A 72089-nucleotide genomic window follows, 5' to 3' on the forward strand; every position below is an offset into this window, starting at 1 on the left:
TTGTCGCCCATGACTAAGATTCACATTATGCTAATTGGTGAACTACCGGAAGCTGCACCTTTCGTTATCTGTGTAAGTTATCTTGGAGTGGACTGACCGTGTAAGCATAATTTATAGTGGAGAGAACATGTAAAAAAACAGTATGCAGAATCTTCTAGATTCTAATTTCCTCGAAAGAACACTTTCCTCTTAGAAATACATTTTTTTAAAATTTTAAGAGTACTTATTCTGAAAATGCAATTTTATCGCCAGCAAAAGGCGAAACTTAACTTGCCTTGCATTCGATCTACAGTTCTCAAAACGAATTTGTGCTCTGTACTAACACCAGGAATGTAACAACACAATTCTCCATGCGATTATGGTACGAACCATAGAAACGCCTAGTGGTAAAATAATCAAATGACTGATGAAGTGTTATTTACACTTGTCAACAGTTTAGCTCTCCTGATGTCGCCCTTATGGACGAAATATTCAGCGATACTGTAAGCAGAACCGTGTCCAGTGTTGATTTTGGGTGCACCATTGCTGTCGAATCGAAAGGAAGCCCGAACGATGGTCGCAGCGCTGAATGCCCACGGTATCATAGACGTCGTCGCTCTGTCCGTGTAAATACCTGTCTTTATGGAAAAAAGCTCAATTCTCAACTCAAAATGGGAGGCCTGACTATAGGTTCCTCCGCGTCTGAGCGTACAATAATATGTCTGCTCTTTAGAGCCGCGTGGGATCCTTCACGATATTTTGTTTAGCCCTCCTGAATCCATTGATTTCATATTCGCAAGACAATCGTGGAATGATGACCAGCTCGAGCAGCAATATCACGGAACGATAGGCCACGAGACTTCCACTGTCGAATTCCGACACGTGCTGATAAGCGTTTCTCTACCTTACAAGAGGTATAACACGATCTGTTGACAAACAACCAACATTCAAATGTGATTTACGAATGAGAAACACTCTAGGTAATGAGGCCTTATGTACGTAAAGTAGGTGGCGTTAGGTCTCTTTTCTTCGTGCAGTTGCACTGAAATGATAATCATTTACATATCGAAGCGTGTAGTACACTTAATGCCAGTTGGATGTTTGCTGCAAGCCGTCTTCATGGTGTTATCTTTTTAATGACCAGCAGATAATTTTTGTGCGCACTTGTTGCGTGTGAAAGAAACATGTGTCATTCGTAAAGAAATTTAACATAACCGTACAAACGCTCCAAGATAAAACTGAAACGGCATAGCCTCGGTAATATTAATTAGATACAGGACAGGATGATGAATTCCTAAATTTAGAGAAAATGACTTCCAGCTACATCCAGACATCAGATTAGGGTGAATTTCCACATGTACAGTGTCCGTTCGTCAAATGTGCACTGCAATTGTGGCACGTGATATTTAATTTTAGTTTACTGACGTTCTGAAAGTATCGTAGGTGCACTGTGGTTTCCAACATCCTGCACTCTATCAACAAAAGACTGACAGTGTTTCGTAAGTGTTGGGAACGGCAAATAGGTCATTTTTCAAGCGGAAAGCTCAGCCAGAAAAAGAACCAGTATGAAATGGACCCACAGACTACGCCTATGGAACGCTTAGTATGTTGAGAAGATCGGTAAGCTGATCATTCTTCAAGATGAAACCCATTTCCGTAAATTAATGGCCTTAGCGCTGTAACGTGTCGTAGAAACAGCTTCGGATCTCGTGATGAGTCAGTGTTTCACATTTGCTTATGAAATCTAACTAAAGCACTTCACTGGGCAGTGCATTACGAAAACTATTCAAAAAGTTGGCCCCTGACCTGGCTGTAAGTGCGCTGCGAGTTTAGAATTTCAGTAGCAGTATGGTTTCATACTCCAAGATCGTACCCCAGGGTAGCATATGCAGTGGTCATATATGAAGTGAAGATCTAGTGACTATGGTGGCCATGTAAAAGATCCCCCACTGTCGTTCTAGCGATTTAGATATGTGGCTTCCAGGAGGTGCAACACATAAGGGTAAAACTGAGCAGGCGCTCCGTCGTTTTACAGTCAAATTGTCTGACAAACCCATAGAAACACCTCATCCAATTCGGCGAAAAGAAAATTATCTGAGAGTACGATGTAGATCGGTCCTGCTAGTCTGACTGGCATTTCCTTTTTCCACTGGCGTGTCCGCATCATGGAAACAGTAGCTCTTGTTCACATACAACTTTCCATAACTAAAAAAAGTCATATTACAGAGCTGCCAAGAGTTGTTGATAAATATATCTTTATTAACTCCTGTGATCACTGATCATCTCCGGGTACCAGAACATTATTTACTACTTGTATGGCAATATAATTACTGTAACGGCAAAGTAATAACTGGTTGTTGTAAATAACCTGAAAAGGTCATATCATCAAAACCGGTAGTTAGTAAGGATCTATTTATCAGCAGTTATTAGCGAGTCCGAAATACGATTCTTTTACTTAAGAAGTATGGGGCACTACCTGCGAAAAATGTAACTCTCCATACCCTCCATATATCAGCATGAAATGTGCAATCCTTAAGCAACTCGTCGAAAGGTATCGAACCATCCTCTTGTTGACTCTTAATACTGGACGCAACATCTTCGTGACATTTTCCGAACTTCCGTAGTCTTCTCTCAATGCTGCAAACGTCCAAAGATGTAGATAATTCCTCTTGGGAAAATTTCAGACAGCAGCAGTTGAACAAGTGAACATTATGTGACATTCTTTTCTTATCTGCGTAATATATGTAAACAACGTATTCATATTATTCACTCTAGTTCATGTAGCATATGTAGTGAATGATACTGGAGAAAGAAAACTGGCGTTCTACGGATCGGAGCGTGGAATGTCAGATCCCTTAATCGGGCAGGTAGGTTATAAAATTTAAAAAGGGAAATGGGTAGGTTAAAGTTAGATATAGTGGGAATTAGTGAAGTTTGGTGGCAGGAGCACAAGACTTTTGGTCAGTAGAATACAGGATTATAAATACAAAATCAAATAGGGGTAATGCAGGAGCAGGTTTAGTAATGAATAAAAAAAAAAAAATAGAAGTGCGGTTAAGCTACTACAAACAGCATAGTGAACGCATCATTATGGCCAAGACTGACACGAAGCCCACGGCTACTACAGTAGTACAAGTTTATATGCCAACTAGCTCCGAAGTTGACGAAGAAAGTGAAGAAATGTATGATGAAATAAAATAAATTATTCAGATAGTGAAGGGAGACGAAAATTTAATAGTCATGGGTGACTGGAATTCGGTAGTAGGAAAAGGGAGAGAAGGAAACGTAATAGGTGAATATGGAATGGGGGTAAGGAATGAAAGAGGAAGCCGCCTGGTAGAATTTTGCACAGAGCACAGCTTAATCATAGCTAACACTTGGTTCAAGAACCATAAAAGAAGTTTGTATACATGGAAGAAGCCTGGAGATACTGACAGGTTTCAGATAGATTACATAATGGTAAGACCGAGGTTTAGGAACCAGGTTTTAAATTGTAAGACATTTCCAGGGGCAGATGTGGACTCTGACCACAATCTATTGGTTATGAACTGTAGATTAAAACTAAAGAAACTGCAAAAAAGTGGGAGTTTAAGGAGATGGGACCTGGATAAACTGACTAAACCAGAGGTTGTACAGAGTTTCAGGGAGAGCATAAGGGAACAATTGACAGGAATGGGGGAAAGAAATACAGTAGAAGAAGAATGGGTAGCTTTGAGGGATGAAGTAGTGAAGGTAGCAGAGGATCAAGTAGGTAAAAAGACGAGAGCTAGGAGAAATCCTTGAGTAACAGAAGAAATGTTGAATTTAATTGATGAAAGGAGAAAATATAAAAATGCACTAAAGGAAACAGGCAAAAAGGAGTACAAATGTCTCAAAAATGGGATCGACGGGAAGTGTAAAATGGCTAAGTAGGCATGGCTAAAGGACAAATTTAAGGATGTAGAGGCTTATCTCACTAGGGGTAAGATAGATATTGCCTACAGGAAAATTAAAGAGACCTTTGGAGATAAGAGAACCACTTGTATGAATATCAAGAGCTCAGAGGGAAACCCAGTTCTAAGGAAAGAAGGGAAAGCAGAAAGGTGGAAGGAGTATATAAAGGGTCTATACAAGGGCGAGGACAATATTATGGAAATGGAAGCGGATGTAGATGAAGATGAAATGGGAGATATTATACTGCGTGAAGAGTTTGACAGAGCACTGAAAGACCTGAGTCGAAACAAGGCCCCGGGAGTAGACAACATTTCGCTAGAACTACTGACAGCCTTGGGAGAGCCAGTCCTGACAAAACTCTACCATCTGGTGAGCAACATGTATGAGACAGGCGAAATACCCTCAGACTTCAAGAAGAATATAATAATTCCAATCCCAAAGAAAGCAGGTGTTGACAGATGTGAAAGTTACCGAACTATCAGTTTAATAAATCACGCTTGCAAAATACTAACGCGAATTCTTTACAGACGATTGGAAAAACTGGTAGAAGCCGACGTCGGGGAAGATTAGTTTGGATTCCGTAGAAATATTGGAACACGTGAGGCAATACTGACCCTACGTCTTATCTTAGAAGCTAGATTAAGGAAAGGCAAACCTACGTTTCAAGCATTTGTAGACTTAGATAAAGCTTTTGACATTGTTGACTGGAATACTTTCTTTCAGATTTTGAAGGTGGCAGTGGTAAAATACAGGGAACGAATGGCTATTTACAATTTGAACACAAACCAGATGGCAGTTATAAGAGTCGAGGGACATGAAAGGGAGTCAGTGGTTGGGAAGGTAGTGAGACAGGGTTGTAGCCTCTCCCCAATATTATTCAATGTGTATATTGGGCAAGCAGTAAAGAAAACAAAAGAAAAATTCGGAGTAGGTATTAAAATACATGGAGAAGAAATAAAAACTTTGAGGTTCGCCGATGACATTATAACTCTGTCAGAGACAACAAAGGACTTGGAAGAGCAGCTGAACGGAATGGATAATGTCTTGAAAGGAAGACATAAGATGAACATCAACAAAAGCAAAACGAGGATAATGGAATGTTGTCGAATTACGTCGGGTGATGCTGAGGCAATTAGATTAGGAAATGAGACATTAAAGTAGTAAAGGAGTTTTGCTATTTTGGGAGAAAAATAACTGATGATGGTCGAAGTAGAGAGGATATAAAATGTAGACTGGCTTCGGCAAGGAAAGCGTTTCTGAAGACGAGAAATTTGTTGACATCGAGTATAGATTTAAGTGTCAGGAAGTCATTTCTGAAAGTATTTGTACGGAGTGTAGCCATGTATGGAAGTGAAACATGGACGATAAATAATTTGTACAAGAAGAGAATAGAAGCTTTCGAAATGTGGTGCTATAAAAGAATGCTGAAGATTAGACGGGTAGATCACGTAACTAATGAGGAGGTATTGAACAGGATTGGGGAGTAGACAAGTTTGTGGTACAACTTGACTAGAAGAAGCGATCGGTTGGTAGGACATGTTCTGGGGCATCAAGGGATCACCAATTTAGTATTGGAGGTCAGCGTGGAGGGTAAAAATCGTAGAGGGAGACCAAGAGATGAATACATTAAGAAGATTCAGAAGGATGTAGGTTGCAGTAGGTACTGGGAGATGAAGAAGCTTGCACAGGATAGAGTAGCATGGACAGCTGCATCAAACCAGTCTCAGGACTGAAGAGCACAACAACAACAATTATAGGAGGCTATTTGTCACAAGTATGCATATTATGGTTTCGTCAGTTACAAAAGTGATGCGAGCTCGTAACGCATGTTACGTAATGTGGTATTCTGCATCTACATCTACATACGTATTCCGCTAGCTATCGTACGGTGCGTGGTTGAGGGTACCCTGTACCACTACTAATCACTTCCTTGCCTGTCCCACTGACAAATATAGCGAAGAAAAACGACTGTCTATATACCTCCGAATTAGCCATAATTTTTCTTATATTCGTCCGCAGCTCGTGGTCTTGCGGTAGCGTTCTCGCTTCCTGCTCACGGGGTCCCGGGTTCGTTTTCCTGCGCGGTCAGGTATTTTCCCTGCCTCGAGATGACTGGGTGTTGTGTCGTCTTCATCATCATCATTCATCCCCATTACGGTCGAAGGAAGGCAATGGCAAACCACCTGCGCTAGGACCTTGCCTAGTGAGCGGTGCGCGTCTCCTGGATCGTCCCCTACGCTCCTCGGAGTATGGGACCCCTCTATCTTATATTCGTGGTCTTTACGCGAAATATATATTGGTGACAGTAGAATCGTTGTGCATTCAGCTTCAGATACCGGGTCTCTGAATTTTCTCAACAAAGTTCCTCGACAAAAACGTCCTGGGAGTCCCATTTTAGTTCACGAAGCACCTACGTAATACTTCTCGATCCTTCGAATCTACCAGTAACAAATCTTGCAGCCGGCCTCTGTACTACTTCGATGTCTTCCTTTAATCTGATCTTTTGCGGATCACAAACTCTGCAGCAGTGCTCAGAGTAAGTCGCACTAGCGTCCTACATGCGGTTTCCTTTACCGACGAATCACACTTCCCTAAAATTTTCTCAATAAACTCACATGATCCACTCTCCGTCCCTACCACATTCCTACATTCCTTACACGCTCGTTCCATTTCATATCGCTTTGCAACGTTACGCTCAGATATTTAAACGTAGTGTCTCTATCAAGCAGGACACTAGTTTTATTGTATTTGAACATTACGGGTTTGTTTTTCCTACTCATTCGCATTAACTAATATTTATCTACATATAGAGTTAACTACCATTTATCATACCAACAAGAAATTTTGTCTAAGTCATCTTGTATCCTCCTAAGTCATTCAACTTCGACACCTTCCCGTACACCGCAGTATCACCAGCAAACAAATGCAGATTGCTGTCCACCATAACCACAGGATCACTTATGTATATAGGATATAATAACTGTCCTATCACACTTCCATGGGGCACTCTTAACGCTACCCTTGTCTCTAATGAACACTAGCCGTCGAGAATAACCTACCGGGGTCTATTACTTAAGAAACTATTCCATATCCTCGTACCTTGGTTAACAGTCTGCAGTGGGGCGCTGCGTCAAATGATTTTCGGGAATCTGGAAATATCGAATTTGCGTGTTGACTTTGGAAAATTTAGAAGGTTGAGGTAAGGTCCTATGGGACCAAACTGCTGAGGTTATTGGTCCCTAGGCTTACACACTACTTAATCTAACTTAAACTAACTTACGCTAAGGGCAACACACACACCTATCACACCCACGCCCGAGGGATGACTCGAACCTCCGACGGGGGTAGCCGTGCGAACCGTGGCAAGGTGCCTTTGACCGCACGGCTATCCCGCGCGGTTCTGTTACCCTTCATCGATATTGCGCAGTATATCATGTGAGAAAAGAGCAAGCTCACCTTCACACGAACGATACTTTCGACAACCGTGCTGATTCGTGGACATCTGCTTCTCGGTCTCAAGGTAATTTATGACATTCCAACTCAGAATATGTTCAAGAATTCCACAGCCAACCAATGTTAAAGATAATGGCCTGTAATTTAGCGGGTCCATTCTTTTATCCTTGTGTAGAGGAGTCACCAGCACTTTTTCCAAGTAGCTTGGGACTTTGCATTGGGCGAGAGATTCGCATAATAAATGCAAACCGAGTATACAGCCAACGCTGTAGAGGACCGTTTCATCACCAGAAACGAAGAGAGGGAAACCGATCTGAAGATGATTATTAGTCAACCGAAGCCAGTTATCATACACTTATTACTACACTGTATTGTGATCAAGACCATTGAAATCTGTAACAAAAATTATGCTGATTGCCGTGTCTCCTTCACCTTAGGATTCCAGGTATTACAATTAATCTTTTACTTAACCGTTTCTGGAGTTCTGGTATCTTACAACACCTTATAATCCCAGTGTCATAGCACCGTAGTACTCCTGTCCAAAAACGGAAAGAAAATGTCTCAGCCCATGGTAAAGTGGAGTATCGTGCGGCAAATCGTTCTTTGTATTTGAAGATGAACAGCATTACAACAGCATAGATGGTGGAAGTATACAGCAACAATGCGTACGTCATCTTATGACATATCAGTTCAATTGCGCAGACGCTTCCATTGTGTTCAAACAATCTAAATGACAAAGAACGAAGTGGCAGACGACCTTTCTTTGAAGAACAGCTAGTCGCAAGAGAAATGAAGCCCACGGTCGTTGAAGACCGGAGTATCGCAGTGGGAGCGATAGTCGAAAATGGGAAAATATGGCATGGACTAGCTGAAACGTTTTGAGCAACGTTTGAAAATGACCCACTGGGTCGTGCGGCTGTGCCAATTCGAAAAGCCCACCGAACTGAGACAGAGGAGAAAATATTGCAGCTGTGACAGACCAGTCCAGATGTCGTCTGTGGACACCTCATCATCATGGACTAGTGCTGAGTGTATGATCCCGAAATGTAAGGGTTGTTGTAACATGTCGACCCCGCACCGCCGGAAGAGGCGAAACCCATAATCGGGCAAGTTGATACTGAGGGTTTCTGGGCCTGCCATGGTGTGGCGCTCGTAAGGCGCAGACCATCTCAGGATCATATTAACGTTATCTCCTGACGAGGACACGGGGGTTCTAAAGATGAAGTGTCGCAGGAAGCTGTCCTAAGGAGAGTGTTTCTGTCCCACGACAAAGCCCTGGTTGATTCTGCACACATCACAGCCACGCTTTGCTGCTTCTTTGAGTCATCAAATTCTGCCTCATCTCCCTTATTCTCACGACGCGACATACAGTTACTTTTTCCTCTCATCACGGGTCAATAATCCACTCCTTGGCAGGCATGACGACGAGGTAGTTTTCGAAATGGATAGCTTCTTGAAAATTCAAATTTGATTTGAGGATTGGAGATAAATTCCTTGGAAAAATGTCTTTCAATAACATGCCACTGTATACTGTACATGCAGTAATTATGTACTTGTTTTTCTGTTACAACTGATCGGGGTAGGACAGCGTCAAGACACTGGAATCACGTTCGTGGGAAAGGGGGGGGGGGGGACAATTTTCAGCATAATACATGCGTTAAGTCTCCTTGCAGTCACCAAGATTTTGGTTTTCCGTGAATTCGCTAAACTATCTCGGCAAATGCAGCAATTTGGTATGGAAACGATACTGTCCATTTACCTCTCCAATATGAGCTTTTCCTTCATTTACGTCGAAATTCCAATCTTACTTTTATGTGAACAATAGTTGTTTACTCGTTACGTTGGTGAATACAAGGGGGAAACGTTAAAGTATTGGCACTATAAGAACTACGCTCTATTGGTTACTTGTAGGTTGTAGTAGTACAAGTAGCTCATCAATACATGTGAAATGATGATGCAGGTAGAGGATAAGACCTTCAAAACACAAGTATTGTAGAAGATGCAATAAATGTGAAGAAAGAATTTTGTCGTGAAAAGACAATGTAATACAAGACGATAAAACTGCTGACAAAAACTGTTGACAATTTTGATCGACTCTTTCACTAGGAGGAGAAATACACTTGAATCAAATATTTGTTTCGAGATGAGATAACATTATTAGGTGTCTGCTTCAGTAGTGACGCAGTGAGAAAAAGTGGAACATCGAAAAGGGAAAACGATCAGCTTTGTGAGAGGAATATCACAATTTCGGAAAGTAGATACTCGTGGTATTTTGTTGACGAGATAAGCAAAGAGGAAAAACTATGGGTCAAAGTGGGGGAATAATATACAACATGTACTGTGCGAAGCAATAAATGTGGTAAAGATAAAGAGATGAAGAAATTGACTCCTGGTAAAATCTGCGTACAATTTGTCTTGCACAAATCAAGCAAGGACCCATCATACTGTAGCATGCGACTAAATGTGTCCAAGAAATATCCAACAGATAATTATTATTTAATTTTCATTAAGAATATTAATATTACAAGATTTCGTGTAAGAAGGAGGATCACATCACTCCCTCGTTGTATAAAGGATAAGAGTAGGAAAAAGTATTAGTTTCCTGCACTAAATGTGATAAAAGGGAAATTTAGATACTCTTTTTAGTTACAGTGCTGCTCAGTGAAGTGAAATGGAAAGAAGATAACGATTTCTGGTCAGACGAATGGTAATATCGACAGCTGTAGAAAATGGTGTAACGTAGTAAGATTCGTTATGAATACGAAGTTACATCGGAGAGTAAGTTACTTTGAATATTCCAATGATAGGATTATGCTAATCACAATTGACAACAAATCAACGACAATAACAATAATTCAGGCATACATGCCGAAGTCACAAGCAGAAGATGAAGAGGAAGAGCTAACATATGAGAGCAATAAATGGGGATCTCAATACGTAAAGGGAGATGACAATTTAACAACGTAACGTTGTGGCAGGAGCAGGAAACTAAGACTGTGTTACAGGGGTATACGGACTGAGTTCTGCAGCAAATTTCAATTATAACAGCGAATACACAGTTCAGAACTCATAAAGAAAGGAGGTATATTTGGAAAAGAACTGGAGACAGGAGAAGATACCAGCTGCGTTACAGTAGGGTGACACAGAGATTCTGAAATCAACTAATATATTGTAAGTCGTTTCCAGGAGCAGGTGCAGTCTCAGATCAATATTTTGTAACGATCAAGAGTGAAATAGAATTGTCAAGAAGAATGAACGTGAAACGAAGTGGCCTACCGAGGCAGTGAAGACCGATGTGATGTGCGTTTGTAATTATCTTTGGCTATAGAATTTGCCACAATGAATGTGCCCTTCTGAGATAATTATCCCTGAGTGCAGTAGCTACTAACCCCCCCCCCCCCCCCACCCCCCGCCACCTTCATCCCCCCATCATTATCGAGATTACGACCTCGCTGAACTGTAGAAGCAAAAAGTACTTTATTTGAACACTTTCACTTATAGAATGAGGTAAGAGAAATATTATTTATTGTTTCTAGTTGTTTTACTAAACCACGAACTAATGAATCATGTGATACTGCTTATTTCTAACAAATTATTCTTTAATAGAATGATGAAGCAATTCTCAGTGCATCACGAGTACTACCTACGACTCCTTCTCAGAATAGAAAGCTAACTATCCACATTGGGGGTAGACACTTGTCACAAAACAAGCTTCCTCTGCACCACACCTCTGTTTAGTGGCGGTTGCTTCACACAAATCCCGCATCCTCATTTAAAGTCAGACACGTTAACATTTTTGCCCTACTCTTAGGCCTAATGTTTGTAAATCACCTTTTTTCCTAACAGTTTCTTCGTCGTTATGTCCTCCACAGTTTTTTCGGTTGACGCATGACATCTTTCCAATTCTCTGCATGATAAAATCACTCAGTTTTGTTTTATCGTAGATGGTTGCCAGTCTCTTACCGAAAACGCTGAGCTACTGTGCCGGTAGAAATTTGAAAACTTCAGATTGCCAATTCTTTCTGCCTGAAAACTGCCCACTAATAACAATAATAATTCTGTGCAAGCCCTTTATCTGTGTAACAGCCATTACACATTTACTGTTGTGTTATGCCGTCAGTTAGATTGTTTATTGTTGCGAAATGAATAATGGTCTATTGCAGGCAGGCATTTACTTGAGATACTTAAGCGTATGTGAAATACGTCTCTCAGTTTTACTGTCATGGATGGACAGCAGAAAGTGCAAAGTACGTGTATGTGTCTGCCTCGGTAGCTGCATGATGAACGCAGATGATTGTAAACTTCAGGGGCCCGGGTTCGATTCCCCCGCGAGTAGCGCATTTTTCTCCGCTCGGGACTTGGTGTTGTGTTGTCCTTACGTTCGTATCGTCATAATTGACACTTACAGTATTGAGGTGACTCAATGGATACCTTACGAAAGTCAATAGACTGAGACAAAATAAAGAGAAGTATATGGGTAATGGGTGGACTTTGTGACACAAGGTGTAACTTCCATTACATTGTCTCTAGCGTTAATGCTAGTACTTGAAAAAAACGTAACAATTGGCAAAATATTTAATGAGTATTACAGACGTAAGAAATAGTGGTAATCCTAATAATCTTTTAAAAATAAATTACTTTCGTGATCGAAATACAATTGAACCCTTCTGTTTTAGCCCTTCAGAAAATTGCATTTTACCGGGCACGTGTCGTTACCCCTCGTTGGTAACCGATGCAACAGATAGTTCAGGTGAAGAGGAATGGTGATCTCTAAATTTTTTTGGAAAAAATGACGATCAAATGTTTTGTGCAATGATTTGTCTAGAAGTAAGAAGTAAAACAGATGAGAGAAACATCTGAGTTGCCTCTGAATAATTCTCGAAGTCGTACAGCAAATTAGATGCCGATAAATAATTTAAAGTTCAATGTTTAATTTGGATTTTTAGAGTACTAGAGAAATGTTTCCCACTGCATTAATATTTTGAGACTCATTCAAAGATGCGTCAGCTGTTCCTCTAATCTGTTTTATTTCTAACTTTTGAACAAATCATTTTGCAAATCACTTGATCCTGTTTTAAAATGTTTTTTTTTTTTAGTTTAATATTTTGTTTGGAAATCAGGAAATATAATATATTTAAATACTGGTCGGTATTCTGTTATTATTAAGGAATGTAGCTCAAGAGAAAGGAGAGAAGTTAAAATTTATGCTGTAATTTGATACTCATTATACAGGGTGGTCCATTGATAGAGGCCAGGCCAAATATCTCGCGAAATAACCACTAAACGAAAAAACTACATAGAACGAAACTCGTCTAGCTTGAAGGGGGAAACCAGATGGCGCTATGGTTGGCCCGCTAGATGGCGCTGCCATAGGTCAAACGGATATAAACTGCGTTTTTTTAAATAGTTTAAATAGGAACCCCCATTTTTTTTACATATTCGTGTAGAACGTACAGAAATATGAATGTTTTAGTTGGATCACTTTGTTGTTTTGTGATAGATGGCGCTGTAATAGTCACAAACGTGTAAGTACGTGGTATCACGTAACATTCTGCCAGTGTGGACGGTATTTGCTGAATGATACATTACCCGTGTTAAAATGGACCGTTTACCAATTGCGAAAAAGGTCGATGTCGTGTTGATGTATGGCTATTGTGATCAAAATGCCCAACGGGCGTGTGCTATGTAAGCTGCTCGGTATCCTGGACGACATCATCCATGTGTCCGGACCGTTCGCCGGATAGTTACGGTATTTAAGGTAACAGGAAGTGTTCAGCCACATGTGAAACGTCAGCCACGACCTACAACCAATGATGATGCCCAAGTAGGTGTTTTAGCTGCTGTCGCGGCTAATCTGCACATCAGTAGCAGAAAAACTGCGCGAGAATCGGGAATCTCAAAAACGTCGGTGTTCAGAATGCTACGTCAACATCGATTGCACCCGTACCATATATCTATGCACCAGGAATTGCATGGCGACGACTTTGAACGTCGAGTACAGTTCTGCCACTGGGCACAAGAGAAATTACGGGACGATGACAGATTTTTGCACCCGTTCTATTGAGCGACGAAGCGTCATTCACCAACAGCGGTAACGTAAACCAGCTTAGTATGCATTATTGGGTAACGGAAAATACACGATGGCTGCGACAAGTGGAACATTAGCGACCTTGGTGGGTCAATGTATGGTGCGGCATGATGGGAGGGAGGATAATTGGCCCCTATTTTATCGATGGCAATCTAACTGGTGCAATGTATGCTGATTTCCTACGTAATGTTCTACCGATGTTACTACAAGATGTTTCACTGCATAACAGAATGGCGATGTACTTCCAACATGATAGATGTGCGGCACATAGCTCGCGTGTGGTTGAAGCGGTATTTAATAGCATATTTCATGACCGGAGGATTGGTCGTCGAAGCACCATACCATGGCCCGCACGTTCACCGGATGTGACGTCCCCGGATTTCTTTCTGAGGGGAAAGTCGAAGGATATTTGCTACCGTGATCCACCGACAACGCCTGACAACCTACGTCAGCGCATTGTCAATGCTTGTGCGAAAATTACGGAAGGCGAACTACTCACTGTTGAGAGGAATGTCGTTAGACGTATTGCCAAATGGATTGAGGTTGACGGACATCATTTCGAGCATTTATTGCATTACTGTGGTATTTACAGGTAATCACGCTGTAACAGCATGCGTTCTCAGAAAAGATAAGTTCACAAAGATACATGTATCACATTGGAACAACCGAAATGAAATGTTCAAACGTACCTACGTTCTGTATTTTAAATTAAAAATCCTACCTGTTACCAACTTTTCGTCTAAAATTATGAGCCATATGTTAGTGACTGTTACAGCGCCATCTATCACAAAGCAAAAGAAGTGGTCCAACAACACTCGTATTTATTTACGTACTACACGAATATGTAATAAAAAATGGGCGTTCCTATTTTAAAAACGCAGTTGATATCCGTTTGACCTATGGCGGCGCCATCTAGCGGCCCAACCATATTTCGTTTGACGCTTATTTCGTGAGATACTTGGCCCGGTCACGATCAATGGACCACCCTATATACACTCCTGGAAATGGAAAAAAGAACACATTGACACCGGTGTGTCAGACCCACCATACTTGCTCCGGAGACTGCGAGAGGGCTGTACAAGCAATGATCACACGCACGGCACAGCGGACACACCAGGAACCGCGGTGTTGGCCGTCGAATGGCGCTAGCTGCGCAGCATTCGTGCACCGCCGCCGTCAGTGTCAGCCAGTTTGCCGTGGCATACGGAGCTCCATCGCAGTCTTTAACACTGGTAGCATGCCGCGACAGCGTGGACGTGAACCATATGTGCAGTTGACGGACTTTGAGCGAGGGCGTATAGTGGGCATGCGGGAGGCCGGGTGGACGTACCGCCGAATTGCTCAACACGTGGGGCGTGAGGTCTCCACAGTACATCGATGTTGTCGCCAGTGGTCGGCGGAAGGCGCACGTGCCCGTAGACCTGGGACCGGACCGCAGCGACGCACGGATGCACGCCAAGACCGTAGGATCCTACGCAGTGCCGTAGGGGACCGCACCGCCACTTCCCAGAAAATTAGGGACACTGTTGCTCCTGGGGTATCGGCGAGGACCATTCGCAACCGTCTCCATGAAGCTGGGCTACGGTCCCGCACATCGTTAGGCCGTCTTCCGCTCACGCCCCAACATCGTGCAGCCCGCCTCCAGTGGTGTCGCGACAGGCGTGAATGGAGGGACGAATGGAGACGTGTCGTCTTCAGCGATGAGAGTCGCTTCTGCCTTGGTGCCAATGATGGTCGTATGCGTGTTTGGCGCCGTGCAGGTGAGCGTCACAATCAGGACTGCATACGACCGAGGCACACAGGGCCAACACCCGGCATCATGGTGTGGGGAGCGATCTCCTACACTGGCCGTACACCACTGGTGATCGTCGAGGGGACACTGAATAGTGCACGGTACATCCAAACCGTCATCGAACCCATCGTTCTACCATTCCTAGACCGGCAAGGGAACTTGCTGTTCCAACAGGACAATGCACGTCCGCATGTATCCCGTGCCACCCAACGTGCTCTAGAAGGTGTAAGTCAACTACCCTGGCCAGCAAGATCTCCGGATCTGTCCCCCATTGAGCATGTTTGGGACTGGATGAAGCGTCGTCTCACGCGGTCTGCACGTCCAGCACGAACGCTGGTCCAACTGAGGCGCCAGGTGGAAATGGCATGGCAAGCCGTTCCACAGGACTACATCCAGCATCTCTACGATCGTCTCCATGGGAGAATAGCAGCCTGCATTGCTGCGAAAGGTGGATATACACTGTACTAGTGCCGACATTGTACATGCTCTGTTGCCTGTGTCTATGTGCCTGTGGTTCTGTCAGTGTGATCATGTGATGTATCTGACCCCAGGAATGTGTCAATAAAGTTTCCCCTTCCTGGGACAATGAAATCACGGTGTTCTTATTTCAATTTCCAGGAGTGTATATAGAACAGAAGTCTAACAGACAAATGTAGGAACATGGAAAATAACCGTGAAGAAACCTAGGGTAACAGAAGACATGCTTCAACTGATCGACGAAATATTGAACTAAGAAAATGATGCGCAGAAAAAGACATGAGTAGGTCAATATACGTAACTCAAGAATAAAACAAATTTGAAATGCATGAAAGCTAAGGCGAAATGGCTGTAGAAAAAATGCGAAGTAATCGAAAGGGAAATGGTCGGCTGAATGATTTATTCACCACATAAAATTGTTAAAACCATCTCCGATGAAATTACAGGGAAAAATGTAAACATTAAAAGTGCAGGAATTTCGCTGTTAAACGTAGAGGACAGAACGGACATGTGGAAAGAATGCACTGATGATCTCAAAAAGAAAGAGGAACTGTCCGAGGACGTATTAGAATTAGAAAGGAAAGTCGAGATGGAAAACATAGGGGATCCAGTATTACAGTCGGAGTTTGACAGATCTTTGAAAGACTTGAGATAAAATAAGCATTCCTTCGTAATTGAAAAAATATTGGGTGAAATAGAAACGAAACAACTGATCAGTCTGTTGTGTAGAATCCATGAGACTGGAGGAATACAGCCAGGCATTCGGAAAAATGTCGTCAACACAATTACGAAGATGGCAACGTCAGATAAGTGCTTAACATCGCATGCATCCAGGTTGTTGCATGTACAGAAGACTGGAAAAGAAAATTGTCCATCTGTTAGATGACGATTAGTTTGGCAGAAAGACTGTCCTAACATTGTGCTTTGTAACGAAAGCAATATTTAAGAAACTTCGAGACATCTCCATAAAATTTGTCGACATCGAAAAGGGGTTAGATAATGTAAAATGATGCAAGATGTTCGAAATTCTCATAGAAATTGTTGTAGGCTATTGGGAAAGACCGGTAATATATAAGGGGTAGTAAAAAAAAAAAAAAAAAAAAAAAAAAAAAAAAAAAAAAAAAAAAAAAAAAAACTAGACGCATGGTAGAAAAGTAAGTAAACTGTTTCTTATTTCAAGAGTAATCGCCGTAATTGCTAATACATTTGTCCCAGTGTGAGACAAGCTGGTCAATCCCTGCATGGGAAAAAGTTTGCGGTTGCTTAGGGAACCATTATTCTACTTGGGCGTGCACCTCTTCGTCCGAAGCAAACCATCGGCCATACAGGGCTCCAAAAATATGGAAGTCGCATGGGGAGGGATCGGGACTGTATGGAGGACGTGTAAGCGGTTCCCAGCGAGCCTTCCGAAGCGTAGTTGAAACAACTTCGTCAGAATGTCGGAGCTATTACTAGGCAACAGAAAGATGCCGTCCGTCAACATTCTTCGGCGTTTGGACTTGTTGACACGTTTCAGTTTTTACGAAGATTCCACTTGCTGTGCGTTAATTGTGGCGCTGTGTTCCAGAAAGTCAATGAGCAGCGGACCCTTCAGTCAAAGGCAAAGGACATCATGACTTTCCCGTAGCTGGCATGCTCGTAGTTTTGACTACGCTGCAGAAGTGTCGCAGGGAAGCCCTTACGCGTCCTCCATGCAGCTCCGATCTCTCCCCATGAGAATTCCATATTTTTGGAGCCCTGAAGAAAGACATTCGTGACTGGCTATTTGCTTCGGACGAAGAGGTGCACGCATTGGTGGAATCATGTTTCCGTAAGCAATAGCAAATATGTTGACACGAAGGCACTGATCATCTTTTCTCAGAGTGGATAACTATCTTAACTATTATGGTGATTGGTTTTGAAATAATGAACAGCTAGAATGATTTTTAAGCTTTCTGGATCGTTTTCATTTTACTCCCGTTTCTATGAAGTGTATAACCAAGAAGGAACAATAAGAGTAAATAACCAAGAATGACGTGCTTGGTTTACAAAGGGTGTTAAAGAAGGGTAAACGTTTTCTCCCCTTCTTTTCAGTCTATACATCGAAAAAGTAATCACGGAAATAAGGGATAGGTTCTGGTGTGGGGTCAAAATTCAGAGTGAAAGAATATAATAATAATAATGATAATATTTACTGATGACATTTCTATTGTCAGTGAAAGTGAGGAAGAAGTGCAGGATGTGCTGTGCAGAATGAATAATCCACTTTGAACGGAATACGCATTGAGAGGAAGATGAAGTAATGAGGAGTTACAGTAGCGAGATATGCGATAAACTTAGGATCACGAGGTAGACGAGGTGAAAAAATCCTGTTACCTAGGAAGCAAATGACTGTATGACGGACTAAACAAGGAGGACATGAAAATCAGACTGGCACCCCAAAAAGGATATTCCTGGTCAAAACAGCTCTAGTAATATCAAACATTGGCCTTAATTTGAGAAAGAGATTTCTGAGAATGTACGTTTAGGGCACATCACTAGGTGGTGGTGAATCATGGATTGTGAGGATGCCGAAAAAGAAGAGAATGTACATGGTGCTGTAGAGGGCTGATGAAAATTAAGTGAACTGATAAGATAATAAATGAAGGGTTTCTCCACAGAATAAGAATGATAGAAATACATGGAAAGCATTGACAAGAAAAAGGGACAGGGTAACAGTTCCTGTATTAAGACGTGAAGGAATAACTTCAATGGTGCCAGGGGGAGTTGCAGAGGTTAAGAACTCGAGAGGAAGACTCAGATAAGAATACATCCTACAAATAACTGAGCACGTTGGGTGCAAGTGCTACTATGAAATGCAGAAGCTCGTAAACGAGTGGAAATTCGTAGCGGGCGGCGTCAAACCAGTCAGACGAGTGACGACCCAAACATATGTGTGACGTATGAATAAACAAAATTCGTATACAGTTTAAAAGTTGAAGGATTTCGCTAGTGTCGAGAGCTGTTTGAACCCAGTCTTCGGACTGAATGCCAGGACTAGTTAAATATATTAAATTGATTCTCTCCACCTTGGTATCAGGGAGGTTCAAATGGCTCTGAGCACTATGGGACTCAACTGCTGAGGTTATTAGACCCCTAGAACTTAGAACTAGTTAAACCTAACTAACCTAAGGACATCACAAACATCCATGCCCGAGGCAGGATTCGAACCTGCGACCGTAGCGGTCTTCCGGTTCCAGACTGCAGCGCCTTTAACCGCACGGCCACTTCGGCCGGCGTATCAGGGAGGGACTAGCTAAATCATGTTCAGTAAATGACTCGATTTTAAATTAATCACGCCTGCGGACAAGCCAGTTGGTAGTATTAAATCCGTAGTAATATGTCAGTGGCTTGACTTCTTAACAACACAGTCTGTGACAAAGCGTTTTGTGATGATGTTAGACGAAAATTTTAAATCAAATAAACAAATCCTTCAGTAAACCAACAGTGAATATTTTTTGACTCTGCTCACATCTACAGAATTATAATAAAGACCACATTTCGTGAGACAAGTTCTTCATAAATAAGCGAAATTACAAGTATTACTTTAATAAAGGGTGCGGAATTTCGCTGCAGTAGAACGCCACTCATTATTTTATGGATAGTGTAGAGGTCTCGTGAGAAATTGCAATTCTTCACAGCTTTGTTACCGTGATCAGCATGAACTCAGGGTTTCAGCTAGAGAGGGAGCTACCTCTCCTGAAAGGTCACTCTGTGCTAACACCGTGTGGTGAAACATGGCGGGATAAATAATGGCTGTTGGCAAATCTATGCAACGAGATTAGATATTAAACTAACGGTTGGAACTGTGGGAGTAATTTAAAGAAATTGAACGTGCCCTGCTTGTGTTGGTCGGGTGTGATGAAAAGACAGTGTCCCGCCCACCTATTACTGCTGCGCAGAGGTTTTGTCGTCGCTGGTCTCGTTTCATGGTAGTGTAACACATAACTCCAATGACCCACTCGTTCTCTGTTGCGTGCCGCAGTCCTACCAGTCACGTATTTCTTATTTGACTGTCTAGACATATTATTCATTGTCTGTGGTCAAACAAGGTATTGGTTATTGTATTGGCATTATCTTATATACGTGAAATTACCACTATCATTCCTATTTCTTCGTCACTCCATCTTTGTCCACACCTCAAAAATATATTGCCTTTACTTACTATCTACGACCACTCAAATTTTTGTTAGAATTATTACTTTATTAACATAGTTCTGATTAAATAAGTATCAAATTTAGAAGTATTTAAGACAGAAAAAAGGTCACAGTAGTTATATCGCACGAAGTTTCAAAATGAAACCACTGGTGAACCAGGAACTGTTTACTTTTTTCGGTACTCCTCAGAACAGCTGTTATTAATCCGTTTTTATTAAGTCACATTTTTGCCTGTGTGTTTGGTATAGAGGTTGCAGTTGATCGAACACTAACTTCCCGATCTGCTACCGACTTGAATCTTTCATCACAGCTCAGAACTGCATGAGAATGCGATATTAACTCGCGTTCTTCTTGTTGTATGGCGGAGTTACTTTGTTTTTCTATCTGTCCGTTCCGTGCAAACAGTGCGATTGCTTTTAATCTAACTTCCCGATTAACTAGCGGCTTGAAACTTTCAACATAGCTCAGAACTGGGTGACAATACCATAATAAGTCGTTTTCGTGTGTGGTGTGTGGCAGAGGATACTTTGTCTTTTCGTGTGTTTGTTCGGCGCAAATTTTGCGATGGACTTTAACCTAACTTTCCGACAAACTATAGATGTAAAACTTTCATCATAGCTCAGAACTAGATGACAGTGCAACATTAACTTGCTTTCGTGTCTGGTGTGTGGCGTAGAATAAATATTCACTGACAAAGTGCTAAACTAACGCGACAGGTATTCAGTTTGTTAGTATTATTTCTCACGAGTCACCATCGCCGAGTGCAGAGATCTACCAAGCCGCCACACAGGTACCTCCAGGAATGTTATCCAGCTAATGAATTATGTACGTAGGCTCTGAGCACTATGGGACTTAACATCTGTGGTCATCGGTCGGTCCCCTTGAACTTAGAACTACTGAGACCTAACTAACCTACGGACATCACACACATCCATGCCCGAGGCAGGATTCGAACCTGCGACCGTAGCAGTCACGCGGTTCCGGACTGAGCGCCTAGAACCGCTAGACCACCGCGGCCGGCAATGAATTACGTCCCGCTCGCCTCATTATGTAATTTTTCTGGAAACCAGTGAAATTTTCTAATTTAATTACACAAGAAAAGTGTGTGAGAAAAGTTCTTGTGTCGATGCATGCATTTATTTAAGCCCTTTTTTCACGCTATCAATGCTGGTGTTACTTTATTAGTGTGCTTTAACCGTCTGTTGAAGTATCCCGTCCCGATTTAAGGATTACAAAGGCTGCATACTCTCTCACTTGGGGTAATGTGGATAATTATGTGCTTTTTTACCTTGAGTGTCCCAAGGAGTGGGGCGCCCGTCACTGCAAAAATGAAAATGAGGTGAGCTGGTTTTCAATGAATACAAATAGGCGCTATAGTCTTTCTTCGGGCGTATTAGAAAATCGCCAATATCTTTCAGATATCTTTCATCGTACATATAAATGGCCGTGTTAATCGACGGGAGGACGCCTAATACGAATATTTCTTCGTATTTATTTTATATACCTGTTGGCGGGAAATCGACTGATATTGCATCTTATATGCAGCAGGACGATTACTCTGCCTAGTTGAGAACGGACTGCTTCTAAAACTTCATGTAAATCGTCGCCGTAGTCCAAGAATTGATTTAGCTGTTCCGCAAAACAATGACAAACCGCGCCGTAAAATTCGAACAGCCACAGATACTCTTTGCGTGTGCTGCTGCGTAATATTTAAGTATAGCCCTTTAGACGGTTTTTTACCAAAATTTCAGTTAATACTTTCGATGAGAATGTGTTGTACTTCAACGTTATTCTGTTCCCTTAAAGTCCTCTTAAACTGTTAGAGACGAAGTATAACGGATTCTATGACTTAGGGCAAAGTTCGCGTAACCGTAATATTCTAATATTAGCTCTTGAGTTACTACCAAAGTCAAATTTGAACTGAAGCAGTTAATAGAAACTATTGCAACAGATTATTCAAAATCAGTCACTTCAAAGAACTTACGGTTTTCTTCCTTGTATTTTTCCAGAAGTATGATTAAGATACCTCTTCTCACTTTATTTAGTTTTGATGTAGTATCCGTAGGCGATGTACTGTTACGACGGGCCTTCTCGCTAATAACAACCCTAGAAGCGTAAACTGATCAACAAAACTAAAAAAAAAAAAAAAAAGTTGCCTTTTGCTTTAAACGTATACAATCTAAGAAAAATAAAGACCACAATTTCAGAAAAATTGCATGATTTATTCAAGAGAAAGAGCTTAAAAAATTGAGCAAGTCAGTAACCCAAAGGACCACTGTGGTCGCTATACATGCAGTTAATCGGCTTGGAATTGATTGACAAAGTTGTTGGATGTCTTCCTGAGGAATATTGTGCCATATTCTGTCCAATCACCGCACTAGATAGTCAAAATCCCGAAATGGTTGGAGTGCCCTGCCGGTAAGTTTCAAACGTTCTCAATTGGGGAGAGATCCGGCGACCTTCCTGGCCAAGGGAGACCTTGGCAAGCACGAAGACAAGCAGTAGAAACTCTCGCCGTGTGCGGACGGGGACCATCTTGAACTATCTCGCGTCAATTGAGAACGTCTGGAGCATTATGGGCAGGGCCCGCCAACCATCTCGGAATTCTGACTATCTAACGCACTAGTTGGACAGAATATGGCACGAGGATGACATTCAACAGCTCTATCAGTCAGTGTAAAACCACATAACTTCTTGCGTAAGGACCAGAGGGTTACTGACTTGCTTAGTTTGTGAAGTTCTTTTTCTTGATTAGATCATTCAATTTTTCTGAAGTTGTAATCATTTGTTTGCCTGTGCATGTAACATCTACTGATCTCCGTCCCATTCGGATAATTCCTTCATGGTGCGACTTCTTTTTTTTTCTTTCTTTTTACAAGTAGAATAGAATTTTCCTTAGAGTGTACATCCCTCCAGCCTTTCCATGCTTACTCAAAAATCAGTAAAATTGAAAAATTTCTGCCTTACTTGTTGGTAGGATCGCTGTGCCACATACGAAGTCGACACACGTTTAAATGAACACACGTTTTATTAACAACACATTTAGGCTGTGTACTATGGGCAGTGAAATGAAACCCGAACACCCGCCACCATGGGACTATGGAATGGTTTCATTCAGAAGTATTCACCACACGCTTTGAAAAATTTATCCCGCTCTGTTTCGTAGAACGTGGTCTGCCACTGACGGATCAACAGCTGCACCCACTCCAGCACTTCTTCGTTCGACTGAAACCGAAGCCCACGCAAGTCTTTCTTCAGATCGGCAACGGTGTGAAAATCACCCGGAGAACGGTCCGGACTGTACGGAGGACGTTGCAGTCTTACTAAACCAAATTAATGAAGCGTAGCCTTTGTCAGATAAGCATTGTGGGTCCGACAGCATCGTAGGTTTTTTGACTTTATGACGCGTCGTATTTTCTGCAAAGTGCATTCACTGGCTGCGCATGGATTGTGGTTGCACTTACGGGAAACTCCACGAGTTGAGTGAATCTAGAGTCAAACTGACACGATAACGCCCACCTCACGCTGCCAATGGGTTGAATGCCACGCTTCAACGATTTGGTTGGGAAACACTGCAAGATCCTCCGTACAGCCAGGATCTTCCACCGTTTCATTTTCGCATCTTTGGCGAACTGAAGACGTTTCAGTCGGACGAGGAAATGCAAATCACACTACTGGCCTTGTGAGATGGCGCATTATCTTGTTGAAAAATGCCACTGCCGTCGAGAAACATGATCGTCATGAATGGTCTGCAAACAGGGTACGATATCCCTTGGCCATTGTGGTGCCTTGCACGGGCTCGACTGGACCCATGGGTGCCCACGTGAATGTTCCCGAGAGCATAAAAGAGACGCCGCCAACATGTCTCTGGCCCACAGCAAAGGTGTCAAGGAGCTGTTCCGCTGGAAGACGATGGATTTGCGCCCATCCATCGGAATAATGATGAAAGTATTGGGATTCATCAGACTACGCAACGTTCTACATTGCGCCAACGATCAGTACCGATTGTCATGTGCCCATTTCAGTCGTAGCTGCCGTTGGGGTGTTAACATTGGCGCATGTATGGGTCGTCGGCTATGGTGACCCATCGTTAGGAGAGTTCGGTGGGCTGCTTGTTCAGGAACACTTGCACTCTACCCATCTTTAAAGTTTGGTGTTAGTTCCGCCACAGGTCGCCGTCTCTTGTGTTTTACCAGTGTGTCCAGCCTACGTCGTCCAATATCTGTAAAGTGGGGTGGACCTCCCAACCCAACGACCTGTTTTCACCTTAGTTCCGCCACTTGTTGAAAATACTCACCACAGCACTCCTTGAACACCCGAAAAGTAGTGCAGTTTTCGAAATGCTCGTGCCGAGCCTCAGGGCCATCACAGTCTGCACTCGCTCAAACTGAGGTAGATCGCGCGCTTTCCTCATTCTATACACGGACAGTAGGCTCACTGATACTGTATGCACCTTGCATGTGTCTGACTAGCAGTCTTTCTTCTTAAAAGTATAATTTTACGAATTATCTTGCCAGTGTTTTATCAGTACTTATTTCACAGTAGTTGAATGTTTTACATATTACAACTTTATGCTATACAGGGTGAGTCACGAGGTATTCTCCCGGTTTCTGGAGGGTGTTTTTTAGGTTATTTGGAACAAAAAATGTAAATAAAGTAATGGGATCAGATCCATAATTAGGGAGCTATAGTTATTGAAAAACTCAGGAAAATGGCATAAAAAAGTTATTGTAGTATTTCACTATCAAAAATGCACATAATAATTAATTTAAACAATTTTGTAGGAGTCTCTTGCATTCAGAGTGGATTTAAAGCAAGTGTTCAGAATTTTCTCCCTGCATTTGAAGGCGAAAATTCGCACGGGAGTGAACCGCGCGAGTAGTATTTCGAAATTTCACATGCTCGTTCCATATTGACGTTTCGGCATCGAAAATGCGTTCTATCAATTCTTCGCGTGTTTCCACCTTAACTTCGTACACGATGTCCTTCATCCATCCATAGACGCATTAATCTAGGGGTGTTAAACTTGGCGATCTGTCAGGCCAGTTGAGAGGGTCCCCGCGACCTATCCATCGATGTGGAAATTGCTGGCTGGACGTATATGTTGCGCCTTCTTTCCAGAGGAACATCTTCAGGGAGCTGCGGTAAGTCTTCTCGTAAACCACTTAAATTCCCCGGGAGGATAAACGGCCCCAGTAACTGGCCACACACAACACCACACGAGACTTTGACACTGCGTTAAATTTAGATACTACGGTGGCATAGGGAGTTTCGTCTGCCCAAACACGCACGTTATGCATGTTGTTGACGCCATCTCTCGTAAAGGTTGCCTCATCATTGACCATTACGAAGCCATAGAGCTCCCGATTTCCGTTTCCACTTAACCCGTTACAAATGCCTCTAAATGGTGAACTTCCTGCACATGAAAAGTATACACTCCATTCTCATGAAGAATACTACGTAGCTTAGACTGTGAAACGTTCAGTCGGGTAGCTAGGCGTCTTGTACTTGAAGGAGGACTGCGCTCTACTGAATTTAGAATGTTTTCCTCTTCTTGAACATCACGACGTCTTTCGAAGTGAACACGAATACTGGGAAGAGTAACAGTTTCTAGCAATGATCGATGTGTTATAGTAGATGTTTTGGCACTCGGAGTCCTACGATTAGGATACCGACGTTGACATTCGGGAACAGCAATTTTCGAATTACCATCAGGGAAGCCCAAAATGTACACCATCTCTCCATACTCCTGCAATGAAAACTTGTAGAGCATCGCAACGTGTACTGTACACAGGAGACAATAACAGTAAGCAGTGACTGCATTATCAACAACGTGGGTGTTATGCAAATGTACCACTCGCTGCACTTGTCTACCTAAGACTGATCGTGTGCCCTGTGAACATAAGTGTAGCGCTGCATACACCGTCGCATGTTTCGGATCTCTATTGTAGCTCCTTAATTATTGATCTGATCACATTACTGTATTTACATTTTTTGTTCCAAATAACTTAAGGAAAAACCTCATGACTCATCCTGTGTAAAATTACAAATTATTGCCCTTTTATCCTTACTCATATTTCCCCACACCCTTAATTGGGCGCCCCCTTGGAAAATATCGAAATCGTGTTTATCATAGAAGTTGAAAACAGGAAGTAAATTATCACGTTCTAGCGCAATAAAACATGATTAACTGCACTTTCAGATGGATTATGAAGGACATGGTTACGCTTAATTTTGTAAATTTTATAATTGTTTATTTCGAATTTACGACTGTTTGTGTTCATGATGCGTGCTGTTGCTTCAAAAGCCTCAAAATTATGTATAACCGTTGTCGCCATTTCATTGACAACCTCACTGTTGGTAAATCTGTCGCAGAAAAACCCTCAAAGACGTTATTGATTATCTATAAAATGTAGAAACGCACTGATTATCCAACAGTTGCTCGTATTTTGAATGACGTTCTTAAAGTGCTGTTACCCAAGGGAACTCAAGAAGATGAATCTTTATCTGTATTTGGATGCCGTTGCCTACATACTTAATGTGCCATCTGCCCTGCGCGAATTCGAGCCACATTTCATAAAAATTAACCTGTCTTGCCGATGAACTGCGATGTTCCCCGAAGAAATTCTTGGGAGCTACCCAGAAATAAGCAAAACAATATCGTACAGAAAGGAAGCATTTCTCAAAGCCCCTCGTCGTGTGTCGCTCCAGAGTGAACTGATACAAAATTCTTTTGTGAAGTCTGGAGGGTTTTTGCACCTGCATCAATAACATTTGCTTCTTACATGACTACACTACTCTGTTCTTTCTTTGAAGGCCTACATCACTACATACGTATATGCTGTTGCAGCTGTCGGTTTTTATAAGCAAATATTCATGCCATGAAATCAGTTATTGATTCATTTGCGAGAGAATCTTCAGTTTCAGAAGGAGAGGAAAAATACGTTCAGTGAACATATAATCGAAGATGCACTGGCGTCGATCCATAGTCACTTCGCTTTTTTACCAGCAGCAATAAAGAATTACAATCTATTGGACTGCCTATGTAGGAATCGTTAGAAATGTTTCCAGAATGTAAGATGGAAGCTACTGAAAATAAATTTGACACTGCTTTGCCGAGAAATCCAGACTAATCAAATTTAGCTCCTCCCTGCAATATCCTCAGTGAGGCAGTAGAAGACGCTCCAGTGGACATCTCCTCAAGAATATTTCATACCCCAAAATTTGCATCATCATCGTTCTTGGTGTGAAGAGAGCTTTTTCCTTCTACAAAAACATTCTTTCTGATCGACGTCATTCAATGATTGCAGAAAATTTGGTTGTTGATTGAAAGGTAAGGTAAAGTACCTTAGTAAATTCAGTCAGGACAATGTCCCATAATACAAATCTTGGAATTTCTGAAAACAAGTCTGCACATTTAGAAGTCCAACTTCTTTTGATATCTATAACTATTAAAGTAAAATTAAAAAGTTAATGCTACACTACTGTTGTGCACCAGAGACATATATAACAATAAAAGTGGAACACAAACGTATAAGGCGTGTAACGTCATTAAGGAGTAAAACAAGGGAGGGGAATGGAGGTGCCATGAAGGAAGAGTACCGAAGTGGGTCTAAGGGAAAAGTGCAGTTAACATATGGGAGTGTAAATCTATATGTTAAAATTACTGAGCATGTCAGCAAAAATATATCTGACATAATGTTCTACTGTAGGCTTTCTGTATTAGAGGGTACAAGGAATCCAATGACATAAGACGTATATCTCATATACATGAATAACTAACCATTTGAATATCTATCAATGTTCTGTGATACAAAACAAGAATCAGCCAGGGTGAAAATTAACAGATCATAATACAACCCATTTTTAGTACAGCTGCTTGCTAGAGACACATAAGAGGAAGTAGAGGAAAACTATGCGAATAAAAAAGTGTCATTAGTATTAAGTGGTGGCATTACAGTATCATATAAAATGTTTCTATCTATATGCATTGTATGTTAGGCAATTACGCAGCCAGGCAGTAAAGTTAATCAAGAAAACAAACCCAATGGGACGGGTGAAGGAGGGAGGAGAAGAGAGGGAGTTTGTGAAACTAAAACAGATAAGTGAAAGACATCAAAGAAATTTTGAAAGAAATGCGTGGGTGACGTACACGAGGCAGCAGAAAAAGGGGCAGGTGTGAAGAAAGAAATGAGAAGCTGAGCTACCTCTAGCGAACAGTATTGTCTTACAATGTTGGTCATAAAAATACATACGTTTCCAGAAAAGTAAGTTCGAAGCCTAAAGCCAACAGCCTGGCGTGTGCCATCAGGCACGCCCGCAACGTGACGCTGCTATACTGTAAAGGGGGGACATTAATCACGAACGAGGCGTTCACTATTACCGTTACGTAATGCGCCTCCATGGAGCATGAGGCGGCTATAACGCAATATTGTGGTGTTCGCTGGTGGTTTACGATCCGCTGTTCTTAATATTGGCATCGCCGTATAAGGCTTGCCGAGCTCGTAACAAGTTCCTTTCTTCGATGAGAGATAACCGCACTTTCAAATTAGTACATACGTGTTCAGTCGAAATGATTACACGAGATGCTTTAAATGAGCTCGCCTCACTGCGGTCAATGGTCCGGTCCGCCGCGGCGTGTATTAGTCCGCTATCTCTTGCCATTGCGCAAAATCAGCTCTCCAGTCGGGCTGACTCTCAGCCTAACAATGGCGCATGTGCTCTTCTCGCGTTTAAGTTCGACACAGACGAGTCACTGACTATTCCCTTCAATCAGAAAAACTATTTCCTTTTAAAAATAAAGCTGTTAATACCGTAATCTATCACGTTGCTTTAAGAAGCATTAGGCTTTCGCGCTGTTCGGAATTTCTACATCTTTTCTGGTGGTTAATGACACACTATTTTGCCGGCCGCTGTGGCCGAGCGGTTCTAGGCGCTTCAGTCCGGAACCACGTGGCTGCTATAGTCGCAGGTTCGAATCCTGCCTTAGGCATGGATGTGTGTGATGTCCTTAAGTTAGTTAGGTTTAAGTAGTTCTAAGTCTAGGGGACTGATGACCTCAGATGTTAAATCCCATAGTGCTTAGAGCCGTTTGAACAATTTTTGAGCATGTTATTTACTGAAACCGGTATACATTCTGAAAATTATTTAAACCAACAAACTGCGGGAAGTTGCGCGGGACACCAAAGTGAACAATTTTTTCTAATGTCATAATTAACCTGTGAGCATTTTTTAATCCGGTAAAGTGCGTAATCCCCCTCAGCACTTGTGCAATTGCGCATAACGTGGAGACGATTCAGATGAAAGTAAGAAATGTCCTTCATGAGCAACTGTTAATCTACTTCACTTACAGCATGTACATAACCTGGAACCAGAGGGTCATTCTCTCAGAGTTCAATTTTAGCGGTGGCATCTGAAACAATCTCAAACGCATTCTACATTTACGTCCTCTGTGCTCTTTACAGGTGATGTAACGTTCGACCGTGATGGGGCCTTCAACATCCGCAATTAGCATGTTTTGAGTGAAGTTAATTCGAATGCGACATTTCCTGGCGCTCATCAACTGCGTAAATGTGTGGAAAGATGTTGTTGGTGACTGTTTAGCTGGGCCGTATCTCCTACCTAGACCATTAAATGATAAACATCAATACAATTTCCTCACCAGAGCATTGCTAGCGTTGCTGCGTGACGTGCCACTCGCTGCAAGACAGCATACGTCGTTCCAGCATGACGGGGCGACGGGATATTTCAGTCTTCCTGTGGGTCGAGTCTTGTACCGACAGTTTCCAGAAAAAGTGGATAGGCGTTGGTGGTCCTGTACAGTGGCCTATTCGATTCCCTGATTTCGTGTAACGAGAGATGTGCAACTTTGTTTACAAAATCTCTGTTGAATCAGAAGAGGATCGATTGCCGGGATAATACTAGCAGCAACAGGAATTAAGGACACTCCTGCAGTCTTTGATCGTGTTAGACAGAACATGACTCACTGGTGTAAGCTCTCTTTACAAGTCAGTGGAGACATTTTTGAACCTCCACTGTAACCAAACTAGCCATGTCTCTTGTTGATAAAGAACTAAAACTTGTTTTTGTTATTTTTTGTCCTTACAGAACAACACATTATAGAATATGTTTTCACTGTCCCTTGCAAACCTTCCTTAGTTTAATTAATTTTCACACAGACAAAACTCTCTCTACAGGTTTAAACAACCCTCGCAGGAAAATATGATACTGGAGAAAAATATTTTCCACCCTGAAGACTTCCTTGCAACACGTTCCTACTTTCGGCCCAGCAGAGTGGATATCATTTATAGTGGGAAGTTGTCTTTGTTCCACTTATTCTTTTTCTTGGTCTTATCGATTATCTTCACAGAGTCAGTAATGTAATCCGTATTTGGCTGCCTAAAGACCACATGCAGGCTCGCTGACACACTCGTCTTCGTCGTTATTCCGCCGAGCGGTTTAGATGGGGGGGGGGGGGGGGGTCCGACTCATCTCCCCGAATCCCGAAAGCGGTGTGGTAATGCGCGGGGCTATCCGGGCGTGTTAAAATTAATTTTTATTGTTGCTTGCACTAACTTATCACTTCTATCCCGCCGTGCGCATGTTTCCCGAGCCGCCTCGGACCTGGTTCAGATGACATTTATGTTGTTGTGATAGGTGAGGATATTGAATACCTACCTCGTCGTTTTTCTACGAAGATCTACCTGAAAATTTCGTCCTAAGAGCGTCAGCACAGAAATTATTTCAGATAGATTTAAACAGTGCAAAAATTGTTTGCCTGTGTTGGATTATCCTAATCGAGGAGGAGTGACTTTCTGATGTGATGTCCTGCCTTACTGTTATTTGTATAATTTATGACTGAGTATTTAGGATTTGCTTTTCATGAATTTGTGGCGTCATGTTCAAACTCAATTTATACAGGGTGATTCAAAAAGAATACCACAACTTTAGGAATTTAAAACTCTGCAACGACAAAAGGCAGAGCTAAGCACTATCTGTCGACGAATTAAGGGAGCTATAAAGTTTCATTTAGTTGTACATTTGTTCGCTTGAGGCGCTGTTGACTAGGCGTCAGCGTCAGTTGATGCTAAGATGGCGACCGCTCAACAGAAAGCTTTTTGTGTTATTCAGTACAGCAGAAGTGAATCGACGACAGTTGGTCAGCGTGCATTTCGAACGAAGTATGGTGTTAAACCTCCTGATAAGTGGTGTGTTAAACGTTGGTATAAACAGTTTACAGAGAATGGGTGTTTGTGCAAAGGGAAAAGTTCTGGACGGCCGAGAACGAGTGATGAAAATGTAGCACGCATCCAGCAAGCATTTGTTCGCAGCCCAGGAAAATCGACTCGCAGAGCTAGCAGAGAGCTGCAAATTCCACAATCAACTGTATGGAGAGTCCTACGAAAAAGGTTAGTTATGAAACCTTATCGTCTGAAATTGGTTCAAGCACTGTCTGCAGCTGATAAGATTAAAAGAATCGATTTCTGTGATTTTATCCTTGCTCAAATGGAAACAGATGAATCTTTCGTTTCAAGGATTGTGTTTAGTGATGAAGCAACTTTCCACACTAACGGGAAAGTCAACCGTCACAATGTCTGTATATGGGGCACTGAGAATCCGCGGGAAACAACTCAGTATGAACGTGACTCGCCTAAGGTGAACGTTTTCTGTGCCATTTCAGCCAATAAAGTTTTTGGTCCCTTTTTCTTCGAAGGTGCTACTGTAACTGGACTACAGTATCTGGAGATGTTAGAGAATTGGCTGTTCCCTCAGCTCGAACAAGAAGCACAACAATTCATATTTCAGCAGGATGGAGCGCCACCACATTGGCACTTATCTGTCCATAACTACCTGAACGTCAACTACCCGAGGCGATGGATCGGCCGCCAGGCAGCCCGTGACAGAGCACTTCGTCACTGGCCTCCAAGAAGCCCTGATCTTACCCCCTGCGATTTTTTCTTATGGGGGTATGTTAAGGATATGGTGTTTCGGCCACCTCTCCCAGCCACCATTGATGATTTGAAACGAGAAATAACAGCAGCTATCCAAACTGTTACGCCTGATATGCTACAGAGAGTGTGGAACGAGTTGGAGTATCGGGTTGATATTGCTCGAGTGTCTGGAGGGGGCCATATTGAACATCTCTGAACTTTTTTTTGAGTGAAAAAAAACCTTTTTAAATACTCTTTGTAATGATGTATAACAGAAGGTTATATTATGTTTCTTTCATTAAATACACATTTTTAAAGTTGTGGTATTCTTTTTGAATCACCCTGTATTTTATGTATTTATTTAATTTGACTGAAGGTCGCATAGTAAGCGAAACAGAAGTCACATGTGCATCTTTTGAATAGACTCGGATATGAATTGTATCTCAACATCTTTAGATTAGCATTCGTTCTCACATAAAACATCTATCCATGTTAGTTAAAATCTGTTTGCGTCGCCTAAGGGAGAGAAATTAGTAAGACTTCCTTCAAATCACATATATAACGTTTCATATTAGATATGCGCCACACCGTTGAAATAACGTTCTCTTCTCACACGCAATGGCTCGTACTTCGTTTAGCAACATTTCCAAAAAATGGATAGGCCCTGTGGTGTTCATAAACATATTGTTAACATATGGGAAGCTCCGTAATGTTCGAAAAAAGTATTTGTCTGTGTTGACTTATTCTTCTCGAAAAACAGTGACTTTCTGGTAAGATGGCCTGTCTAGTTGCTAGCTCTATAATTTGTGATTGGGAATCTTGAATGTAATTTTTATTCATTTGCAAGAGAAGTCTCCCAATATCAAATATAGGCCTTAATGTGAAGAAGAAATCTTCACATTTGAAATTCAGCACTGTATGGTAGTGACACATGGATCGTGAGAAAACCAGAACAGAAGAAATCGAAGTATTTGAGATGTGGTGCTATAGGAGAACGATGAAAATTAGGTGGACGGATATAATTAGAAATGAGGACGTTCTCCATAGAATCGGTGAGTAAATGAATATATGGAAAACCTTGGCTCTGAGCACTATGGGACTTTACATCTGAGGTCATGAGTCCCCTAGACCTAGAACTACTAAATAATCTAAGGACATCACACACATCCAAGCCCGAGGCCGGATTCGAACCTGCGACCGTAGCAGCAGCCCGGTTACGGACTGAAGCGCCTAGAAATTCTCGTCCACAGCGGCCGGCTTTAGAGAATGACAGAGATTGGAATACATTCACTGAGTAATTGAGGAGGAAGGTTGCATTTGATACTCTAAGATGAAAAGGTCTGCACAGGAGAGAAATTCGTGGCGGGCCGCATCAGTATAATGGTAGAAAATTTTGTGTTGCACTAGTCTAACAGTAGAGATCTATCATTGATACAAAGTTGCCATGGACCCTACTGACCACAGGCCATACGTATAGGAATCGGCACTGCCCAAAAACATCAGATCTACGTTTTCTGTCAGAGAACGGAGTTCTAACGTGACTGCGATGTATGGGACTGAGCTGTTTTGTCAGAGAGTTTCCACAAGCTTCTCATCTGTCACAGGTCAGAGTTTGTGATGTTAGTGCGAAATTTCCATAACCTGTGAAGCTCTTGCAACAAATTACACCAGCAATAAAGTTTGTCGAGGACACTTTTTGATAATTTTAAACATAGTATTCCATTAATTACTAGTGTGTCTAGCAATATTTTATTATATGCATACTCCTATAATGAAGGAATGAAAGAAAACTTAAAATAGTCATTACACCACCACTCTATTCCTGCAGACAAAAACGATTCGTGTTGCATGTGTGGCTAAGAAACCTCCTCCTTCACGTCCCGTCAGGGGACATGCATCTGCGGGATGTCCGTCAAAGAACAAATGATGTTAGTCATGTGGCACTTGGATGTTATGAGCACTTCCCAAAGTTCAATATTATTTTGAGCGGATGTGTATTTATTCTACCAACTTAAATGCCCGAGATGCATGTCGCTCTATTTGATGGAAGGCGACCTTGGAACTATGTCTCCTGTTTCTTTCTACATAATTCACATGCGAAGTGTGTTTAGTGAGCCTTAGTCATCGGCGCTTGTCCGACTTATTTGGTGAGTACCTTACCGTCTAGATAGTACGAACTGTTTATTTTTTTTTTATTTGGCCTTTGAGTGTGTACTCAATTTAGCCATCGGCAACACATAGCGACAATGTACACATAATTCAATAAACAAATACAGAAATGCATATTTACAAGAATAAAAAGCTTAACTGTTACAGTTTTGTACATAATGTTTTAAAAATTGAATTGAATTGGAAAATAATTAAAAGTGTCTTGGCTTACAATTCACACCAATTCTGAAATGTCTTCATCTGCAAGACATATTTATAATTTACGTACACCATTAAAACCTACAGATTGTAACCAGTACTCTTGATGAGGTTAACTATCACTTTATATAGACAAACGTCTTTAGTACACAAAAGAGAAGAAGCTGATTGAGGAAGATGGTAGCCCATACTCAGCAATGTCTTTAGAAAGACCAACCGTTCACGGTCAAATTTGGGGCACATAAATAAGATGTGGTTGACATCAGCTTCCGACTCAGGATCACACTCACATGCTGGTGAACTGTAAACGTTGATCCGATGTAGATGTTGTGGGAAAGAGGCATGATTGAAGCGGAGTCTTATGATGGTAGAAATCGTGGATCGGTCCAGATGTGTCCTCATGAACCACGGCTGTGAAGGAATCCGAGGTTGTAGCACTGCGTAATGACCGGCTTTTGTCTGTTGAGAAACGTTCCACATTTCCTGCCATTGTTGTCTTGCGTGATCCTTGACTTCACGTAAGTAGTCTGTATAAGGAAGGTGCAGATCCAGGACGGTGCCTAAGGTTGCCACTTGTTTGGCTAATGCATCAGCTTCATCATTATAGAGGATACCAGAGTGGGAAGGTACCCACAAAAAATGGATCGTCCGGCTCGTGCGTGTGCTGCGCATATATTCAGATATCACATCCAAGATATAACTGTTGGTTGTTTTGTTCCATCGACTGTACTGAATGTTTTTAAGAACGCTTTGCGAGTCAGATACTAGCAATATCTTGCGGAAGGAAGATCTAGAGACAAACTTAAGTGCTTCCAAAACTGCCACTGTCTCCGCCGTAGAAATAGAAGTGCTCGTAGGCAGTTTGAAGGTTTTGCGCATCTGGATCTGAGGGCAGAAAAAAGAGCATCCTGTACACTCTTCTTGCGGAATTTTGGAGCCATCGGTATATACACAGAGAAAACCCGGCCATTGTGCTTGAACGAGACGATTGAAGCCTACGTTGACATTAGTACTGTCCAGCCAGGTCGTACTTACATAATGGACTGGGATCTGGGAGCAGAGCGTTTGAAGATCATACTCAAAAACAGGTAGATGCGCTGAACGCCGTATAGAATGTATGACAGGTGACCAAGTGTCAAAGCTGGCACAAACGGCTGGCACTTTATTCCTTCTGTGGGATGCAATCCACAGTCGATAAATGCAGTCTCTACTTTGATAGACGGAACTGTCTATAATGGCCATGCCTTGAATGTAAAATTTGTGCCCGCATCTCGTGGTCGTGCGGTAGCGTTCTCGCTTCCCACGCCCGGGTTCCCGGGTTCGATTCCCGGCGGGTCAGGGATTTTCTCTGCCTCGTGATGGCTGGGTGTTGTGTGATGTCCTTAGGTTAGTTAGGTTTAAGTAGTTCTAAGTTCTAGGGGACTGATGACCATGGATGTTAAGTCCCATAGTGCTCAGAGCCATTTTTTTGTAAAATTTGTCCGATAACATTTGGGGCCTAATGTTCAAGGGCATCTAGCCTGCTTCTATTAAAAGGGCGTTGGTGGGCGTCGATCGCATGGCTCCAAGACAGGTACGAATGGCTCTATATTGAAGAGTATCTAATTTGGAGAGATGAATCTTTGACGCAGTGTGGTAGAATTGACAGCCATAGTCTAATTGAGATCGAATTATCCCTCGGTACATGGTGAGTAAAACACTATGGTGCGCTCCCCACCAGACACGAGTGAGTGATCTGATTACATTTAAACCTTCTTCACACTTGGTAACGGTGGACTGGATGTGGGGCGCCCAGCTTAACCGAGAGACTAAAAATCATCCCCAGAAATCGAACGTGAGATTTTATTTGGAGGGTGTAATTGCCCCAGGTAATGTGATCTTCAGTGCGAGCTGTCGTCGGCTTGGAGAAGGGAACGACTGCTGATTTCTCAGCCGAGATCTCCAGCCCATTGATAGAGAGCCACTCATCGATGTGTGCGATGGTTGTGGTTAATACCGTTTTGGCCTGAAGATATGAAGCAGCAGTAGAATAAACACATATATCATCAGCATACAGTAGGATTTTTGTGGGGGGAGTAAGTATGCGTTCTAGGTCGTGCGTGTATAGAGTATACAGGAGAGGACTTAAAATTGCACCTTGCGGCAAGCCCTGGGAGACATAAGAAGGTCCGAACATGGTACCTTTTAAACGGACGTAGATCGTTCTTTGAGTAATCAGGGTACTGATACCGTAGATCATCCGTGAAGGGATTCCGAATCCTGCCAGCTTGTCCAAGAGTATCGGTATTTGTACGTGATCATATGCACCCTTAACGTCAAGAAAAGCTGCCACTACCGTCTCTTTCGTTTGAAAGGCTGACGTGATATCTAGTACGAACAGTTATTCGGAGCTATCCACTGTGCTGCAGGGTTCTTTAAACTATGTGTGTCATATTGTTTTAGATTTGCGCTAATAGCGATTTTATTTTAGTACTGTTTCCAACTTCGCTAATTTACATCGCTAAAACCATATATGCTGTAGCTATTGGCGAAGAGTTGTCTAGTTTCCGTCTATTGGATTCGAGACCTGTTGGTAATTTATAAATATTACATGCAGTGGTAATGTGTAATTTACTTTGTACTCATGAGTAATGAAAGTTCAAGTTTACTACCAGCTATTTGTTTTAAGCCCAGTGCACATTATTGTTTCAATTCTATTTGTACATTCTTTTACAAAAGTAGTGTGAGTTATAGCAACCTAAAATGAAACCACGTACATTGGCAAATTCTCTCTCGGCTGAGATTTGCATCGTACCTAATGCCATGTTTATTTATTTGTTCCTAATCTCATGCTCCTTAATGATACAACCGTTATCACTTAATGAGAATACGAATAATGTTCCTCTGATTTACATATTTCACATTGTCTTTTTTTTTTGCAGTTGGTCGTCAACTGTAGTGAGCATGACTGCTTAGAAGTTTCAAGTAACGTATTAATTAAATGTTTATTGATGCTTGATGTATTACTCTAGAACATTTGATAGTTGAAATGTTTTTCTGTTTGTTCTAGTATTACTTGAATTCATAACATGCTTTATTGAATTTGTTTTGGGACAGAACCACCCGAGTGAGGTGTAACTCTACTTGATGTTACTGCTTGGAATCTGAAATTGATATTGATCAAATCTGAAATACTAGATGTTTAATGATAATTTTCTTGGATTGCTACAGATAATTCAATTCATCTGAGTTCGTCAGCTTTCACATGTTAAAAAGAATTCACCGTTTGCACAGCTTATTAAATAAAAGTAACATACCATTTCCAAGTGTCGTGTTACGCTTTTATGGCCTAGTACCTTATCACTACAATCTGCTCACTAGCTAACGTTTTTGAAAGTTATTGATAGTCCTAAATATTAAGTCCGTTCCCGCACGGCTGCCGTCACTGCAGATCTAAAGAAACCATGGGTACAGGAGCAGATCGCAGATGGTGGCGAACTAACACATATTTGAACAGGACTGAGAAATGGAGGTAATCTCACTTTTTTATCAAAGTCATTTTTTGCTCCATTCATGTAGCTTACGCTCTGTCTAAAACAGTGCTGAAAATACTTGCGGAAGGAAGAGGACAGTTGCATGGATATTGACTGTCGTAGTATGCATGTACAGGGGAGCAGGGCCGCTTCAGCTCTTACTGGAGGGCCGGCCGCAGTGGACGAGTGGTTCTAGGCGCTACAGTCTGGAACCGCGCGACTGCTATGGTCGCAGGTTCGAATCCTGCCCCGGGCATGGATGTGTTTGATGTCCTTAGGTTGGTTAGGTTTAAGTAGTTCTAAGTTCTAGGGGACTGATGACCTCAGACCCATTTGAACCATTTTTCTTACTGGAGGAAAGAAAAGTAGTGTGCCCACAAACATCGCACTGCATCAGACTAACAGTAAAATTTATTTTGATTTTGAGTCAGCCATCCTACACTTAGTTAGCAAGAGTTAGCTGTTTTACGCTACGCTTCTGTCTTAATATTAAACAGAGTTGTTATTAGTGGATCCTGGAAACCTACGGCAGGTTTTCCGATTATTTATTTTTTCCTGCAACGTGGTAGGTAGGAAAATAGTTTTGGTTACCAGAAGTGACAGAAGACAAACTGCAGACCAACAATTCAACATTAAGTACTCAGCTTTGGAGACGAAGCTGTGTAGTGAAAATTGTTAAAACGCAAAAGTGGTTTACAACATGCCTTAGACAAATAAGTGCCGAACAAGGTTGTGACGAATGGAAAAGACAGTAGTTCAGTAGCCGCGTTAGACAGTTGCTGCGGAAGCAAAGACAGAAACCAAAAGCCTAGTAGACTAAGAGAAACTGAATGAAGCCAAAACGAGTGCGAGGACACCGGTGCGAGGAGCATTCAGTCAATTTCAAAGTAAAATTTTCCGAGACGGTCTGACTAAAAATTCCGACAAAATTCGGTCTTATATAAAGTCTGTAATCAGAATGAAATTACCCATTCAGTCGCTCATTAACCTTACTATCTATGAATCATGGAGGTGGGGTGGCTTTCATGCCTCACTGATACAGATAAACGTACCGTAAGTTCAACAAAAACGTAGGGTTAACTGTGGATAGCCCAGACTAAACCGTGATTTCCAAAGAGGGGCATCAGCTTTTTTTGCGCTTGCATGGGCAACAGCTTGGATGACAGACAGACCTAATCTTGTAACATTAGGGAAAATGTCTTTGCTACGATGGTACTGCGAATGACTGAATTCAAGAAAAAATTACAGTCTGGGAACAAGCAGTTCTACTGTGTGGCGTAATGATTATGACATAGTTTAGGGTAAAATATTCTGGAGGCAAAATATTTCACATCATTTGCATCGGGAAAAATAAAACACATTATACGGACCAGAGCGTTGAATGTTAGCTGCCGTTAATCGAGTTGGTAGGTTAGATAATTAAAAAAGAAAATGGAAAACTTTCAGTTAGGTGTAACGGAAGTTGGATAAGTGTGGTGTCAGGAAGAAGAGGATTTCGGTCAGGTCATTACAGGTTTAAGAACACAGAATCAGTTACAGGTAATGCTAATAATGAATAAGAAAACTGGAATATGGTAAGCTACTTGGAACATCAAGGTGAACGTGTTATCGAAGCCGGGACAGGCTTCAAGCCAACACAGACAATAATAGTGCAGTTTTATATAGCAACTAGCGTCCCAGATGAAGTGGCTGAAAGAATGTATAAGGAGGTAAAGGATATTATTCAAATAGTTAATGAAGGTGAATATTTAATTGTAAAGGATGACCTGAATTTGATAGTAGGACAAAAAAGAGAAGGAAAAATAATGGGAGAATATGAACTGGGGAAAGAAATGAAAGAGGGAACCGTCTGATAGAATTTTGCACAGATCATAATTTAACCATCGCTAACACATTGTTTAATCATAAAAAACGGTTGTATACGACGAAAAGTCCTGAAGACATTGGAAAGTTTGAGATTTATTATATAATGATAAGACAGATATTTAAAAGCCAGATTTTAAATTGTAATACGTTTCCAGAGTCGGGTGTTCATAATTTATTGGTTATGAACTGCAGATGAGAACTAAAGAAATTCCAAAAGGGTAAGATTTAAGAATAGCGGACGCAGACAAAGTAAAAGAATCAGAGCTTCTAAATAGTTTCAGTGAAACAAGTAAACAACGTTAGACTAAAACAGAAAACGGTAGAAGACGACAGGGAAACTTTGAGGAATGAAATAGTGAAGGTAGCAGAGCATCGCAAGGGGAAAAGAGACAGGGCCTGGTAGAAATCCTTGGATAATACAAAAGATATTGAATTCAGTTGATGAAAGGAGAAAATATGAAATGCAGCAAATGAAGCAGGGGAAAAGGAATGCTGACGTCTAAAAATTTAAATTGACAGCAAATGCAAAACAGCTAATCAAGATGACCAGAGGAGAAATGCCATGAAGCAGAAAAGTGCAGGACTCGGTAAAAGAGATTTAGGAAAATGAAAGAAGCATGCGGAGATCAGAGCTGCAACAGTTTGAATGTCAAAAGCTCATATGGGAAACCAGTGCAATGCAAAGAGGGGGAAGGTGATAGGAATATACTAATATAGAGGGTCTATATAGAGGAAACAATCCTGAGGAAAATATTAGAGAAAGAGAAGAGGAAATAGGTGAAGCTCAGATAAGAGATATAATACCGCGAGAAGAAATGGACGGAACACTGAAAGACCTAAGTGGAAACAAGGCCTCTGGAGGAAAGACGATATTTTCTCAGAACTATTAAGATACTTGGGAGAACCAGGGTTAGTCCCGTTTTCAAGTAAGGCCGTCGGACAGACACGCCTAGTAAAAGGAGTTATGGAACATGTTTTGTGCTCACAAATTATGACATTCTCGGAGAAAGAAAATCTTCTCTATAAAAATCAGCATGTGATCCGCAAACAGAGATCTTGCGGAACCGGGCTCGCACGGTTCGTCCATTGTGTGTAGAGCGCCGTAAGCAAAGGCGCTCAAGTTGATGCCGTGTCCCTTGAATTGCAGAAGGCATTCTATATAGTTCCGCAGTGCTGTTTTGCGAACTAAATGCGGGCTTAACGAGTAACGGACCATATTTGTGGCTGGATTTAGTATTTAGTTGCAGACAGAACTCTATATGTCGCTCTTAAAGGAGCAAAATCGATTAAAGGTATATTCAGTAGTAGCCAAGGAAATGTGACAGGACCGTTACTGTTTACGATACATGGAAATGATTTAGTGGATAACGTCGGTCGCTCCATGAAGCTGTTTGCAGATGATGTGGTTGTCTGCAGGTTGAGCGTCCATCAGCCCCAAACACACACACACACACACACACGCACACACACACACACACACACACAGTTCGACGGCGTTTGCAGCAGCATGGACTATCTGCTGCGGAGACCATGGCTGCGGTTATCCTTGACGCTGCATCACAGACAGGAGCGCCTGCTATGGTGTACTCAACGACGAACCTGGGTGCACGAATGGCAAAACGTCATATTTTCGGATGAATCCAGGTTCTGTTTACAGGACCATGGTGGTCGCATCCGTGTTTGGCGACATCGCGGTGAATGCACGTTGGAAGAGTGTATTCGTCATCGCCATACTGGCGTATCACCCGGCGTGATGGTATGGGGTGCCATTGGTTGCCCCACTCGCTTACCTCTTGTTCGCGTTGACGGGACTTTGAACAGTGGACGTTACATTTCAGATGTGTTACGACCCGTGGCCCTACCCTTCATTCGATCCCTGCAAAACCCTACATTTCAGCAGGATAATACACGACCGCATGTTGCAGGTCTTGTACGGGCCTTTCTGGATACAGAAAATGTTCGACTGCTGCCCTGGCCAGCACATTCTCCAGATCTCTCACCACTTGGACAGGTCTGGTCAATGGTGGCCGAGCAACTGGCTCGTCACAATACGCCAGTCACTACTCTTGATGAACTGTGGTATCGTGTTGAAGCTGCATGCGCAGGTGTACTTGTACACACCATCCAAGCTCTGTTTGCCTCAATGCCCAGGCGTATCAAGGTCATTATTACGGACAGTGGTTGTTGTTCTGGGTACTGATTTCTCAGGATCTATGCACCCAAATTGCGTGATAATGTAATTACATGTCAGTTCTAGTATAATATAATTGTCCAATGAATACCCGTTTATCATCTGCAGCTCTTCTTGGTTCAACAATTTTAATAAATGGTTCAAATGGCTCTGAGCACTATGGGACTCAACTGCTGTGATCATAAATCCCCTAGAACTCAGAACTACTTAAACCTAACTAACCTAAGGACAGCACACAACACCCAGCCATCACGAGGCAGAGAAAATCCCTGACCCCGCCGGGAATCGAACCCGGGCGTGGGAAGCGAGAACGCTACCGCACGACCACGAGATGCGGGCAACAATTTTAATAGCCAGTAGTGTATAATAAACTGGTGAATGACCTGCAGACGACTGATGAATGGTGCAGTGACTGACAATTGATTGTAAACGTAAATAAATATAACATTGAGGATAAATAATCGAAGAAATCCCCTACATTACGTTATTGGTGCCATATTTCTGGGAACAGTAACAATCTTAAAATATTCCACAAGAATAGTGTCAAACACTCGCCTGAAGATGGCTGTAAGGTTGTCAGCCGAAATATCGTGGAAAGAAGTCGATGAGATCCGGCTGCAATCCCGAAATCTTGTGGAATATTCGATACGCCGGGAAAACTTCAGGAGTCAAATCTTAAAATACTTAAGAGTAATCATCTGAAGCGTTCTAAGGTCAATTGATCGCTTAACACAAATAGTAGGAAAGCAATTGCCAGGCTGAGATTCACAGGAAGAATCTTAAGTAAATGTAATTCAGCCACGGAAGACGTACCTCACAAAACACTTCTTTGTGCGACTCTTGCAAATTATTTATCGACCTTGGACCCTTACCAGTTTGGATAAACGGAATGGATAGACAAGATCCAACGGCGAGCGGCGTGTTTCTTCACAGAATCTTTCGGTTAGTGCGATGGCATCGGTCGGATGCTCAACGAACTCCAGTGGCAGACGCTACAAGAGAGCCATTGTGCATCGCGGAAGGTTTGCTGTTGAAATGCCGAGGGAGTACTTTCCGAAAAGAACCAGGTTACACATTATTTATTGTAGAAAGTAGGTATCATACGGAACTCTAATAACGATCATCTCTCGAACCACTTGTCAATGGATTAGGAAAAAAATGGTTCAAATGGCTCTAAGCACTATGGGGCTTAACATCTGAGATCATCAGTCCTCCAGACTCAAAACTACACACACCTAACTAACCGAAGAACAGCACACATATTCATGCCCGAGGCAGGATTCGAACCTGCGACCGTAGCAGCAGCGCGCTTCCTGACTGAAGCGCCTAGAACCGCTCGGCCACAATTGCCGGCGATCGGATAAAAGGGAACCGGTTAGTGATACCAGAAGTATCCACCACCACACACCATAAGGTGTCTTGCGGGGCGTAGATGAAGATGCAGATGTTCGACGATAACAGCTCATTTCTGACAGAAGGAAATATTGACATTCCTACTGCTACAAATGCTACTAAAAACTTTGGCCACATAAGCTAGGTAGGCATTACAGCTACAAAATAAAGTATTTTGAAAATATTCAGGCACCAAAATGAGCAAAGATAATCAAAGATTTGATACATTTGCTCCTCCGAAGACCAAGACTACAACCCGCCACTACCACAAGAGTGATGTACTTCCTTCACTACTACATGCATCTTGTGCCATTATTTTCGATATTCATACAAATGTAAATGGTTTATGGATGTATGTACAGTTACGCGTGTGCGTGTACTTATGTATGTTCTGCATCCCCTGCTAAACCACTGGACAGATTTTCTCTGCCTTGAGATGACTGGGTGTTGTGTGATGTCCTTAGGTTAGTTAGGTTTAAGTAGTTCTAAGTTCTAGGGGACTGATGACCATAGATGTTAAGTCCCATAGTGCTCAGAGCCACTGGACAGATTGCAACCAAATTTTGTAGACGTATCGCTTACTCTGAGCCAACAATTACTTTGGGAGTGCGAACTGCCGGGCGCGGTGGCCGTGCGGTTCTAGGCGCTACAGTCTGGAACCGCGCGACAGCTACGGTTGCGGGTTCGAATCCTGCCTCGGGCATGGATGTGTGTGATGTCCTTAGGTTAGTTAGGTTTAAGTAGTTCTAAGTCTAGGGGACTGATGACCTCAGACGGTAAGTCTCGTTGTGCTCAGAGCCATTTGAACCATTTGAAGTACGAACTACCTACCTATCGTAGTTCAGGAGATATGACATCATAAAGAATGAGATGCCGCATCATGCATTACGTCTAAATTTATTACCTCTTTTCTACTAACTCTATTCGGAACATATTTCTCTGACAGTGCCCACATATGCCGCTGAATATCCCTATGTAAGTATACCATTAAACGACACATAGTTCGAGACATTTGACGTCATAGACAATGAGGCACTTGAAAAAATGACCCATCTTGCATGAAATTTTAATACATTTGTTCTTTACTGCTAAGACCCTCTACAGTCGAATCAGCTTAAGGAAATCCCTATCACATGGCAGTGCTTTTGACAGCTTGCAACTGCGAAGCGCTAACGGCTATAGCCGCCAATAGACCCGCAGAGACGTTTACAAAATCGCGTTGTAGACATGAGAAGCAGCTGCTTCCAGCGTACCAAAACTGTCTGGAATTGTGTTTCTTTATCTGGATACAGTGCTAACACATTTTTACATTGCATATATCTTTTGTACGACTATTTCATAAAACGAAAGATGTTTTCACGAATACAGAGAAATGAAATTTTTTTGATTCTTCACCACAAACACAGATCATTTTTTGTTATCGTTTCTAATAGAAAACTGACAAAATGAATAACCCAGGCGGATGCCGGGTTGGTCAGGTAGTATTAACTACTGGTAATCGGTTTGCAACAACGAAAGAAATGGATTCCTTTTTCAGGTATCTGAAATCATTTAGATCCCCGGGATGAACGATTTTTTTTTTGTACATTTAATTTGTTATTAATTCTTTTGCACCTGAGAAAATTCATGTCACGCTAGTTTCCACTTTTTTTATTTACTACGGAAAACCTTGTATCACAACAAAACATGTAAAGTTCATGACATATATAATAAAAATGTGCACTGGAGTGCAAATCTTAAAGTCTAAAGTAACCGTAGCATGAGGTGTTACAGCGAAGTAACATAACACGATGAAGCCTGGACCATACATAGAAAAGAACTGCTGCAGTGTTGTGCAGGAGATAAAAGAAAGAAATGCGCAATATGACGAACGGAAGTGACACTTTTATTCAAATACAATAATTCCATTCAAGTCACCGCGATTCGTAATGGTCCCCTGAATATTACAATATATGGGACACGGTTCTTAATAGGGTATCTGATCGCCATGGATGGCAGTGCATGCACTGCAACATGTGCCCATGCTTTTGACGAGGTTGGTAGGAAGTTCTTATGGCAGGGCGCTCCATTTTTCTACTAACACGGTTGACAACTGCGGGCTGGTCGCTGGTTCTTGGGGACGTGCTGCAATACGCCTCACCAACGCAGCCCACACGTGCCGAGGAAGCGGACAGGCCAGTCCCTTCGTCGTATATCCTCTCGTTCCAAGAGCTTCTCTGCTACCGCTGTTCGATGCAGTCGCGCACTGTCATCGATAAAAGTGAAGTCAGAGCCAAAATCACCTACGAGAAGACGCACACAGGGAAGGAGCACAGTATTACTATAACACTGACTGGTGAGTGTAGCATGTTCAAAGATTTTGAGGTCAGTAGGCCCGTAAAACATTACGCCTTCTCACACCGCAACAGCTGGACCACCTAAACGATCATATTTCACCATGTTGTTGGGTGCATTACGATTTCCACCTCTCGCCAAATGAGGTTACATAATGCACACAGGAACACTGTCGCGCATGATCGCTAGTGGTCCAGATATTATGTTGTGAGGAGGCATGATATTGAATGGGCGCACGACTTCCCACTCTTTGAAGACAGTACACTCACCGGTCATCATTATTCTCACGCTGTACTCTTTCCCCATGAGCTACTTTTGAGGGGTATTGTCTGCTCTTACTTCGTTTTTGTGGATCACAGTGCGCCACCGCATCTAAGAGCGCAGGTTGAGGAGCTCCTGAAAGGAGAGGATATTCGGCGAATGGACTGGTCTGGCACGTCTGTATGCACCGACGACCATTTCTCAACTATTCGCGTTGGTATAGGGATGGTCGCCGTACTACAAGAACTCCTTAACAACCTTGCGGCCAGCATTGGAGCACGTTGCAGAGTACGCACTGCCTTCTGGGGTGATCACACGCGCCATTAAAAACCATGTCCCGCCTTTTGTGATGTTCAGGGGATCACAACTTTCTACAACATACTGTAGTAGTTTTTCTCTTGTCCCGACTTTTCTACTAATCACAATGATTCTCGGCGACTTTCTGTAATATTCCGTAGCAATGTCTTCTCTATATGGTCCAACTTTCATCGAGCTGCGACACCTGGATGTGACACGTCGTGCGAACGTAATTTCCTGTCATCCTTAAGTTTTTCACGCCAGTGTAGACAGATTTTAGGAAGAGAATATTGGTGTATCAAAAACAGTTTCATTTTTGAAGTTACTCTACTATAAAATTCATTTACATGGACTTACCCCACCTGCTTCGCTCGGTGGTAACGTGCACGCCTCCCATGCAAGCGGACCCGGGTTCGATTCCCGGCCGGGTTGGAAATTTTCTTCGCTCGGGAACTGGGTGTTGTGCTGTCATTATTATCATTTCATCCCCATCAACGGCGTGCAAGTCATCCAATGTGGCGTCGAATGAAATAAGACTTGCGCTTCGCGGCCGAACTTCCCCGAATAGGGACCTCCCGGCCATACTTTCATTTTCACATGGAGTTACCACCTTTTTCAACTTGGTTTTGATTAGTTGGTGGTAATGTATCGCAACTGTATAAAAATCACCGCTGTAAGAAACCATAATTTGATTTTGTGACATTTACACCACTTTGCCTCACAGAGACACCGAGGGCTTTAATGCATGTCGAGATATCATCAGGGGCAGGTTGGACATTCACCCTCTTGGGGTGTGTTTTCCAGATGGCAGGAGAAAGTTGCTGTGTGAGAGAAACACGATATTACACATCCTGAAGTTCTGCCTGTATCAACGTCTGGCAGACGCCATGAGAGTTACTGAGTCCGGAATGCCCACGAGAGTGACATGGTAATACGCCCCTACCGTGATATGTAAACTGCGCCAAACAGTTGCTAGTGGAAAAAAGTCAGCACTGTGGCGTAGTCTCATATCCCATCAAAACATAGGTGTTAGCAACTCTCAGTTCAGACGGGAAAAATTAACTCGGAAATATGTAACTCCTCTAAACTGCGCGATTATCATTTGCTAGTGATTATTCTTTTATGGACTGACTAGTTCAGCAGGTATCCTCTGGCCCATTGCTTAAGAAATTATTGCATTTAATTTTGATTGATAAATAATTACATGTATTTTGTGACCAAACCTTCCTCATTAATTATATTAGAAAAACCGGTAAATAGGAATCACGATTTTCCACAGAAGCGAATGGAAAGATGAGTGTATTAATATTTTTAACATTTTATCTTCATATCGTCTAACGTAGTGAAACCTAGTTTAAAAGGCGCCTCGGCAACAGACCCAAGGGGCGAGGTGGGGGTAATGGAGATCATGCCCCCCTCCTGCCTCTCCAAAAGGCAAGCAAATAAATTGTAATAAGCGCTCATGTAAACAAATTATTATGATTACATTAATTTCATATATTTTGTTATAAATATTATTATTAAAGGCCTAGGCGTTGGTGGCATGCAATTCGTGGCTCTGACGGCAAAGTAGAGATGGGAGGTGTGGAGACAGACGGCGAAGAACCTGTGAGCCCCAACGAACCCTGGATCCGCGCCTGAAGCGTCTTACTCTTCTCGCTAACGGGCAGATAAAATGAAGATCACAAAAACTTAATAAGTTGTGCTCCATGCAGACGGACGTACGACACGTAAGTGCGCAGAAATCAATAGCAGAAATAAAAATATAGTGACAAAAGGTGAAGTAAAATTACGCATTAGTGAATGTTAATACCGCAAGTCGAAAAACTGTCATGTTATTAGTACTTTAGTTTAGAGCTTCATTTTCTATAAAATGTTATTAAGTGTCTTGGGCAAAAGAGTCTACTGTAAAATGATTTCGTTTATTTCTATGCGAATACAATAACAGAGCATACAGTATGATGTAGACGTCCAAATATTGATTGCACGCTTAGTGCGTTCCCCAGATTCTAGATGGTACTAGTGTCTTCGGTTATAATAAACACCAGCCTTCTCACATCAATTGTTCGCTTTTCGTTCTTGCAGAGTAAGCGAGGTGGTCCACTCTCAGTTGGTACCCAAAAGTAACTGTTTCGTGCGTCATTGTTTTATTATGGTCTTCAGATGAAGGTGGATACGAAATCCGTAGAAAATTTTCAGTGCAGTGTGCTCAGAAGGAAGTGTTTGCTAATGGAATGAACAGTTCAGAAACGGACGTAAAAGGTGATGGACGAGGAAACAGCATGAAATTTCCCTATATGAATTACCGGTGCTAACAATGAGCAAGTCCACACGTTGATTCTGAAGAACTGGTGAATGAGTATTGATGAACTAACAGAACATGTATACATTAATTGTCGTTATAGTTTGCAAATACTGGATAACATGCCCAACTCCAACAAAGTCTGCGCGAGGTTGGTCCCATTATAAATCAGTGAGGGGGACAAGAATAATCAACTGGGAATCATTCAGCTCCTACTGGACCGCCATGTTATAGTACGTGAAACTTCCCTGAAATGAATATTCACTAGAGGTGAAATATTGAGTAATCACTTCGATAGAGAGAGCAAAGCTGGAGCACGAAGTGAAAACATCTGTAATCCATAGCCAAAATGTAATTCAAGAGTCAGTACTATACAGGAAATGTGATGCTCACAGATTTTCTTGGCAATCATACGTTTTGGCCCTTACACCCATAGCAACAATATGAATGCTGAAATTCGAACGCCGAGGAAGAGTGTGAGAAAATTGGCTCTTTTCGCATGAGATGCGCGTTCACACACTTCCTCCCACGCCACTTTACTCTGCTTTTATTTTCTTTCGCCAAGAATCATGAAAACATTTTAAAATGCACTAACTAGTTTTCACTTGTCAGTGGCCACGATCAGGCTGCATGCGACGGCTTCAGGTTACTATTGCGTTGTCAGCATAAGTTTATATTTAGTAAAAAGTTCATCAATGTGATGGCAACGGTATAGAAACCTTATGGTACCACCTTCAGAACGTGGATTTGGGCAGAGTGATGATGGCCACTGAATGGGCTAAACCGGTAACTGTATTATGAAATGTTTTTGTGATTACTCTCACACGTAAGTAAAAGAATGTTATTCATTCGCTCTCCGCTGACGATATGTCACGTCTTCCTATACTCTTCAGTATTTGCATTTCGTGGCACTGGAGCACGCTAAATTCAATCCTAGTTTTGACCCATACATAACTTTTGTTTTGTCCTCTAAGAATTACGTTAAGGGGCAACTGATTCGCCTCCAGTAAAGAGCTAAAGGAAGTAGTGTTTATGTCACTTATGGTTTTACCGAATACTTGTTCTGTTAGTCTGGTAAAGCTTGTACAGCGATGGAAGAAGTGAGTTGAAAGTGACTGCTATAGTGCAGAGAAACTTCCACCTCCCGAGAAGTTGTCACCAAGTTCAATTATCAAATGTTCAAACGTGTGTGAATTCGTGAGGGACCAAACTGCTTAGGTCATCTGTCCCTAGACTTACACACTACTTAAACTCACCTATGCTAAGAACAACACACACACCCATGCCCGACGGAGGACTCCAACCTCCGGCAGGAGGGAAGCGCAGTCTGTGACATGACGCCCTAAACCGCGTGGCCACTCCGCGCGACTTTCAGTTATCACCTTGCAAAAATACTGTTACGTGATTAATCTTTTGTTTATTTGCAGTACATGTCTACACTCTTGGTATACAGTGATGTACTGGCAGCATACTACCATTGCATGCCCCTAGACGAGCCAGAAGACTATGTGTGCAGTCCATTGATGAAGTAGAATATCGTAATATCGTGAAGCAAATCGCTTTCCGTAGCAGAGGAAATGTTGAAGCTGTTCCAGGGCAATTCATATGGTTTCAGAAGCTATCCTGATTAGCCTGGCACAGCTTCAATATATCCTCTGCTGGCAAAAGCGATTTCCCGCACGATATTCTAGGTCATCAATGGAGTGGACTCATTTAATTTTGGCTCTACTAGCGACGTGCAATTGTACCGTGGCGCAGTGACTTCAATTTATACCAGGACTGTAGACACGTATCTGTAAACAAACAAAATTTAATTAAGTTTCTTGTTTTAGCTGGTAACTGAAATAATGAAAAGTGGAATGTGCGTATGCCTAGTGCCTCCTGTCAGGTAAACTGATCGCTCTGTGCAAGTCATTCTTATTCGACGCCACTTCGGTGACTTTCTAATCCATGAGGATGAAGTGATGATGAAGATAACAACACCCGGTCCCTGAAAGAAAAAAAAATCCCTCTTCATTTGGTCTGGGCTGACGTCACAAGACACTCCCTCAAGTTCTTTGGTGAATACTTCACACAGGTTTTTTGTTATGCAGGGAGCAACCTGCCCTTTTTCGTTTTATTTTCTTTTTTTTTAATTTTTTTTTCCGCTCTAGACCTCTTCCACTTTAGGTGTCGGGTCCTAACACCCGTATTACCCCCAAAATCTGTCTAACCTACAAACAAAAACATCTAATGCCACTGCCACTTTCACACTAAAAGCTAACTAGGACGGAGATTTGCCAACTCTTCTGTCACCGCCCGTGAATAAAAAGGAAACATGCCTCCGATCATTCTGCAAAAGAAAGTGAGGCAGAAGGGAAACGGTACAATGCACGTTTTATTTTTATTTATTTTTTCCGGAGGGATCCACAGCTGTCAGACGGAGGGGTGTCCAAGTTGTCTTTTCGTTCATCGCCCTCTGAGCAAAAGCGCTGAGCTACTGCGCTGCTACCATTCAACTCTGCAGGCGGAGAAAGTGATAGTTAAAACTTTCAGCCAACCTCTCCTGAGCTATTTCCAAATACTGAGTGTAATTTTTTCAACGTAGTTTCGTAACAGTAAACTGACAAGCAGGAAACTTCAATTCTTTCGGTATCTTCTAGGTGACCAAAGTCGACAGCTTGAGCTGGAAACAAACAGGAAGTGGAGAAAATGATTTTCCGCGACGATCTGCATCCAGAGTGTTGGCAAGTACCGCAGGACGTCAGCTGGGCGTCGACGTCACCGTGATTAACGACGGGGCCGGACAGCTTAATTGGCGGTCACGCGTTGCCTCGCGCAATCTGCTGCCTTGAAAGCGATACCGCGACGTCATCAATACCGAAGGCTGACAGCTCGCGGGCGGCGTTAATATTCGCAGTCGCCTGTCCGCGTTTTCGCTAATGACATTAGAGAAAATCCGTAATAGCAGTGTAAGTGCAGCTCGGCCGTCACAGAAGAAAAAACTGGTGTCTGAATTGCTGGTAACAGCTACTCAGATTTTGCAGCGGAGGAGTGTACACTCAATGCTAAACGCGTTATATAAATCCTCTGTAAACATTCATATAACAACAACGTTCTAAAGTCGTATCTGAGCAAGGTTCGCAGCAGTCAGTAACGCACGCTGATGGCCTCCGATTGTATCAGAGTACAAAATCAACAGACCTGAAGACAGCTAACGAGGATCCCAGTACTTGCCTGTGTACACTATCGAGATGGGTGTGGGATATAGGATTAAAGTTCAGCTCATCCAAAACCCAAGCGGTACTGGTTGGTCATTCTAGATTCATCAGAGCGACATAACGTGAATCACTACCAGCTTTAATCTTAAATGGGGCAAATATCAGACTCTCTCCTTCAGCAAAGAGTCTAGAAGTAATAAAGATGAAAATCTAAATTAGACTGAGCAGAGCACTCTAATGTGCAAGAAAGCATCAGCATCTCTCGATTCCCTACAAAAATATAAAAGAAGCTATTCCCTGTTCACATGAAAAAGAAATTTGTACAAACACTTATGCTTCTATAACCGATTACAGCAATGTTATCCCACAGGGCCTTTCTCGGGGAATCTCATGGCACCTGGAACTTGTTGTGAATGCGTGTGTTAGCTATATCTGTTATGTTGGACTCTTTAGTCACATTTGATCTTAATAGGCACAGCTACCCTAGCTGAGTCTTCTTTACTGTCTTATCAACTAATACTGTCCCTCATATCTCTCCTCGACCTTCACACTGTTATCCGAATAACATGACAGAAACATACGTTCCCATCAGAGCAAACTCCTTTCTGTCCCGTTCCGTCGTTCAGCTACTTTCCCGAAGTCCTCGTCAGTATCAGGAACCAGACTGTTGAATAACCCCCGGCATTATATTAGAGAAATAAATGACACGTGCAGCTTCGGAAGACAGTTAATGACATATCTACTAAATCAACAATAAAGAACACCGTTGTCCCTGTACGCACTCGTTATCCTTGTACAGCCTTCTTTCCAACAGACCTTTCTCTTTTTCCAGTATTCTTAGCTGGTGCAGTCTCCTTAAATTTCCGTCCCCCAGAACTCGCTGTATCAAAAAATGTCTATCTTGTACACCTATAAATCTTATTACACCTCCCGCTATCATCATTGTTATTATTGTCATTATTATTATTGCTCTTATTACTATTAGTGACAGCACCCGCAGTAATACAAGTACTGAAGTATTAACTTTATCAGTTCGTAGTCAGTATTATTTGCTCACATTGCCACTTCAGAGGCTTAAACCACTTTAATACTACTTCTCTTACTAAAATTATTTCTTAGGAAACTATGATGTAAAAAAGAAACCGCACTTGTGGATACCTGATTTGATGGAAGAAAGGGCTTTACTTCCCTAGTCAGATAAGGTTGAATGGATAAATAAATAAATAAAATATTGTTTTTGAGGTTGTGGGGTATGAAGACTAATCAGGACTAATGAGGACTAATCAGGACTAATTCAGGTGACTGGTTTTACGCGTATTGTGTGTATAGTATGAGGCCACAAATGCTGAGAATTAATCTTATACTGTGGACATCTGTTGGTTGGAGCGGGAGCTGGAGACCAAAGTACGCTGGTGCTATGTTAGTGTTAAGCACTTCCCCTAGGTCACCCAACACAAACTGAAGGCATGCATCCAATCTTGCGTTATAATCTTACAAGTGTTTCTCGTCGAAAGGTCAAAATGTCTTCCACGACGTAGCTGGAAACTTTTCTGATCCTTCCGACAACAGCAGTGAAGGGTCCTACCGAAAGATACGACCAATCAGAAGGACACCATCACTTTACGAAGGGGACGAACTGACGAGAATGTCAGTTACTGAGATAATGGCTGATGGGTTCCTAATTACTGTGTTAATTAACTACAATGGTGACTACTGAATACTTTTTGGGGTTGCTTTGGACTCCAAAATCATTAAGTCGGTCACGAGGATTCGCCAAGTGGGCAAAACTGTAGTCCCTCAGAGCGGAAAGAGAAGGAGATAGCTGATTTGGCAGTTCTGATATACAGAGGTGTAAGTTTATGATCTAAACTGAAGTAGATTGTGTATTTCAAGAGGGTTAATGGAGAACTGAAGACATTTGTAGTCAAAACAGTGGAATTTGCTTGGTCTGCAGAAGCGGAAATAAAATTTCTGTGTTATAGTTTAAAGAACATTGTTTTTAACTATGATTACGACACTTAAAATTTCTGAAGTGCAACGAGGTCGCGGGAAACCAGTTGGTATATGAAGTGGGAACAGTCAGCCGTTTGTAGTACAGTTAATAGTGGAGGAATAGTGATTGGTTCTCTCTTCCAAAATGGCTCTGAGCACTATGGGACTCAACATCTTAGGTCATAAGTCGCCTAGAACTACTTAAACCTAACTAACCTAAGGACATCACACACACCCATGCCCGAGGCAGGATTCGAACCTGCGACCGTAGCAGTCCCGTGGTTCCGGACTGCAGCGCCAGAACCGCTAGACCACCGCGGCCGGCTTCTCTCTTCCACTACACCATTTAGATGATGTCGAAATCACGAAAAAGATTAATATTATTCAGCTGATAGCCTTTTGCCAACAATTACGACCCTCAGGTCGCTATAAAATATTTAATAAAGTAAGGAACGCACACACCGGTAAATACCAGCTAAACGGTCGATAATAATAATGAGTGAACAGTTGCAACGTCGTACAACAGACAGGGGTCAGATAAAATTGAAAACGTGTCATGGAAAACTAACATACATGTGGCATATAAGATTAATACGTTAAAGATCCGCCTCTGTTGCGAAAAGTTACTGGTCTTAACCCAGGTTTGAGCTACAGTAACCTAGCCTTCTTCAGAAGTATAAAATAAACAAATACTTGCCAGAATAAGGCACGGTCAAACGTGTATTAGTTTATTTTATACTTCTGAAGAAGGTTAGATTACTCTATCTGAAACCTGGGTTAAGACCGGTAACTTTTCGCAACAGAGGCGGATCTTTAACGCATTAATTTATCATAGTTGCTGACAGGGCGGCGACATGTCAAAATTTCTTAGCATATAAGATTACAAGTAACCTAAAATATTATATGCTTTATTACACCTCGGGACGAAAGTTTTTAAGAACTAAACTTCAGAAACTAGATCATTTGCATCACAGGAGTCCCTTCATATGGGCAACATTTACTGTTTTAATTTGGCAAAAATAAAATATTATACGATATTACTGACTGCGTGGCCAATGGTCTCGCCGCAGAGGTAACACAGATTCCCATCGGATCATAGAAGTGAAGCGCTGTCGAGTTTGGCTAGCACTTGGACGGATCACCATCAGGGTCTGCCGAGTGCTGTTGGCAACCAGGAGGCCCCCACCCTTGTTTGGCCAATACTGAGGAGATGATTAATTGAGGAGCAGCGGCACCGGTCACGGAAACTGATAATGGCTGGGAGAGCGTCGTGCTGACGACATGCCCAGTCATATCTGCTTCCGGTGACGCCTAAGGGCTGAGGAGTACACGGTGGGCAGCTGGTACCGTTGCGCCTTCCAGACCTTATCGGACGGTGTTTGTTTTTCTTTTTTTTTTTCATCGGGCTGCGAAATATACTGTTGCCAATAACCCATCAGGTCTCTCATCACATTGCTCACTGAAAAGGATTCTTTTTTTTCGGTATTAAGTTTTCAAAGTTTCTAAAGTTTAAATTTTGTGTGTTTATTTTTACGTAATTTATCTTATCGTCAACGGATGCAGAGAAACTGAAGTATGGAATTCGCTAAATAATTTCAGACTTTTTGATGCAGTTTTGTAGACTATCCTGAATAAAATTACTTACATATGCATTTTTAAATTCTGTTTAAATATGTCTTTATATGTGGAATAGCACTAACCACCATTGACAATGTGAGTTTCTCAATGTACTTGTGAATGAACTTCTCTGCTCTCTCTATGGTATAGCGCCACTGTATTTTACACATTTTAATTATGACGGAATCTGTACAATCTTGAAAAACCGACTGCACACTGACCAGTGCAACGCCTGGAAACGGTATCAAGAAGGCACTGAGTCGCGCGCGAATGTAAACTGTGGGCAGAGCCACACCTCCAGGAAGACAAAAGAGTTCAGCGCATCCTGTCAACGCTGACTTAAATAGCCGCCGTCCGCCCCCGGTAACTGAATGGTCACCGCGACAGAATGACAATCCTAAGGGCCCGGGTTCGATTCCCGGGTGGGTCGGAGATTTTCTTCTCTCAGGAACTGGTTGTTGTGTTGTCCTAATCATCATTATTTCATCCCCATCGACGCGCAAGTCGCCGAAGTTGCGTCAAATCGGAAGACTTGCACCCGGCGAACGGTCCCCCCGACGGGAGGCCCTAGCCACACGACATCACATCACTAGCAGCCCATCGCTCGTCGGCCCAGATCGCTGCACACTTCGAGAGCATCAGTCTGAGTAATAGGAAGACGATACTTAATCTGCGTTCTGCTAGTGGTAATAGTGTGTAAAAGTAATTGCATGTAGGAGACACAGGAAGGACATCAAGTCACATCACAATGAGAAGCTATGTTCCTTTCTTTTTTAGAAAAAAATGTGTTCTATTAATCTGCAAGTGTTACGTACAGACTGTTTTGAATTCCTGCGACCGGCCACGCAACTTCTCTCCTTCCTTATTTGTGTCTGTGCTGACTCCCACAGTAGCCAGCATAGTATAAACTGAATCATTTTCCTTTTTAACTTTTATACTGGGTGTTACAAAAAGGTACGGCCAAACTTTCAGGAAACATTTCTCACACACAAATAAAGAAAAGATGTTATGTGGGCATGTATTCGGAAACGCTTAATTTCCACGTTAGAGCTCATTTTAGTTTCGTCAGTATGTACTGTACTTCCTCGACTCACCGCCAGTTGGTCCAATTGAAGGAAGGTAATGTTGACTTCGGTGCTTGTGTTGACATGCGACTCATTGCTCTACAGTACTAGCATCAAGCACATCAGTACGTAGCATCAACAGGTTAGTGTTCATCACGAACGTGGTTTTGCAGTGAGTGCAATGTTTACGAATGCGGAGTTGGCAGATGCCCATTTGATGTATGGATTAGCACTGGGCAATAGCCGTGGCGCGGTGCGTTTGTATTGAGACAGATTTCCAGAACGAAGGTGTCCCGACAGGAAAACGTTCGAAGCAATTGATCGGCGTTTTATGGAGCACGGAACAATCCAGCCTATGACTCGCGACTGGGGAAGACCTAGAACGACGAGGACACCTGCAATGGACGAGGTAATTCTTCGTGCAGTTGACGATAACCCTAATGTCAGCGTCAGAGAAGTTGCTGCTGTACAAGGTAACGTTGAGCACGTCACTGTATGGAGACTGCGACGGGAGAACCAGTTGCTTCCGTACCATGTACAGCGCGTGCAGGCACTATCAGCAGCTGACTGGCTTCCACGGGTACACTTCTGCGAATGGTTCATCCAACAATGTGTCAATCCTCATTTCAGTGCAAATGTTCTCTTTACGGATGAGGCTTCATTCCAACGTGATCAAATTGTAAATTTTCACAATTAACATGTGTGGGCTGACGAGAATCCGCACGCAATTGTGCAATCACGTCATCAACACAGATTTTCTGTGAACGTTTGGGCAGGCATTGTTGGTGATGTCTTGATTGGGCCCCATGTTCTTCCACCTACGCTCAATGGAGCACGTTATCATGATTTCATACGGGATACTCTACCTGTGCTGCTAGAACATGTGCCTTTACAAGTACGACACAACATGTGGTTCATGCACGATGGAGCTCCTGCACATTTCAGTCGAAGTGTTCGTACGCTTCTCAACAACAGATTCGGTGACCGATGGATTGGTAGAGGCGGACCAATTCCATGGCCTCCACGCTCTCCTGACACGCTATTGTCTACGCAACCCCAGTACCAAATGTAGAGGCTCTTCGTGCTCGTACTGCGGACGGCTGTGATACAATACACCATTCTCCAGGGCTGCATCAGCGAATCAGGGATTTCATGCGACGGATGGTGGATGCATGTATCCTCGCTAACGGAGGACATTTTGGACATTTCCTGTAACACAGTGTTTGAAGTCACGCTGGTACGTTCTGTTGCTGTGTGCTTCCATTCCATGATTAATGTGATTTGAAGAGAAGTAGTAAAATGAGCTGTAACATGGAAAGTAAGCGTTTCCGGACACATGTCCACATAACATATTTTCTTTCTTTGTGTATGAGGAATGTTTCCTGAAAGGTTGGCCGTACCTTTTTGTAACACCCTGTATAATTCGAGTAGGGACGACCTCGGTTGGTCGTTCGGTAGGTCGTCTCATCGGACGACGTGTATTTGGTCGCTGACCGCTTATCGAAACTCTGTGTGTCGACTTGTCATTGTTCCCTGTTGTTCCACGGTGATTGGTTTTAGGATTGTCGCAGTTCTTGGTGCAAATGCTTACGTGGAACTGTGTGTAGCTTCTGTGATTTGCACTGAGAAGTTATCAATGCTGTCTGCGTACTGGAGTAGGCAGTCTGTCGGTTCGGACAGAGCAGCGAGTGTCTGTTTCCTCGCCGTGTTGATGCTGTCCGGCATGGCGTGTAGTTGGACAGCCTCGATGTCAGTTTATATTTTTGAGTGGTTATTGCGCTTTGACTGTGTTTAGACGCCAATTATTGAGACACTGTCCTGTTGCGATCCTCGTCCTCGCTGATATTTTTGGTTGTCGTCCCGTTGGTCGGATGGGAGGCAATGGATTAGGTTGTTGGTTGGTTCTTCAGACGTCCCTAGGTCGTGCTGCCACCCGATTAGTTAGTGTTACGCTTGGCTGCTTGTCTCACCTGAACTGTTGTTAGAGTTTCCTCCCCAGACCGACCCTTGGAACACTTCTGAGTACCACTGTTCTGCTGTTTGTGATTTTCTTTTGTCCCAAGTACTGCACCAGGCCTTCATCCGTGTTGTAATTTGTCTGTTCTGTGTTCAGTATATGGCCTTCAGCCGAACTTTATGTGAAGTACTTTAAGCTTAGGCCTTCAGCCGTATTTTATTTAAAATTCTTGTTTACTCTGTTCGTACGCTTCTCAACGACAGATTCGGTGACCGATGGATTGGTAGAGGCGGACCAATTCCAGGGCCTCCACGCTCTCCTAACCTCAACCCTCTTCACTTTCATTTATTGGGGCATTTGAAAGCTCTTGTCTACGCAACCCCAGTACCAAATGTAGAGACTCTTCGTGCTCGTATTGTGGACGGCTGTGATACAATACGCCATTCTCCACGGCTGCATCAGCGCATCAGGGATTCCATGCGACGGAGGGTGAGGACATTTTGAACATTTCCTGTAACAAAGTGTTTGAAGTCACGCTGGTACGTTCTGTTGCTGTGTGTTTCCATTCCATGATTAATGCGATTTGAAGAGAAGTAATAAAATGAGCTCTAACATTGAAAGTAAGCGTTTCCGGAAACATGTCCACATAACATATATTCTTTCTTTGTGTGTGAGGAATGTTCCCTGAAAGTTTGGCCTTTCCTTTTTGCAACCCTTTATCGTTCATTTTGCAGATATGTAGATGAATGACAACAATCGAAAGCGGTAATTTCTCGGTGCACGTATCTGCGATTGTGCTGAACAATAAACATTCTGTATGATCAGGAATGTTTATTGATAAGCTATACGGAGGTGATAATACTTCAAGTTTCATCATTTTGACTAACAGTTACTTCTTAGTCAATGAAACTGATATGAATTTATGGACACCTCTACGATTTTAGCGCTGTATACGACTTTGCGGAACGTAATTACCATTTTGAATACTTATTCTGGCGTCGTTCGAATAACGAGTTTCTATGTTAAAAGTGGTGTCTCACGACGGAACCACAAGTAAAAACAGTCGCGCCAGACGCAGCAGCGAATGAGAGATGTCGGCGCTTTGGAAACCTGAACTGTGACCCTTAGCTCCTTCAGTACAGGCAATCAAGAGAGTGTTGTAATTTCTCTGACAAAATAAAGAAATGAGAAACAAGTCATCCAGGAGACCGCACTCGAATCATAATCTCAACTGAAGAACTCAAGAGTATTGGAAGTGAAAACAGTAAGGTATGAAAATTGCTGCATCTACATGACTGATCGGCTACTGTCAGTTAGGTACCAAACTGTGGGTTGACTGAATCACCTTCAGACTACTTCTCTACCATAAAATGTAAATGACAAAAAATGTCAATTTTCCTCTTTTATATATTAGAAGAGCTCGTGAACACTAAGCTCTCAAGGTCTCAATGATGAAATGGCATCCGAAGCACCTGAAAAATATTGAACTGTGTGATGCAACCTTCCTGCCACGCCCACTTTTCGGAGCAACACTTCCATACTGGCTCAGTGAACAATGATTCCGTGGATTACTCTCTAGCAGACTTGCACGGGATGCATCTAGAAGGCTATTATACACACTCTTCAGTTTTACAGCCTGCCTGCTTAGCTATGTGGTAACGTGCTTGCCTCTCATGCAGCTGGCAAGGGTTCGATTCCCGGCCGTGATGGAGATTTTCTCCGCTAGTGGACTGGGTGTTGTGGTGTCTTCGTCATCCGGCACGCAAACCGCCCAATGTGGCACCAACTGAAATAAGGCTTGCACTCGGCGGCCGACAATGCCAGACGACCATTTTCTTTTTCGGTTTTATAGATCATCTGAGACTCTGCTCCATATCTTCGATACAATAACAAACTATCTGCTTCGTGTATGAAGAAGCGATTCTTGTTTTTGCTTATGTTACTGACGGAGATTTACGCAAGTGTATTACGGGAAGGCTATCAGACACAACCTATCCATTCCAAATGACATGAAAAATGCAGTATTGGCTACGCATTTCCAAACGGTATTAAAAATTGAAAATCCCATTCATCATCTATGTGACATTATCTGGTGCAAATATCTACAAGCTCAGACGGATAGCAACTCCTACATTCACAAGAAGGGACTTCCAAATTGTATCCTGGATACTGACAAGCCAACTTACAAGTATCTAGATGATCCTGAACTTCTAAAAAATGTCTTCATGGCAAGGCCCAGAATCAAAATGAGTCTCTTAATTCACTCATATAGAAACGATGACCTAAAACCACGTTTTCAACTGCTACAGTTGTCAGAATTGCAACTTATGATGCAGTTCTTGTATTTAATGATAGAAAAACTGGCAAGATGAAGGTATTAAAGAGAATGGGTTGTAAGATAGGAAATAATAAAATTCACTGAAGACATCTTAGATTTATAACACATCTCTGCAGGTGAAATGACAACTGAAGACCTGGTAACGAAAAAAAGGCTTTCGCTGCTACAAAGACGTGTTCCCTGCATTCCGCGCTGTGCGCGATATTGTCACTGCACTGCTCGCCTGTGCAGACACATCGTGTTCCGACTGCTTTGACACCATTATCAATCGATTCCACAAAAACTATTTGGCCCAAAAATTAGATTTTTACACATCTTCTTGAATGATACCTTCCCCCCATAAATGACTTAATTTTGTTTCGATGTTCAACGCAGTTATTATGCAGCATTAAATGTAGTAAACCATTGCACGAAATTTTGAAGAGTTTGCAGAGGTAGAAGTCCATAGCGTATACTCTTCAAAATTTCGTGCAATGGTTTACTACATTTAATGCTGCATAATAACTGCGTTGAACATCGAAACAAGATTAAGTCATTTATGGGGGGAAGGTATCAGTCAAGAAGACGTGTAAAAATCTAATTTTTGGGCCAAATAGTTTTTGTGAAATCGAATGATAAGTGCGTCAAAGCAGTGGGAACACCATGTGTCTGCACAGGCGAGCAGTGCAGTGATGACAAAATCGCGCACAGCGCGGAATGCGGCGAGCACGTGTCTGCAGCAGCGAAAGGGTTAATGAAGAGACAAAGCAGTAGAAATTTCAAAAAATTGCATTCAAACGGATATAATTCGTGAAGCAAGGCACTTCGATATTGTTTTTAAATAATGAAAATATTAAGCACCGCACAAAGTTTGAACTCATAACCTTCTGCGTAGGAGCCCAACACCTTAACCGTTACGCTGACGCACCTCATCTGCCTACTTGGCGCCATGGTGCATCTGACTACATCACGCCATGAGGCCTATAACATGTCACGCAAAATACTGACACAAACACTGTTGGTATGACTACGAATTACTCACGCTTCGTCGAAGTACAATAGGAAATAAACAATTACCGATGTTCTTTATTGCGAAAAAGCGGTTCGTGAGAGTGATACAAACACCTCTCCTTGCTATCGCCTGAATTAGGAGTCTTATTGCTTGTTTGGTTTAATTAATTAATAGAATGTGAAGCAATTGGTATAAAGAATGCTTTTTCCAAACTTTCTGTAAAAGAATGTCTGCTATCAAGACATTGCTTTTGATCCATTACTTTATTTATGACTGAACGTTTCTAAAACTGAAGACACTCGTCCATGCTCTGCACTGTAGTCGAGATGTGGCAACGTCGTTCTCTGTTCATTGGCTGACTGTGTTTTCTGACGTCAGATGCGCAGAACGAACCTAAACTTCGCCGCCAACATAAATGACGTGCACTTTAGAAGTTTGGAATTTTGAACACTTCTTTCTACAAACCCAATAAATGTTTTCTCAAGGGTAAATTTTGAGTGTAAGTTGAGGTATTGGACAAAGCGCTTGAAATTTTACAAGAATTTTATATTATACTTCCAGATTTATACTTAAAAATTATTAAAATTCTCCTATTAGATATATTCAAAAATCTTATGAGCAAAACGTACTATATGTAAAAAGAGTAAATTTTGTAGAAATCTCTTGAGCAGTTTTTGAGAAAAACGTATATAATTTATGTTTTACAAATAAAATTTTTAATTTCTATAAAAAGTTTAAATACATATAATCCAAGGAAGTCAAAAGTGAATGTGTTAACTTCATGTAAGACATTTTGCAAAATTTCCTGTGGAGGGAGATATCTTATGAAGGACTTTGTTTGGGAAGGAGTGGAATAGTTCAGATCTGCGTCCTGGATCAAGTCTTAGGACTAGGAATGAAAGGATAGATCATCGATGTGAACAGAGGAAACATGAGTCTTATACATCGTGACTCGATGGGTAGATGTTGGGATTTCTTATTCTGACGGTGAGAGTCGAAGATCGGTTAGAGGGCGCGGCGAATGACTATGCCACTGCGACATCATCACAAAGACCTTATGGGTACACTAAAAGACACTTCCATGCTTGCTGAGGAGTGTTTAGGAAAAAAATATGGTAACTTCAAATAGCTATCCAGGGAAAGAACGTAGTGAAGATGGTTTGCTGTTACCTTGAGAAATGAGCAGATTGTCATTATGATTCTGGATGACTGTGATGGGTGCATGTGGAGTGAAGCAAAGTGGTCTCAGGAATGTACCGGATGATCAAAAAGACAGTATAAATTTGAAAACTGAATAAATCACGGAATAATGTAGATAGAGAGGTACAAATTGATACGCATGCTTGGAATGACATGGGGTTTTATTAGAACCAAAAATATACAAAAGTTCAAAAAATGTCCGACAGATGGAGCTTCATCTGATCAGAGTAGCAAAAATTAGCATAACAAAGTAAGACAAAGCAAAGATGATGTTCTTTACAGGAGATGCTCAATATGCCCACCATAATGCCTCAACAATAGCTGTAGTCGAGGAATAATGTTGTGAACAGCACTGTAAAGCATGTCCGGAGTTATGGTGAGGCATTGCCGTCGGATGTTGCCTTTCAGCATCCCTAGAGATGTCGGTCGATCACGATACACTTGCGACTTCAGGTAACCCCAAAGCCAATAATCGCACGGACTGAGGTCTGGGGATCTGGGAGGCCAAGCATGACGAAAGTGGCGGCTGAGCACACGATCATCACCAAACGACGCGCGCAAGAGATCTTTCACGCGTCTAGCAATATGGAGTTGAGCGCCATCCTGCATAAACATCGTACGTTCCAGCAGGTGTTTATCAGCCAGGCTGGGGATGATGCGATCCTGTAACATATCGGCGTAATTCTCACCCGTCACGGTAGCAGTTACAAAACCAGAATCACGCATTTCCTCGAAGAAAAAAGGCCCGATAACGGTAGATGTGGTAAATCCAACCCATACCGTGACTTTGTCGTCGTGCAAAGGAGTTTCCACGACAATTCTAGGATTTTAGGTGGGGCGTTGAGAGACCTCGGCGCGTGAAATGAGCTGCGTCGGTCCACAACACGTTACTCAACCAATCGTCATCTTCCGCCATCTCTTCAAACGCCCACACCGCAAATGCCCTCCGTTTCACTAAATCGCCAGGTAACAGTTCATGATGCCGATGGATTTTGTACCGATAGCATCGGAGGGTACGCCTAAGTGCCAACCAAACAGTAGTGTACTTCCCCGTACGTAGACGAACCCGCTACAATCTCCATTTCTTCCTGAACTGTCTCAGCAGCATTACGCCTTGTGCTCGGTCGACCACTACGGGGTCTATCGTCTAAACAACCCGTGGCTTCGAACGTCGAAATCATTCTCGCCACAGCTGCATTTGTCAACAGACCTTTACCCGTTCGAAGCCCCTTCCTATGGCGATAGGATCGTAACGCTGAACTAGCACATTCCCCATTCTGATAATGCAGCTTCACTAAAAGCGCCTTTTCAGGTAATGTCAACGTGCTGCGACTGCTGGCGCATCTGATTCTCTCTCTCATTACAGCTCCTTTTATACACGATTGTCATGCGCAGTCACTGACGTTTTTCTGTCCAGTACCATCCGTCGGACATTTTGTGAACTTTGTTTTTTTGTTTGGTTCTAAAAAAAACCATGTCATTCCAAGCATGTGTGTCAATTTTTAACTCTCTACCTACGTTATTCTGTGGTTTATTAAGTTTTCAAATTTATACTGACTTTTTGATCACCCGGTATTTGGAATGAAAGAAAAGAATGAAAACTAGCACCGACATGCCTTGCACCAAGAGTGGTGTCGAACTCAGGAATCTCATCTTACGAGCAGATCAAACTATCAGTGTCGCATGCACTTGCTCCAGACTACAAAACTTTCCCAGGAATTTGTCGCAGAGTCTGGTATTCACAAGTTCCACGTCAGCCGATCTCCCTCCTAAGGAGACAAAACACTGACGTTGAAAATTTAATTCTCCGCTTCCAGCTTGTGACGACCAACTGGAGAACAGTGCGATTACAGGCTTATGCCAACGGTGTTTTGCAACCAGCGACGATCCAATGTATTCTCTAACTACCTTGGCTGGTAAGACATCGGTTTCTTCAAAGTTCTTCGGTAAGTAACCCGTACCTATCTCCATCGAGACTAACAAACGACGACAGTAACCAACGGCGAGCCGCCCCAAGCCGTTATTTAGCACTGCGAGCCATTGTCCGGCTAGCTGAGAACGTGATGTGTGGCTTCCCATTACGGGAATTTCGAGAAATGTTTATGCAGAGAGCAAAGAGACGAAGAGGAGTGCTCAAGCGCTCCGCTGATGATGATTTGTTTAGAGCGCGCGGCGCGGCGCGGCCTGCACAATGCACGGCCGCACTTGTTGGCCGACGCTGTCAGGCGCTCCGTAAATCACCGACCACAGCGCTGCCACGCGGTCGCTCCGCTCACTGTGCCGCTGTCCGTCCCGCTGCACTGCCATCGCGGGGTAGAGAGAGACGCCAGACCACAGTAACGACAGTCCCGTTCATTTTTGTTATACACCGCGGAAGTAGTGCTCTAAGCGGACAGAAAACTACACTTCTAAATATGGTATCCGATGTTTAAGAATATCATCGTTTTTGTTGATTTCGAACATAGTTTTTACAATAAAGAGTGAATGTGGTGTCATAAAAACCGACCATAACTAGAAATGACACCACATTTGTCTTTCTTTAGTCTCCTAAGGATCCTGGACGGTGTGAAACAGCTCATTGAAGGGCAACATATTGATGATTCTCTTGCAACGTACGTATACTTACTGAAATTTTTTTTCTTTTAAGGAAAAAAAAAATGGCTAGTAAGCAGCAGATTTGAACTTTGACATATATCTACTCAATAACTTGAATTTCGTCGATGCACTTCCAGTGAAATCAATGAGTGTGGAAAATAGGAAATTTTTATGGAATGCAATACCCACATTATGTAACGTACCAAATAAATAACTATAGCTGTAGCCATAATAAAACGACAAAAACAACAAATCTCTTTCGCAACACAGAAGAAACCAGTTGTAAAATTGTTGGTACAGCCGAGCCCCAAATGGCGTGGACGTAAACACAATCGGTTTTGATGCAATAGTAATTACATTTACAAAACAATTCGTGTGTTAGAAAGTCGGGTGACATGTAAGAATGTGTGAATCATTAGATTCCATACGAAACTGTTACGTGACAGGGAAAAAGTCTGACGTAATAAGAACGGGCAACAACAGAAGACGTGTTTCTGTTCCCTTGTTTTCAGCGGACAAAGTAGCAATTATACACACTTTCGAAAGTATTTCTTCTGGCGCTAAATCAGTGAGATTCGTCTGGTTTGATATTTATTTCACGATCGTTCATGGGTCTTGATAATTTACTAATGCTTGGAACGCAGAAATATAATTGCTATTTTGTTAATTAACTAGAAAACTAATCAAAAACAAATATTCATATTCTGGCTGGCTTTCCTGTCGCTAGGGCCGCTAGTGTCGTTCTAGATGTAAGACGGTAACAATTTTCACAGCAGCTGAGTGGCCGACTGTAAATGTTAGACTGTAGTCAGAACTTACGGTGGCGATTCCTCAATGGAGGGTAAGCATTTTGAATACAGGATATTTCTATAGAAAAGAAGTAATAAAGATCTCAATAACTCGTAGGAAAAATGTGAAAATTAAGCATCAAATTGTTTGCAGACTACACGCGACAAATGTCTACCACAGGAGAAACGTCGTGCCTGTCGAGGCTCAGTGACAACATATTACCCTATATGGGTTACCAGTAATCACATGGTTGATTTCCGTATGTCTAAACAAACACTGAAACATGGAAAATGTTAGATTACGTAGCCTTTCAGCAGCTTCAACATTTCTCACTTTTAGGTAGACTACTGGACACAATAATGGACGTAAAATCAAACTTCTTAACAGAGTCAAGAAAACATTAAGAAGTTTGTTCCCTCTAGTTAGGACAACAACTGCTGTGGAAGTGGCTGCTCAGATTAAAATATTACCTTTTTGTTCAAATCGTTCAAATGGCTCTGAGCACTATGGGACTTAACTTCTGAGGTCATCAGTCCCCTAGAACTTAGAATTACTTAAACCTAACTAACCTAAGACATCACACACATCCATGCCCGAGGTAGGATTCGCACCTGCGACCGTAGCGGTCACGCCGCTCCAGACTGACGCGCCTAGAGCCGCACGGCCACAATGGCCGGCTTACCTTTTTGTCAGACAAATTTAACTATTCATTTTTGTTGTATCTATTTTAAAAGCGACCTTGGTTCGTCAAGAGTCGTACCTGACAACTAATCAACCAGTAACCATTAAAGTATCTTCGTCAGTTGATGTTCAATCAACATGTCACTTTCTGTTAACGAAGTATAAGTCTCACATGGAGAAAGTTAATTCACCCCCAACAACGACCATGGAGTTGTGGATAACCCACCGTTCCACAGATGGTCTTCTTGCAGCATGATGGGATCACCTCTGCGCAGTTTAAAACGGAAGGGGTAGAGCCGGCAGAATGTTGAAGATCAGAGTTGGTCTGCGAGGCGTACTGGGCTGACACAACGGTACAACAGTGCCCACTAAATACAGAGATTCGAATTTGAATCCCAGTGAACTCACAATTTCAGTTCGTCACAAATTATTACTTCTGCCTATTGCCTCACATGGTTCATTTTGAAATAAACGTTACGTTTGTTAGAAAATTATAAGAAATTCTACGTTTCGTTATTGATAATGAAAAGTGGCGTGTAGTTACTTTCGATAAGACTATTTTCGTTTATTTGAACTAACCGCAAGATTGTCTGATTTCAGTTTACGTTGGTAAGTACAAAAGAGCGTAATCTGACTGTTAAAATTACACACTTGGAAGAGTTCAGTGCTTACTTTTTGGCCGAAACATTTGTCCCAAGTAAACAGCAAAACTCGTACTTCTGTTCTGTAGTTTGAAACTAGTTCATTGAAAAGTTCTTTATTAACCATTAAAATCGTTAAATTACACAATGGAAAGTTTCCATGTGAAAACCCTTTGCCTCTGCGACCGCCAAAATAGGCCATTACGTTTGTGCTATCAAATCTGTTTCCTTTTTATCTGTATCCTTGCCGTTTATTTCTTGTTCAATTAGCTTTATGTAGATACTAAATCACACCCGTGCATCAAATAGAAATCATGTGAAACGTCTCCCATAAGAACAGAAAGTAAGGATTGGAGTATTTACTTATTAATGAAATGAATTGCTTTACGTACTGAACTTCAATCCTCGGATAATACATGCGCATGTGGAACCTATAAGACGTGCTACATAGTACTGAAATATCTTTAAATGCTGCTCTGTAGACTTCGTAACATAAAAGCTTAAACAATAGACCCCTCTGAAAGACGACCTATTGTCCAAGGTTGTATCTCGTGGAAGCCGGCCGGACTGGCCGAGCTGTTCTAGGCGCTACAGTCTGGAACCTCGCAACCGCTACGGTCGCAGGTTCGAATCCTGCCTCGAGCATGGATGTGTCTGATGTCCTTAGCTTAGTTAGGTTTAAGTAGTTCTAATTTCTAGGGGACTGTTGACCTCAGAAGTTAAGTCCCATAGTGCTCAGAGCCATTTGAACCATTGTTTGTATCTCATGTAAATATCTTCCACACGAGACTATTTAGTTAAATGGCACGCTATTCGCAAGCGATAAAATATCGTCTTACGTGATTTTTGCAGTTCTTGCATATTCTCATCAACGTGTACTATCTTCTATTGTTCCCATGAACCATGGACTTTGCCGTTGGTGGGGAGGCTTGCGTGCCTCAGCGATACAGATGGCCGTACCGTAGGTGCAACCACAACGGAGGGGTATCTGTTGAGAGGTCAGACAAACATGTGGTTCCTGAAGAGGGGCAACAGCCTTTTCAGTAGTTGCAGGGGCAACAGTCTGGATGATTGACTGATCTGGCCTTGTAACACTAACCAAAACGGCGTTTCTGTGCTGGTACTGCGAACGGCTGAGGGCAAGGGGAAACTACAGCCGTAATTTTTCCCGAGGCCATGCAGCTTTACTGTTTGGTTAAATGATGATGGCGTCCTCTTGGGTAAAATATTACGGAGTTAAAATAGTCCCCCAATTGGATTCCGGGCAGGGACTATTCAAGAGGATGTCGTTATCAGGAGAAAGAAAACTGGCGTTCTACTGATCGGAGCGTGGAATGTCAGATCCCTTGATCGGGCAGGTAGGTTAGAAAATTTAAAAAGGGCAATGGATAGGTTTAAGTTAGATATAGTCGGAATTAGTGAAGTTCGGTGGCTGGAGCAACAGGACTTCTGGTCAGGTGAATACAGGGTTATAAATACAAAATCAAATAGGGGTAATGCAGGAGTAGGTTTAATAATGAATAAAAAATAAGAGTGCTGCAAACAGCATATTGAACGCTTCATTGTGGCCAAGATAGACACAAAGCCCCTGCCTAGTACAATAGTACAAGTTTATATGCCAACTAGTTCTGCAGATGATGAAGAATTTGATAAAATGTATGATGAGATAAAAGAAATTATTCAGGTACTGAAGGGATACGAAAATTTAATAGTCATGGGTGACTGGAATTCGAGAGTAGGAAAAGGGAGAGAAGGAAACGTAGTAGGTGTATATGGACTGGGGGGGGTAAGAAATGAAAGAGGAAGCCCTCTGATAGAATTTTGCAAAGAGCATAACTTAATCATAGCTATCACTTGATTCAAGAATCATAAAAGAAGGTTGTATACATGGAAGAATCCTGAAGATACTAGAGAGTATCAGATAGATTATATAATGGTAAGACAGATATTTAGGAATCAGGTTTTAAATTGTAAGACATTTCCTGGGGCAGATGTGGACTCTGACCACAATCTATTGATTATGAACTGTAGATTAAAACTGAAGAAACTGCAAAAAGGTGGGAATTTAAGGAGATGGGACCTGGATAAACTGAAAGAACCAGAGTTTGTAGAGAGCTTCAGGGAGAGCAATACGGGACGATTGCCAAGAATTGGAGAAAGAAATACAGTAGAAGAAGAATGGGTAGCTCTGAGGGATGAAGTAGTGAAGGCAGCAGAGGATCAACTAGATGAAAAGACTACGACTAGTAGAAATCCTTGGGTAACAGAAGAAATATTGAATTTAATTGATGAAAGGAGAAAATATAGGAATGCAGTAAATGAATCATGCAAAAAGGAATACAAATGTCTCAAAATTGATATCGACAGGAAGTGCAAAATGGATAAGCAGGGATGGTTAGAGGACAATTGTAAGGATGTAGAGGCTTATCTCACTAGGGGTAACATAGATACTGCTTACAGAAAATTTAAAGTGGCCTTTGGAGATAAGAGAACGACTTGTATGAATATCAAGAGCTCAGATGGAAACCCAGCTCTAAGCAAAGAAGAGAAAGCAGAAAGGTGGAAGGAGTATATAGGTCTATACAAGTGCGATGTACCTGAGGACAAATCTATGGAAATGGAAGAGGATGTAGATGAAGATGAAATGAGAGATATGATACTGCGTTAAGTGCTAAGTCGAAACAAAGCCCCGGGAGTAGACAACATTCCATTAGAACTACTGACAGCCTTGGCAGGGCCAGTCCTGAGAAAACTCTGCGGTTTGGTGAGCAAGATGTATGAGACAGGCGAAATACCCTCAGACTTCAAGAAGAATATAATAATTCCAATCCCAAAGAAAGCAGGTGTTGACAGATGTGGAAATTACGAACTATCGGTTTAATAAGTCACAGCTGCAAAATACTAACGCGAATTCTTTACAGACGAATGAAAATACTGGTAGATGCCGACCTCGGGGAAGATCAGTTTGGATTCCGTAGAAATGTTGGAACACGTGAGGCAATACTGACCTTACGAATTATCCTAGAAGAAAGATTATGGAAAGGCAAACCTACGTTTCTAGCATTTGTAGACTTATAGAAAGCTTTTGACAACGTAGACTGGAATACTCTCTTTCAAATTCTAAAGGTGCAGGGGTAAAATGCAGGGAGCGAAAGGCAATTTACAAAAAAATGGCTCTGAGCACTATGGGACTTAACATCTATGGTCATCAGTCCCATAGAACCTAGAACTACTTAAACCTAACTAACCTAAAGACAGCACACAACACCCAGCCATCACGAGGCAGAGAAAATCCCTGACTCCGCCGGGAATCGAACCCGGGAACCCGGGCGTGGGAAGCGAGAACGCTACCGCACGACCAAGAGATGCGGGCGGCAATTTACAATTTGTACAGAAACCAGATGGCAGTCATAAGAGTCCAGGGGCACGAAAGGGAAGCAGTGGTCGGGAAGGTAGTGAGACAGGGTTGTAGCCTCTCCCCAGTGTTATTCAAACTGTATATTGAGCAAGCAGTAAAGGAAAGAAAAGAAAAATTCGAAGTAGGTATTAAAATCCATGGAGAAGAAATATAAACTTTGAGGTTCGCCGATGACATTGTAATTCTGTCAGAGACAGCAAAGATCTTGGAAGAGCAGCTGAACGGAACGGATAGTGTCTTGAAAGGAGGGTATAAGCTGAACATCAACAAAAGCAAAACGAGGATAATGGAATGTAGTCAAATTAAGTTGGGCGATGCTGAGGGAATTACATTAGGAAATGAGACACTTAAAGTAGTAAAGGAGGTTTGCTATTTGGGGAGCAAAATAACTGATGATGGTCGAAGTAGAGAGGATATAAAATGTAGTGGTGGTTGTTGGATGTTTAAGGGGGACTAAACAGCGAAGGTCATCAGTCCCCTATAAAATGTAGACTGGCAATGGCAAGGAAAGCGTTTCTGAAGAAGAGAAATTTGTTAACATCGAGTATAGATTTAAGTGTCAGAAAGTCGTTTCTGAAAGTATTTGTATGGAGTGTAGCCATGTATGGAAGTGAAACATGGGCGGTAAGTAGCTTAGACAAGAAGGGAATAGAAGCTTTCGGAATGTGGTGTTACAGAAGAATGGTGAAGATTAGATGGCTAGATCACATAACTAATGAGGAGGTATTGAATAGAATTGGGAAGAAGAGGTTTTTGCAGCACAGCTTGACAAGAAGAAGGGACCGGTTGGTAGGACATGTTCTGAGGATCCAAGGGATCACAAATTTAGCGTTGGAGGGCAGCCTGGAGGGTAAAAATCGTAGAGGGAGACCATGAGATGAATACAGTAAGTAGATTCAGAAGGATGTAGGCTGCAGTAAGTACATGGAGATGAAGAAGTTTACACAGGATAGAGTATCATGGAGAGCTGCATCAAACCAGTCTCAGGACTGAAGGCCACAACAACAACAACAACAACATTGTGGTTTGACAGTAAAAGTGAGGTTTCCAGTGATTTAAGCGTTGAATGGTGGTGTTCCTACACCCCAAACCTCTGCAGCCGTTAACGCTCAGTTAAATAGAGGTGGACATGCAGGGCTATAACGTCTGTACTCCATAGCGGGGAAGTGTTCTACGTAATTTGACGGCTCACTGGTTGTTGTTGTCCAGCACTGAAGAGGCAAGTTAGAATCATGTATTAATGCCTTCAGCTGCTA

The sequence above is a fragment of the Schistocerca serialis genome, chromosome 2 (assembly GCF_023864345.2).
Source record: "Schistocerca serialis cubense isolate TAMUIC-IGC-003099 chromosome 2, iqSchSeri2.2, whole genome shotgun sequence".
Taxonomy (NCBI): domain Eukaryota; kingdom Metazoa; phylum Arthropoda; class Insecta; order Orthoptera; family Acrididae; genus Schistocerca; species Schistocerca serialis.